The sequence below is a fragment of the Plecotus auritus genome (genome assembly GCF_963455305.1).
Source record: "Plecotus auritus genome assembly, chromosome: 6".
Lineage (NCBI taxonomy): Eukaryota > Metazoa > Chordata > Mammalia > Chiroptera > Vespertilionidae > Plecotus > Plecotus auritus.
This window is the reverse complement of record NC_137773.1, coordinates 155,085,035-155,157,123: the sequence shown is the minus strand read 5'-3', so window position 1 is coordinate 155,157,123 and position 72,089 is coordinate 155,085,035. Positions and strand designations below refer to the sequence as shown.

The following is a 72,089-nucleotide window of genomic DNA, read 5'->3' as shown; positions in this document are numbered from 1 at the left end:
CCATGTAGATATTAAAAGTTGTATTGTCCTGCAAGAATCTAGAAAGTAGATAGTGTGGGTTGCTTGTGAGGGTGATAGACATAAAACAGTTGTAGTTATTATTTATGATCACTTACCACATTAATTGTCAGTGTACTAAGTGCTTTATCTACATGATCTCATTTCATTCTCACAGCAGCCTCTTAAAGTAGATACTACTGATATTCCCATTTTATAATTTAGGAAACAGGAACTTAGAAAACTTATGGAAACATTTATTTCTTGGTTATGTTACATATCCATGAATTATGTGAAATGCCTGTCACATGAAAGACATAATTGGAATTTGAACTCAGACATTATGGCTCCCAAAACCCACTTGTACCTCCAATTCAACAACTGTTAGAACTGAAATATGTTCAAAAACCTGTGGGAACAAAGAAACAGCATAAAGAAGGGGGAAAGACATTCAAGTGAAAGTAAAAGTTATATTCACCATGACCCTTATAAGTAACCATGTTTTCAGCTTTACATTGGCTGCCAGGGAACTCAGAGTCAAATTTATAATACTCTTTCAGTAACTATATAGAATCTAATGGCATGAGCCTTTCATGTAGTAACCAGGTCTTTATCAGAATTCCATTCCTACTTTACTCTTTACCCAATTTCCCAATCTCTATGTTTTCAGCCTGTGTACTATTAATATCTTTATAGTTGTCCTCTGATTCTTTTTGGATCAAGACTCAACTACTTTAATATACAAGTTAACAGGCAAAAACAAAAGTTCTTGTTTTTTTAATATATTTTATTGATATTTTACAGAGAGGAGGGGAGAGGGATAGAGAGCTAGAAACATCGATCAGCTGCCTCCTGCGCACTCCCCACCGGGTATGTGCCTGCAACCAAAGTACATGCCCTTGACCGGAATCGAACCCGGGACCCTTGAGTCCGCAGGCTGACGCTCTATCCACTGAGCCAAACCGGTCAGGGCTGTTCTTGTTTTTTTTAATGTGACCTCAGATTCATTTTGTAACAATAATAATTTTGCTTCCAAAACCACAAATAAATAAATTATAAGTGATAGCATCTTTCCCCTGACAAGGCCATGAATTCCTCAAACATAAAGGATAATTCTATCTAACTAGCAAAAATTCTAAAGTTTAATAACACTCTATGTTGATAAGGCTGAGAGGAAACAAGCAATCTCATATATTGCTGGTAAAAATGTGAGTAAATAAATTTTTATAGAGGGAAATTTGGTAATTGTTATCAAAATTACAGACTTTCCCAGGTGGTGTTGCTCAGAGGTTGAGAGTCAACCTATGAACCAGGAGGTCATGGTTCGATTCCTGGTCAGGGCACATGGGTTGTGGACTTGATCCCCAGTAGGGGGTATGCAGGAGGCAGCTGATAGATGGTTCTCTCTCATCATTGAAGTTTCTATCTCTCTCTCTCTGAAATCAATGAAAACATATTTTTTAAATTACAAATTCATGGAACCACTGACCCAGCATTTTCTTATCTAGGTATTTCTCCTACAGATATTCCGATACCAAGACAACATGATATATATACAAAATTACTCACTTCAGCCTCATTTCTAACAACAAGAGATTGGAAACAAAATAAATGTCCAACAATAAAAGACTGGGAAAATAGATTATTTTAGTTCTTAAATAGTTTTGTATATCTTTGGTATGCTCATAATCTATGGAAACTTGACCTATGATGTCTGATTATTAAATTGGTCCCAACAGAGCCAGGAAGTGTCAATCTTCATCTCTTTTTTTTTTAAAAAAAAACAATGCCTTATCATATTGCCAGGTCAGTATTTTGCTGCCTATACAAGTCACTGAGGTTAAATGGATTGCTAGTAAATGAATATGTGCACTGTTTTCATTTATTCATTCAATTCACCTATTTGTTAGCCATCAGATAGTCATAGCACCTACTCTGCACCAAGCACTCTAGTAGGCATTTTTGAGGTCAAGGATCTAATATACATATACATATATATATATATATACATATATATATATATATATGTGTGTGTGTGTGTGTGTGTGTGTGTGTGTGTGTGTGTGTAGACCACAGAGATTTCTTACTGATAAGTGATGAGTCAGAAAACTCACACTCAGTGTATAACTGTGGGGCATAAGATTCAAAAGTGAGTCAAGTAAAGACAAAGGTTTAAATCAAACTTTTATTCTTTTAGGAGTTTGATAATGTAATGTGAGTAGAATTCAATCACAACAGTGTTCATGTAATTTATTACATTTGTCTTCCATTTCAATTACTAGGTGGTCTAATGCTATTATCATAACCTTTGGAAGACATGATGGTAGTAGTTTTCAGGAGTTGAGGTCCAACGTCCAACCAGCTCATGGGCCCTAGCAAAAATCCCACCAGGATTAGGCAGGAGGTAATTAAATAGAATGTCCCAATTTATCTCTCCCTGGGGAGTGTTTGATAGTGTTACAGAAGTGTCATTATGCTTTACAAATGGAAAGGATTTGTACTCCGTTTATATTCCAATCAGGAAAGCAAAGAGGCTGGGGTAGAATGATGAATTGTACACAAATACCTGAGGTGAGGGGGCACACCCATGGCTGGTCTAGTCCTTTCCAGTTTTGCTGCATCCTGTGGAGTACACTGGAAGAGTTCTCTGAGAGGAATGTTGGAGAAGCCATTGAAATGATGCCCAGAAAAGCCAATGGACTGGGAAGCAAAAAATGGCAGCCATCACTGGTGTTTTCCTTTTTCTTATAAACCACTGTTCTTTTTTCCTTCTCACTCCACACATCACCACCAACAGAACTAAATGAAAGTCACACAGTGAATAGTTGGAGCCCACATATGTACTATCCCTCAATCAGTATAATAGCTCGTTCTTAAAGCCAGAACGTTCCCTGTAACACATCACTAGTTATTATGGGGTTTGATTCCTCTATTTGAAGTGTGCCACATGTCTTGTCAAAATAACTTCTTATAGCTGAACAACAATTGTGGGTGGCCTGTGATCACCTCACAGAGTGTTTGTTACACCCAGAGCTGGTTTCCAGATTCCACATTACTTACATCCCAACCACCTCCGCCCCCGACACACACACACACACACACACACACACACACACACACACACACACACACACAACTTATGCTCCATGTATCATCTCCTTCCTTGTTTTTTTGCTGATAGTTGCTGGGACCGAACAACAATTTGCAGTTATTTATGCAGCTTAAACCCTATTGTCAACATCCTTATCCTCAATGCACAACCATTCCAACGGTGGGAGCTGAGCTTTTCAGGAAGGACTGTGAGCAGGGGAGGAAGATGGGCTGAGGTTAACAGAAGCAAGGCTTCCTGGTGTCCTCAGCCAAAACACACACTGTTTCCTGGCTGCTTTTTCTCCTCCTCGCCTCTGTTTGGGGTGCATTTTCATTTGGAATTAAAAACGGATCCCAGCTTGCTGTTTGTTTGGTATTGTCAGGTCAGACCAAGCACTCAGGGAGAGGGTGGTAGCATTGTGTGCATAGAATTTTCTTGGCAGTGTAATAGGGAGGATGGAATTTGTCTGTGTTTGTATAGCACCTTCTCTCCTGGGCTCTCCAAAGTCTCCCGAAACAGAACTGAATCCTCCCAGAAGTGGGGCGTGGCATGGGACATTGTCCTCCTCTTCCCTCAAGCCCATTTTTGAGGGTGTAGTTCAGGGAATGAAGGTGAAAACAAATGGGAGGGGGCAGGGGAGCCTGACACTTTCTTAGAGAATCAGAGGCAGTCTTTGTGCTCCTTACAATCAAACAATAGCACCCCCTCTGTGTGGGTAAATTTCAAAAATGTGCACTTCCCTCTAGACTCTCCGTCCCCTGCCAGGGCACACAACTTTGGTGAGTGAAATGTGGGCTGGGATTTAGGCACCCACTCATCCACCTCATCCAGGCACTTTTATACATAGCGCCACTGTACAGGTGGGCCCTGAGTTCCTCCACCCAGTGAAGTGAACCAGGTTTTTGTGCTTAGTGTCAAAATTTTGTCAAATGGCTCACTATATCCCCATTACATTGACCAATGGAGAACTCCATCAATGCCTTAACATCATAATTGAAAATTACAATTTAGAGGCCCCTAACAGTCTTTGCAAGCATCATCTTATTTATTCCATAAATATTTAGTAAGCACTTATGTACAAAGCACTAGCCCCAGGAGCCTAAAGCCCTTTGGGAAGACAACAAAATTGCAATAAATATCTATAGCCATGGGCCCAGTGATCCTCACTGCCTGGTATTAATGCTCTTATATAACCTCCTCCCCTGGAATGCGGGCCAGGCTTAGTGACTAAAGAATTCTAACGCAATTCAGTGATTAGACGACAGCAAAAGTGATGGCATACCACTTTTGAGATAAGATTATAAAAGACTGTGGCTTCCATTTTTTTTAACCCTTTCTCTCTCTTGCTCTCTCGCTTGCTCACTCTGATATACATTCAGCTATAACGTGAGATGCTGTACGGAGAGCCCCATATGGCAAAGAACCTAGGGAGGCCTCTGGCCAACAGCTTTTGAGGAATGAGGCCTCAGTCCAAAAAATCCACGAGGAATTGAATTCTGCCAGCAACCACATGAGTAAGCTAGAAAGTGGATCCTTCCCAGTCAAGCCTTGATCTGAATGCCACCTTGTGAGAGATTCTGAGCCACAGGGCCCATCTAAGTTACGCCCAGGTACCTCACCCACAACTGTGAGATAATAAATGTAGGTTAAGCCCCTACTTGGGGGGGTAACTTGTTATGCATCACGAGGCTATTATCACAAGGTTGGAATCAAGGTGTCAGCCAGGAATCCAGGTTTTAGTCCCTTGAGTAGGGAAGGATACACTTCCAAGTTCACTCACAGGGTTGTTGGCAGAATTCAGTTCTTCAAAGGTTGTTGATCTGAGGGCCTCAGTTCCTTGCTGGCTATTGTCCAGGGGCCACCCTCAGTTCTTGGCCACATGAACATGTTCATAGGATAGCTCTCAATATGGCAGCTGTCTTCCATCAGAGGGAGCAAGTGAGAGAAAACAAGAAGACAAGCAACACAGAAGCCACAGTCTTTTTTGTAACCTAATCTCAGAAGTAACCTCCCAGCACTTTCCCCATTTTCTATTGGTTAGAAGTAAGTTACTAGGTCCAGCTCACACTTCAAGAATAAGAGATTATACAAAGATATAAATACTAAGAGGCAGAAATCACTAGGGGTCATCTTGGAGGCATCCTACCTCGCCTCTTCTCTCCCTCCCTCACCCATCCCTTCCCCAGGTCCTCAAAGGCCTTGGAGATTGTATCTGCCCCGTATTTTCTCTATTTTTCCATCACTACATTAATTTGTGCACAGCCCTCACGATGCTTGCTTAAACTCCCAAAAAAAGCCTCCTATTGAACCTACCTACCTTCATTCTTTCTACTCTCCCAGCTGGTACCTAGGAAACGGCTTGATACTTCTAAGATAACACATTATATTGTATCATTTTGCCATTCAAAAATGCTCACTGGCTTCCAAATTCCTCTTCCATCATTCAAGACTTTTCTCAGACTAACGCAACATACCTTTCCAATACTATTTAACCTCCTACTGCCCTCCAGCCAAACAGGTATACTCATTGTGCAGAGATCACAGCAAACTGGTGCCCTTTTCATGTCTTTATTCAAGCTGTTCCCCCTCCTGGAATACTCTCTCCTCTCTTCATCTGTTAGAATTCTCCTACAAATGTAATGACTTGGTCAAGTCCTATCTCCTTTCTGAAGCTTTAAAACTTATGATAGAGCACCTTGGACATAGTTGGTCAAGTAGTCTATCTGTTAGCCTAGTTAGACTTCTGTTAGTCTGTTATCCCAGTAGAAAAAAAAATAGGTTATTGATGTTAAAAAATATTAATGTATATGAATTGAAGGTGTGAAACAAGTTCAGATTGAAGATCCAACCTGAGACATCTACTTTGGGGAGAATGAAATCTACCATCAAACTTTACCATAGTCACAGTATGTTTAGGAGTTGTCCGATCAACCTTCCCAAGATTCCATTGCTTAATACCCTGTCACCAGTGATTCATCATTTTTAGACAAAGTACTGCCATTTATATTCATAAGCATGAAATACTTAGACTTCTCAGACACCATTTCTTAACTACATCATACATTAAGTTTAAAAAAAGAGGGAGCTGGAGGGGAGATAGAATACCACAAGTGTCTGAGATTCAAGAGAGTGCTATAAGAATGGCTAAGAATGTAGATGTATGTCGATAAAGACTTATGGCACATGGTAAAGGTCTTGGTCGCATCTCAATGATATACTACCCAAGGTGATAATCTAAAAATGAAAAAAATAACTCAATAAAAGAGGAAATTTTTTTGGTAAAAGGAAGGGTAAGTAATTAGGGAAATATAAGAAGGTTAAAGTTTCATTCACATACTAACAGACAACAAAAACTAGTCATTAGTGATCACCTCCTAAGTACCCTAGATTGTGTTATTCTATCTATTCATCACAACAACCCATTTTACAAAAGAGAAAATGAAGGTTTAGAGAAGTTAAGTAATTTACCAAAAGTACATGACTTTCGGTAATGGATGAGACAGAGATTCTGACACCAGTCTGGCTGATTCCAAATCCCATGAATCTCCCTCTTTGGACATTACACCTGGGAGATGTGGCCTCTTGTGTGTTTAGAAGGTATCATATTATTTTGGTTATCATCAGATGGAAGGCAGCCTGTATCATTCTCCCAAAAATGACTTCATTATCTTTTAGCAGCTGTGCCAATCCAGTCTGTGCCTATAGGAAAATCATCCTTCTCTACATTTCCAAATGAAATGAAGCACAGACTAGCCAAAGTTTATGGTAAAGAGAGGGATGGATGGTGAAATTTGATGCAATCATATCCCACAATAGATCTTCTGATGTCACATTCTTACTAATCTTGGAAAAAGCTTTCAAATATGTTCTTCTTCTTTTTTTTTTTTTTTTTTTTTTTTTTTTTTTTTTTTTTTTAGACACATGTTGCCTTCAGACCTTGAAAGTGTTTTTTTCTAGGGAAATATCAGCATATTATATCTCTATATAAAATGTTTCCTGGAACTGCAAGAGGATATATGTATAGTTTTGTCTCAAAATTAGCAAATCTTGTAAGATATCTCAAGATAACTGCTTGATTAGTATTCTTTTCTGGGCTCTTTAGAACCATCCATTCAAAGACTGTCAAACTACTATGTCTAATGTATTTAATATGTAGACCTTACCCTAACCTTAACACATTCTGGTTTGACAAAGGTGAGGGTACAGAGGAGTCAAGCCAATGATCAGTCTGGGAAGTGCGGGCCTGGGAACCATGGGCCTGGGAGCCAAGAGTGTGGTCTGTGTACAGAGGGGGGCAGCAGAGAGCTGCTGGAGAGGAGTGCTCATTAGGGAGCTTCCAAGTTGGTTCTGGTCACCATGGAGATATTGGCTGGAAGACCCTGCCCTGGGATCAGTAACCCAGCTGATAAATTAGCCCTGCTGAAATCCTTGGCTGGAATCCACAAACAGGACCTTCCATTTTCCACCCTATGTCCAGAGATTTTCACAAGTCTGCCTCTGATCATGTCCTCCTCCTACTAACCAGGCACTTTAATCAATTGCTCCTCATTGCTTAAGAACACTGGTTCTCAAACTTTGGAATGCATCAGCCACACTTGGAGGACATGGTAAAACACAGGTCACTGGGCCCACTCCCAGAAATTTCTGATACGTTAGGTCTGGGGTAGAGGCCAAGAATTTGCATTTCTGACTAGGTCCCAGGTAATGCTAATGTTGGTGGTCTCTACTGGTCCAAGGACCACACCTGGTGAATCACTGGCTTAGACATGCTTGAGCTGCCCACCCATCTTCTATCCAACAGCTTTTCTAACCACTCACTCCCACCTGTTTTCCCCACACCTTCACACACTCTGCTCTACCTGGAAACTTCCTTCAGCTCCTCATAGGAGCTATGTCTTCCCTCACCTCTTGACTTATTCACATTTGCCCTCCCTGCTGAAACCTTCTCCCTCCATCTCTTCACCTGGCTAACGCTGGCTTATCTTTAGATCCCTAGTTAGAAGTCTCCATTATGAACTCCATAGTTAATGGAAGTACTTTATTTCTTTCCTTTTCTTTTTTAAAAATATTCTTCCTTTATACACCTTTTGTGCATGATGTTAATCCCTAGCTAGGTTCAGTGACAAAAGATCAAAATCTCTAAAGATGGCGATTACTTGAAATCACACCAGAAATACTGGCTCAGTCCATCTCCTAGGATGAAGGCTGCATAGATGATGTTAGTTGGGACACAAACAGTAATTTATAACACAGCGTAAGAAGTGAAGTACTGTCAGTCTGTGGAGAGAAGCAGCTTTGAGCTCCAAAGAGTAGAGATACCTGCAGTAGGGACACATGGTGTCTGTCATCAGCCACTCATCTTTGCAGTCCATGTGGTACAGGTGCATACATGGCAGAGATCAAATGGGGTCTCTGTGAACAAAGTCCATCCAACAGATCACGCACTCCTGGATCTTGTCTTCTCCATCTCTTCCATGGTCATAAACTCCTTTCGGCAGATGCTGTATGAGGCTGATTCTTTGAGCTATCCTGATTTGTTGCCCTTCAGGCAGCTTAGCACATGGAACTTGGTCCTGACGTGGCAGCCACGGCCATATCCTCTCTCCAGAACAAGTGCAAGCCCTGGTGGCCATGGAACTCAGACTCAAGAGCCAAAGTGTCACCAGAGGTGGAAGGTTGGAGGCAGTTCCACATCTTCTGGGCCTGGGCATGTGGTCTGTGCATTGTTCTGCTAGTTTTCTTAATAGCAGTTCCCCTCCCTCCCTTGTATTGGAATCCAAAGGGAGGGAAATGACAAGGCAGCTGATTCTTTATTAAGGCCACTGTCTCTTCTCTTTGGAGCTCAAAGCTGCCTCTCTCCACAGACTGACAGTACTTCACTGCTTACGCTGTGTTATAAATTACTGTTTGTGTGTTTGTGTCCCAACTAACATCATCTATCAGCCTTGGGACAGCAGGGCTCACAGACATACATGCCATTACAAATTCACGGTCTCCATTCTTATTTCAATTCTTACAATAGCCATGCTACATTTGCCTCCCTTTTCCACTCTCAATGACAATTTCAAATAGTCTTCACTTTCCCAAATCTCTAACCTTCACAGCTCCTCTATCACACTCAACAGATGGCTTTGCCTACTCCTTCACAGAGAAAATAGAAACCACCAAACAGAAACCTCTCAACTTCCCACCACCAAACCTACAAATCCACCAGAATCTGTACACACCCTATCCCCCTGACCTCCTGTTTAACAAAGGAGCTGCCTGTACTTTCTAAGGCTAGTGTCTATATCTAGACCATCCATTTATACTGTGGTTTTTCTCTCTCTGGCTTCCTCAAAACCCCCACTATCAACACACACTCTTCATATCTCTTCAACTTCTTCCTCTCCACTGATTTTTCTCCCTGCCATTCTTAAAACATGTTTGACACTCTCTTCCATAAATATTTATCCTCCTTAGACTCCATGTCACCCTGAAATAACCATTTTATTTCTGTTTGCTCCTGCTCTACCAAATATATCTAATTTTATTATTTCTATTTCCTCATTTCCCATTCATTCCACGAGCCACTTTTCCTCAAAAACTGTTCTCACTAAGATTGCCAAGGACCTTTCTTTAGCTTAATTTCATGGACACTTTTCAGTTCCCACCATGCTTGGCCCAGTTAACTCCCTCCTCCATTTTGGAGCCCTCTCTTTCCTTAGCTTCTGTGACACCCCAGCCTGGTCTTCTACCATCTGGCCATTCCTTTTTAAGGTCTGACCCTCCTCTACTTCACTTGTAAATGCCAATGTTTTATTGAACTCAATCCTCAAACTTCTTGTCGACAGTAGGCCTGGATATCCTTATACCTTATCCATTCTCACTGATTCAGTTACTCTATACATATCAACCACTCCCTCTACTGGAGATGTCTCTGTGAGGTCCAGATTCATATAACCAATTGCCTACTCTACGTTCTTTTCTTTCAAGTTCCACATGGCCCTCATACTCAATTGGCTTATGATCTGCTGCCAAACTTGCTCTTAGAGGTGCTTCTTACTAATGTCAGTGGCATCAGGAGACACATTCTTGACACTCCAAATCTTACCAAATCTACAATTACTCAATTCCACTAGCCTCTCTCCAGCTCCTCTACTACCACAGCCCAAGCCTACCTCTCCTGTACTACAGATACAACCACCAATTTCCTCTCATCTCTGGCCCCCTCCAATCCATAGAGAGGTATCCTATCTAAAAAAAAAAGAGTAACATGCAAATTAACCATCACTTCATGATAAAAATGGCCGCACCCACAGCCAATAAGGAGGGAATATGCAAATTTATGGGCCAAAATGGCAGTGCTGGCCGGAGCCACGGAGCCTGCAGAGACTGGGGGGAAGGCTTGGTGTCCTGGGTCACCCCAGCAACCCAGGATGCCAAGCCTGACGGGAGAGCAGAGCGGGAGATGGGCGGGAAGGTTTGGCATCCTGGGTCGCTGGGGAGGGCAGTTGGGGGGACCAGGCCTGCAGGGGAGGACAGTTGGGGGGGACCAGGCCTGAAGAGGAGGGCAGTTGGGGGGGGGACCAGGCCTGCAGGGGAGGGAAGTTGGGAGGGACCAGGCCTGAAGAGGAGGGCAGTTGGGGGTGACCAGGCCTGCAGGGGAGGGCAGTTAGGGGTGACCAGGCTGGCAAAGGAGGGCAGTTAGGGGTTACCTGGGCCAGCAGGGAAGGGCAGTTAGGGGCGACCAGGCCTGTAGGGGAGGGCAGTTAGGGGCAATTGGGAAAGCAGGGGAGCAGTTAGGTTTCGATCAGGCTGGCAGGGGAGTGGTTAGGGGGTGATCAGGCTGGCAGGTAGAAGCAGTGAGGGGCAATCAGGCAGGAAGGCAAGCAGTTGGGAGCCAGCAGTCCTGGATTGTGAGAGGGATATCCGAGGGCAGTCGGACATCTCTTGAGGGGTCCCAGATTGGAGAGGGTGCAGGCTGGGCTGAGGGACACACCCCCACTCCCCATGCATGAATTTCGTGCACTGGGCCTCTAGTTTCCAATAATAAATGTCACTTCCTTGCTTAGCCTCCTCATTGGCTATCCATCATCATTGGGATAATTTAGTCTTGTATTTCCCCCATACCCCAATCACATTAGTCTTCTTTTAGATCCTCCAAAGCACCAAACTCCTACCTACCTCAGGGCCTTTACACATGCTGTTCTCTCTCCCTGGAATGCTTGCCCTCATGCCCTTCTTGGCCTAGCAAACTCCCATGAATCCTTCAGGGTTCTCTGAGGAAAGTTTCACTGACCCTCCACCACCACCCACTACATGCAGAGCTAACTTTACCAGTTAAACACTCTCATAGCATGCTGTACTCTTCCTTCATAGCATTCACCACAATGTATTCAATTAATTAATTATAAAATTATTTTTAATTCCTCTCTCTCTTTCTATGCATCATACAAGCAAATCAAATCTTTCTTATTCTTTACCATATCTTCACTACCTTTCATAATGCCTGACTTGTACTAAGCTGACAACAAATCTTTAGTGAAAAAATAAATGATTTATGAAATTTTCTAATTTGAGATTAGAGATTCTAATTTGAGATTCAACACCTACTGGACTGGCTGGTTTGCTGATTCTCTACATTTTGCAATGTCCTCTATATTCACCAGATAATAAAATAATAGCTCCTATTTCTTTAAGCTTTCTGTTTGATCCTGTCTTAAGTGTATTACATTCTCACCAATTTCTGTGTCAGATACTATTATTATCTCCACTCAACAGTAGAGGAAACTGAGGCATAGAGAGGTTAAGTATCTTGCTCAAGGACACAGAACTAGTAAGTAAATGAGCTGAGCTACATATCAAGATAGTCTAATCTAGATCCTGTGTTCTAAAACACTACGACATACTGTCTTTCAAGATCTCTGCTATATACAAGGAAGACCTCTGTGAGTGTTGGGACCTGTGCATTATCAAGGGTGCTGTTACAGAGAAAGACAAAACATGTATAGATCAGTGGTTCTCAAAGTTTAATGTGAATTATAATCATTTAGATAGATTGTTAAAATACAGATTACTGGACCGCATCACCAGAATCAGTAGGTCTGAGGGGTGAGGCCCAAGAATTTGCATTTTTAACAAGTTCCTAGGTGATGCTGATGCACTTGGTCAAGGACACACTTTGAGGACTATTGCAGTACATAAAGGATTTTCGCAAGATTTCTCCATCTTTAAAAATACATAGTACCCTTCTTCTGCAATCTGCCCTTATCCTATATAATAAAGAGATAATATGCAAATTGACCATCACACCATCATACAAGATGGCCACCCCCATGTGGTCACAAGATGGCTGCCACAAGATGGCCAGCAGGGGAGGGCAGTTGTGGGCAATCAGGCCAGCAGGGAAGGGCAGTTAGGGGCAACCAGGCCAGCAAGGGAGAGCAGTTAGGGGTTACCGGGCTGGCAGGGGAGGGCAGTTGTGGGTGATTGAGTTGGCAGGGGAGGACAGTTGGGGGAAATCAGGGCAGCAGGGGAGCAGTTAGGCATCTATCAGGCTGGCAGGGGAGTGGTTAGGGGGTGATCAGGCTGGCAGGCAGAAGTGATTAGGGGCAATCAGGAAGGCAGGCAGGCGAGCAGTTGGGAGTCAGCAGTCCCAAATTGTGAGAGGGATGTCCGACTGCCGGTTTAGGCCCGATCCCACAGGGGTCCCAAATTGGAGAGGGTGCAGGCTGTGCTGAAGGACACTCCTCACCGCCCCCCCTCCCCCCCGCCCTCCAGCGCATGAATTACATGCACCGGGCCTCTGGTATAATAAATAAATAGAAAAGAGAAGATGTTCAAAAGAAATAATTCAAATGCAAACAAAATAGAACAAGGGTAAAGTGGTGTTTCAGGTTTTTCCTCTTCTCTTTCCTTTAATCTCACTGCACAGGTTGTGGTATGCACATCCTTTTGAAAAAATGAATGTATTTGCCTCTAATAAGAAGAGTGTGTTACCTACAGTAGCTAATCTTGTTTAATTCACACAACTTCATAACATTACCACTGATATCCCCCTATTAGAGAAAGAAACTGAGACTCCCAGAAGTTAAATCACTGACCTAAGATCACAAAGCTGGAAATGAGTCCCAACTCAAATGTTTGTTGTTGTCACTCCAAATCCCTATTCATTCCGTTGATTGACGCCATCCTCCATATTTCCATTTACCTTTTTAATTTTCCTACATGCGCAAGTAGCAAAAAGTAATTTCTCCCACACACATAGAAAATGTCAACTGAAAGAAAAAACAGATCTAAATTCATCTCTAGTCAAAAAATATGCTTTTAATGCCTCTTCTTTTGATTACTTTTTAAAAATTGGTTGCCATTCATTTCAAATATATAGTGAAAAAAAACCTCAAGATCTTGAATCAAAGCATTATGGGACCCTCTCTAAGAAGTAGATAGCAACCTCAAATAACCACAGCATAGTTTGTCTTTCTTGAACTATCAGACAAGCTGAATTTGATCACTTTCCTAGTTTGGTTGAAGAAAGAAGCCTTTTAGACTCCCACTGTAGTGCCGAGAGGCCATTCATCCCGCAGGATTAATCGCAAATATTTTATAAAGATGAAGTTTCGTTATATCTTTGTTCTTTGTATCTTGGCTTTTGTTAGCGCATTTTAATTAGGATCTGGTATCTGCAATAAACAGTAAACATAAAGAGCTTTGCAAAAATGTATTAGACTGTTTGTTTTCACACTCTAATGCATATTTGCACAATTTTACCATGAAAAAAGAAAAACATGCTAAGCTCTTGGGCTCCATCCCAAATGTCCTGGAATAGAATCCGGAAATTGCTAAAAATGAAACCAAACCTCATTATATTCCAGCAATTAACCTAAAAAACGAGGGTCCATTCTCTGTATGAAAAAAAAAAAAATTTTTTTTTTTGAGGGGAGAAGTCTGTGGAAGAGAATGCTTCTCGATAACACTCAAATTGCATTCTCCAAACCTGTTTTGAAATTTGGACTATTTCCCTTTCATGCTAAAAAAGCTTAATCAACAAATTCGGTTGGGCAATGTTTTGTTTTGCTCTTTCAGAGTGTTAAGAAAGCCTCTCTTTCTGAATCAAGGCAGGAAGGAACACTAAGCATAAAACAAGGGATAAAATAATCACATGTGGTCTCATTTTAAAAGTAGTTGGGGATTAATAATCTCCCTGCTAAATAGTTATACACCAGAATGAATTATCATTAAAACAGTACAATCATGGTGAATGCTGATGACAAAGGGCAGTTTGGGATTTTTTTCTTTAAACCTATCCTAATCCAAAAGTAGCAAAAACTTTTAAAATCTCCAAATGTGGCTCTTATGTGCAATTGTTATTGATAGGACACCTTGATAGTGTTCAAATGCAACACAAAAGCCTGAAAGTGTGAGCAATACAGAGGCATAAAATAATTTTTTCTTTTGTATCTAGCCCTTAATATGTTTCCAAATAAGACATAAGATTAAGTAATTTATTTCATTGCATGATTTACTTATGATTGAAACACAGTAAAGAATAGATTAAAGGCATAGTCCCAGGCATGAACTTAAAAGATAAAAAATCATTACATTTTAGAGGAATATATATATATATATATATATATATATATATATATATATGCCAATGTGAACTGTGAAGAAAGTAAAAGTGTTAGCTCAAAGTCTTAAATCTGACTTAGACTTGGTGTTCCCAACTCCCCTTTAAGGGAATGATATGTCTGAATTTAATTAGGAAGCTGATTTTTTAAGATTAAAGTTGTGAGAAAGTTAAAAGGTTGGATCATGCAAAAATAAAAATGACTCTAAGGATCTTAGGGAATTTGAACCGGTAAACTTAGATTTTATTTCCTGCCAACTGTTTGTGAGAGGATTAAGAGATGTACAGGAATTATTAGTTTTAGATAAAAGCCAGCATTTTATAAAGCAATTAATTTTTCATTAGTTTCACATAATTTTGGCTAAAAAATCGTTTTGTTCCAATAAAGCTATTGCATTTCAAGAGGTTACTCTAAAATATAGCCATTAACTTTGTATTAATTTAACCAAATTTATAACAGGCTAAACTACTGGCTGGAAAGAAGTAATAGTTTTTTACAGAATATATTAGAATTAAAAGGCAAAAATTAAGATGAAAAATATTTTAAAAAACAGGCTGTAAAACTTCTAAATTTCTAAGCATGGTTATGCATTTATTTAAAAGACATTCTCCTATAATGTTTCTTAAGCCTATGAAATGAATTATATGAAGTTCACCGTAAGTTTTTACACTTGGGAATATCTGATATCATTATTTTTATTACAATAAATTCATGTTACATTACAATAAATAAAATATATTTTAAAGATTAAAAAAAAAAGGTGTTAGCAGTGAAAACTATTCACAGAGACGTATATTACCCTTCCCAATACTAAAACTACCTTTACAGTATCCACAAAATTCCACTCAGCTGGCCCATTTACCCAGACTGATGGAGCGTCTGCACCTCCAGTTTGAGTTTTTCAATCCTCATCAGAATGACAAAGAAGTCTAGTTAAGTCAGAGACCTCAGTCTTAGGTGGAGAATGTTTCTTCTCTGTTTACCTCCAAAAAGGCCTCAATGGCTAGCATGCTCCATCTCCATCATCCATCTGTCCCAGCCCAGAACTACCTCTTTCCAGCTCACTGCAATGTCCTCCTACTAACTCCCTCAAATCCCATTTGTGTCGCATTTTCCATACTGTGAACACGAAAGACTTTGTTAAAAATGTAAATCAGGCCATGTCACTCCTAAGTTGAAAGCCCTCCATTGGTTTTCCTTGCACTTGAAGAAATTCTTGTTGCTTACCTTAGCCTACAGAATCCCTGGCTTTTGTTTCTCTCCTCTGAGTAACACTCCCTTACAGTCATTTCAGCTCAACCCTGGAGGTTTACCTTAAGTGTTCTGCAGCCACTCCTACCCCAGTCATGCACCAGGAACCAGGTAGATGCTGAATTCCTAGTTACTATCACTTTGATGATAAGAAATTTGTCCCAATTTGTTCTTCCAATGACTTTCTACCCATTCAGTTTTTAGATTCGTTGCTTGGTTTTGCACCTCTCCTTGCCCTTTGGACCGGCACCCAATATACTCTTTCATATAGGATCCTGACTCCCTCTCCACTACTGCCTTGTTACACCCACATTCCCTGGTTCAGTACCAGCTGTGGGCAAACTATGGCCCGCGGACCGGATCCGGCTGTTCTATCCGGTTCTCTTGCTCTCCCCTCCGCTCCTTTACTTTGAATTTATATTAGTTCACACAAACACTCCATCCATGCTTTTGTTCCGGCCCTCCGGTCCAGTTTAAGAACCCATTGTGGCCCTCGAGTCAAAAAGTTTGCCCACCCCTAGTAGGCCCACAATGAGCACTGTTCAAATGGATGGTACATTTGCCTAGTTTATACTAGCCCCTTGTGGGTCCAGGGAAGTACCATATTATCTACCACAGTCTATTCTTTAATGATTGTGTGTGTACTCATATTGCCTCCCCCAACAAATCATTAGGTCTTTGAAGGTAAGTAATGTACTTATTTAGATCATGTTGGTGGAGTGTTGAGGACTTAGCAGATGTCATATCTAACCTGGACTCAGCTCAGAACATGGTGGGACCTCACAATTAGCTGGCTCAGAAAAGAGCATTAAGACAGGAACTAGTAGAAACCACACTACAAGGAAGGCAGATCATTCACTCATTCATTCAATATTCTTCTATATCCTAATAGCTATGCTAAGTGATGCAGAGAGAACTGAATAAAACATAGCTACTGAGTTTTATTTCTTTCTAAATTCTTGGTGCCTCATGATCATACACATGGTACATGCACAAACACACACACACACACACACACACACACACACACACACTTTTTGCTTTTCTTCTCAGTATCATTAAGTTTGCCTAAGAAGAGTAGTGAATCATTGCGTATTTAGAAAAACCCAAGAGATAAAATGAAAAGCAATGAAAACTAATAATAGAATTCAATTTAGTGGTAGATTATTGGATATATGTAGAAAAGTCCATTAATTTCCTATATGTAAACAATAATCAAGTCAAAATTATTCCCATTTGCAATACCACTGAAAAGTATAAAATAGCTAATAATAAACCTAACAAGAAATATGTAAAAAGAAAACTCTTAACTTGGGGGGGCATATGAAACAAGCAGTATAATTTCAGAGGAATACAATGTTGTTGTTTTTTATCAGAAAATTCATTACATAAGGTATCAATTGGCCCCCAAATGATTTTGAAATATGTAATATGTAATACCAATTAAAAGCTTCAAAAATTTTTTGGAATGAGGCAAAATTATGTTCTTGTGAAAGGATAAATGAAGATGAATCCAAAAATTTGAAAAGAATAATTGTGTTAGTTGTCTATTGCTGCATAAAAATTATCCCCAAATTAAGAAGCATAAAAGAACAAACTTGTTACTATTTCAGTTTCTTTGAATCAGGAATCCAAGCTTGATTTAGCTGGGTGCCTCTGGCTCAAGTTTTCTCACAAGGCTAAAGTCAAGGTATCAGCTGGGGCTCTGATATCATCTAAATGTTCAACTGGAATAGGATCCACTTCCACACTTGCATATGTGGTCCTTGATAGGATTCAGCTCCTCTGAGTTGTTGAACTGAGGGCCTCGGTTCCTCACTGGGTGTTCTCAGAACTGAGACCTCCCTCAGTTCTTGGCCACATGATCCTGACCATAGGGCAGCTCACGATAAAGCAGCTGGCTTCAAAGCAAGTGAGAAAACAAGAAAGCTTATCCAACACAGAAGCCACAGTCTTCTTGTAACCTCACATCAGAAGTGACATACCATTACTTTTACTACATTTTATTCACTAGAGTCATTAAATGCAACTAGTACTTACGGGAAGGATATGCATGCCCAAGGACATGAACCTGAGGAGGCAGGGTTCATAGGAGGCCATCTCAGATGCTGCTTATCCCCATAATTAAGGAGAATTTATGCTGCCAGCATTAGAACATACCATGAAGCTATAATAATTAAAAGAGCATGTAACTGATGGCAGAATAGACATTATTCAATAGAGAGAATAGAAACCCTAAAACAAATGTAAATATATATAAGCATTTAGTACATTAAAATGGTGATCTTTAAATCAATGAGAAAAGGATAGATGATTAATTAAGTTGTGCTGGGAAAATTTGTTATCCATTTTGAAAAAATATATATATTGACTCTTTAACTCACTTAATTATCAAAATAAGTTCCATGTATTCAAATTAGTTAAATATATACACACTAGAGGCCCGGTGCATGAATCTGTGCACCTTGAAAGGAACTGTGGGCTGCGAGGCTGCAGTGGGCACAGGTGCAGGTCTCAGCCCATCCTCCATGCCCCTGCCCAACCCTTCCCACCACACCCCCGGTCCTCTGTCTGCCGGCAGCCCCGCTCCCACCGCTGCTGCTCCCACATGCTGACGGCACTGGTCCCGCTCTTACCAGCGGACTGGGCAAAGCGATTGGGGCCGGTGCCAGCAGCGGGTGCAAGTGGGGCCAGCGCTGTCAGCGGGTGCGAGGGGCAGCTGCTGCCCCAATCACCCCTCAGGAGCAGGGGGAGGTGGAGAAGCCCTCAGGGGTGATCAGGGCTGGCAGCCGGCAGCCGCTGCTCGCACTTGCTGACAGCGCCAAGCGACTTGCTGACAGGACCAAAGCCGGGCGCCGGCAGTGGGTGTGAGCGGTGGCTCCAGTGCCAGCTGTGGTGTGAGTTGGGACAGTGCCGGCAGTGGGTGCGAGCGGCGGCTGCCAGCCCCAATCCCCCCTCAGAAGAAGGGGGAGGTGGAGAAGTCCTGAGGGAAAATTGGGGCCGGCAGCCATGCTCGCACCCGCTGACAGCGCCATGCAACTGGGGCTGGTGCTGGGTGCCGGCAGTGGGTGTGAGCAGCGGCTCTGGCACTGGCAGTGGGTGCGAGTGGGGCCAGCGCCAGCACAGGTGCAAGTGTCGGGAGAGACCGCAGCACACAGGTGCAAAGAATTTTCAGTAACCACCCAAGGCTCACCCAGATGACAGCGACCGGAGCCATACCTTGATCTGGCGCCCCTGCTCACCAGTTTCACCATCCCACCATGGCCAATGCCTGCCATGTTCTGTTCTCTGCCACCTGCTGCCGACGCCCACCATATTCCGTGCGTGTCCCCTAATGGTCAGCGCCCATCATAGCGACCATTGTTTGGTTGTTCGGTTGTTCCACCGTTCGGTCTATTTGCATATTAGCCTTTTATTATATAGGATTACATTTGAGGAGGGAAATAAATGAATCTTTAATTTTATCAGTGGCATTTTATCTTAAGCTGAGTTGGGATACACAGATATTTGTTATATAATAGCAAAACTTAGCTCACCACACATCAGTCATGGTTATAAGTACTAAACATATGTTCATTTACATAAACTTCACAAAACTATCTTATAAAGAGAGTCCTATTATTTTCTCCATTTTAAAATAAGCAAACTAAGGCACAAAATCACACAGCTTGAAGATTCATGCCCACTGTATTAGTCATCTATCGCTACATATCAAATTACTCTCAAACCTAGCAGTCTTACAAGCATTTATTATCTCTTACAGATTCTGAGAATCAGAAATCCTGGAGCAGTTCAGCTGGGGCTCTCTGCCTCAGGGTCTGTCATGATAATGCAGGCAATGTATCACCTGGGGCTACAGTCATCTGAAGGCTGGGTCTGGACAATCCCCTTAAATCTTACTCATGTAGCTGATGACCTAAAGTCTCCATTGGCTTCCTCTTTGACTGCTGGTAAAGGCCTCAGTTCCTCATCTCAGGGACCTTTTCCTAGAGTTGATCTAATGTACTCAGGGCATGGTAGTTAATTCCCCCCAGAGAGGGGAAGAGAGGGAGATGAGGGAGATAGAGATAGAGATAGGGATAGAGATAGAGAGAGAGAGAGAGAGAGAGGAAGATGGAGACTGAGACAGAGACGGAGATGGAGATAGAGAAGTCCCAGTGTCTTTAATGACCTACTGTAGAAAGGCATAATCCATCATGTCTATAATATGTACTTATTAGAATTGAGTCACTAAATTCAGCCCATACTCAAGGGGAGGGAATTAGGCTCCACCTTTTGAAGGCAGGGGTGTCCAAGAATTTGTGGACTTATTTTAAAACTGGATCCAGGAAATCAGACTCAGAAGTCTGTGCTCTTAACCAGTACATATACCGCCTCTCTTAAATTATTCTTCATACCAATTTTTATGTGTGGAATATTTCATAATAATTTAAAGGTTAAATATAAAAATTAAAACCATTAAATGAATTATAGGCAAGTATTTTAAAAATTTTTAGGATGGGTTAATGATTTCTAAGCATGACACCCACAGTAGAAGCCCACCTAAAAAAAAAGACTGAAAGGTAGACGCGACACGCGACCTGCGATGCCGAGGCAGCGCGGCTCAGCTCGGCTCGGACGTGGTCTGGACTCGCACACAGCTCCGCGGTGCACGGATCCCGGGCTGAGATGGAGCGTGCGAACCAGTGGCCGCCGGCTCCGCACCAGGATACTGAGAAGTCGATGTCGGTGTCACCATCACCCGAAAGCAGTGGAGGGCACACCTCTTGGAACCATGACTCATCAGGCATTCAACACCTCCTTCAGAGTCCACAGCTGGAGAGGATGCCCTTGGTTTCTGCTCAGGAGCCCAGGCAGAATGCAGATGAAATGGGGCCACAGTTCAATGTGTTGCTGCCTGAGCATAGTGTGAACTATTGCCCCCAAGTGACTCTCCCTCCTTCCCAAATGGTTTACTGTCAGAGAATGTCTCCCTCTCAACAAGGAATGATGATTTTCAATGGGTCCCAGATGATGTCCTTTGGAGAGCCCAATATTCCAGGGATGGCCATGACCTTCAGTGTAAATCTGAGCATGCCCCCCAATGGACCACCAGTCACAATGTCCCACATTAGGACACCAACAATGCATTATTCTGGCCACCCCACAGTACCTTCTAATAGGGACTCTTTAACACCTACAATGTTATTGCCTGCCACTGTGCCTTCTGCTGGGGGCCAGGCTGGGCTTCCCTCTTTGGCTCACATGTTGCCCCCTAGAGATCCCCACAACTGTGGAATGCCCCCAGATGGCTCCCCATCATTAATGACTTTAGAATCCCAGGACTCTTTTGTTAGCCAGCCAGCCTCCCAGGAAGACCCCTTCCTACCCGAGCAGCCTATACCTACGCCACAAAGAGCAGAGCAGAATTGCAGGGCCCCGGAAAGGGCTTACAGGGGCAGATCCCCGATTGCAAGGCCTTACTGCTGCCCGTATGAGAACTGTGGGAAAGCTTACACCAAGCGCTCCCACCTCCTGAGTCACCAACGCAAACACACAGGTGAGAGGCCCTATAAATGTCAGTGGGAAGGTTGTACATGGTCTTTCTTCCATTCTGATGAGCTTGGACGACATATGCGGATACACACCAGATACCGGCCACACAGATGTGATCAGTGCGGCCGAGAGTTCATGAGATCTGACCATCTCAGGCAACACCAAAGGACTCATCTGCGGGCGCCAGGATCCCCCAGTCCACAGGCCAGTGATGAAGAGAGAGCTGGTCCTCCTGCTCCTGATCTTTAGGTCAACCTCCTCTTCCCTTCATTCTGGCTTCTCCACACAGATCCTGCTTGCCTCTGACCAGCTAGTCTCTTTAGTAGGTATATGCTTATTTGCAGAGCAAGAAACATTACGAGGCAGTGTTGAATGAAGCCCATCGGAGCTGGACCCATCAGGGACTCTTCAAAAACTGTCTTGGATGCCCTTACCTCTTTGGGGCCACCTACTGTTGCTGAGTTTAGCTACATGGAAAGATGAAGCAAAGTAGAGATGGGGAGCTGTATTACAAAGCTCTTTATGTCACTCCTCAACTTGAAACTCTTCAGTGAATCTCCTTTGCCTGCTATAAAAAATCCAAGATTCTTATCTTGGTTTTCCAGAGCCAGGCTATGTTCAAATCCTGAATATGCCGCTTACTAGCCATGAGACCTTGGCAAAGGTCTTCTAGTAAGTGAAAAAAATACTATTGGACTGTTTGAGACGCATCTTATGTTTTGACTCAGATTCTGTCCAGAACTCGCCACCCACATGCCCAGAGTTTATCTCCTCCCACCACTTCCAGACTTGGATGGAATGCCCCACCACAGGGCATGGGATCTGGCATTTCAGGTAGCCACTGGCAACACAGAAGCCTGAGTGAGTTAATCCTCTTGGGTAACATTTGACTAATGAGAGTTGGGAGAGACCAAGGCAGATAAATTCCCTCTTCTTTCCTCCTTGCCCTGAATTGCTGCAAGACACTTTCTCTGAACAGCACAGCCAGTGGGGAGATGTCCCAAGCAGCCAGTGAGCACACCTGCTGTGCTTCAAGGCTTGTGAAGCGGGACCCACCTGCTATCGCCTTGCATTGCCTCCCATCCTCCCCCGCCTTGCTTTTCTCCCTCTCAGTGCCTTGGGTTTACACCATCCAAATAAAATATTAGTACTTTATTCTTGTTTTAGGCTATTTTCTAGGTGACCTGGGGGTAGAGGACATTAGATTGGGGCAGAGAAGAACAAACCTACTGTGACTTTGCCTCCTCCTTACAGAGCTCAGGTACTAGATACCTTTTATTGAAAGGCCTGGTCTGCTCCTCCCCCTGGGTTGAGTGTATAATGGCTGTCCTGACAACCAGGTAGTTCAAACATCATTTCTGGACTTCTCGCCAGCCATTTTTCTGACCAGCAAACTAACTGAGAGGAATTTACAAAGGTCTCAAGTGGCAGATCCAACCAGGATCTGTCTACTCCAGAGGTACACCTCTTAACTATGATGCCTTCTACCGATGTTGCCTGTGCTTAGTCTGATGCCAAGCACTGCTTGGTGATGCCACAGTGAGATGGATCAAGACTGGTTCCTTTGTTCCAGGAACCATTTGGTCTAGGGGCTGAGAGGTCCACCTGGGTGCAGTGACCATGATGAGGAGGAGCACCTAAAGGGGAAGGTCAGAAAGGCATATGTGCCCTGACAAGGGATTGGTGAACCTACAACCTTGGGTATGTGCCCTGACTGGGAATCAAACTGGCAGCTTTTCAATGCACAGGACCATGCTCAGCCAACTGAGCAACACTGGCCAGGCTCAGCAAATATTTCTGAGTCTGCAATTCAGAGCTGTGGGGATTCATGGCAGATGACATGGAAACAGCGTGTCAGGGAAGAAGACTTCTCGAGGAGGTGCCGGAGTCAGACCTGAAGAGCTCCTGGGGCTTAGCCAGACTTGCCATATCCTGGATGTCTGCCCTGGTCATGTTTAGTGCTGGACACTAAGAACTGAGAACATGATGGTGCCTGCTGTAGGGCAGAGAGATAACGGACAACAATTCTGAAAGTGCTGCCGAGGCGAAGAGCTGAATCTCTGCGGGCTCAGCTTATTCTGGGCAGCTGGGGAAGTCCCAGAGCCTTAGCTATGCCTGCCCTCTGCCCCCACCCTAACTCTGTTCTGCATGGCCACCTTGGTGTGTTCTGACAGCCCCAGTGTACCTGGGCCAGGCCTCCAGGTGTCCTCCACCCAAATTCCAAGTGGATATATTATTTTTAAAAGGGACAAGAGGGTGCTCATTTGTGACCCAATTACTGACCGCAGAACTTGGGTTTCCATTAACTTTTATTCCCACCTGGGCATTGGGTCCTTTACATGGTGGGGGGTGATTGGAAGAGGAGACATCAATCTGTCCTTTGACCAGTGATTACCCTATCTATGTCAGGTTGTGCTAAGCCTTTCCCAGTATTATCTTGTTCAACACAAGGGTGGGAAGGATGAGCAGATTTTGAATCCTGCCATTTCCTGGCTGTGCCGTCTTGGGTAATTATCTCTGTTGTTTTTGATAGCAAGTGGGCAAGATTGGAGTCAAACTAAAATGATAATCACATTTAAAAAATGGTTTCTTTGGGGGGACGAGGGCAAGTGCCGGGGGGTGGGGGAAGCCGGGGAGGCCAGGGGGGGTCGGGGGTGGGGTGGGGAAAGAGACTTATGTACTACTATTGTAATACCTTAAACAATATTACACAATGTATTATTTTTGTAGGGCAAAAATAAATAAATAAATAAATAACCCCCCCCCCAAAAAAAAAGACTGAAAGGTATAACTCCATTAGAAGTAAAAATGTCTAAATATCAAAATCACCATCAGCAAAGTTAAAAGGCAAATGGAAAACGTGGTAAAAATAATGGCCACATATATGACAGATGAAGAGTTCCTCTCCTCAATCAAAGGAGTGTAAAATCACTAAGAAAAAAAAAATACATTAATAGAATAAGACATTGACATAAATAGACAACTAAAAAGAAGAAATAGAATGTGCCAATAAACATAAGAAAAAATATTCAACTTATTCAATGTAAGAATAGCTATTAAAAAAGAAATCTGGCCCTAACCTGTTTGGCTCAGTGGATAGTGTCTGCCTGTGGACTGAAGGGTCCCAGGTTCGATTCTGGTCAAGGGCATGTACCTTGGTTGCGGGCACATCCCCAGTAGAGGGTGTGCAGAAGGCAGCTCATCGATGTTTCTCTCTCATTGATGTTTCTAACTCTCTATTCCTCTCCCTTCCTCTCTGTAAAAAATCAATAAAATATATTTTTTAAAAAATGAAATCTGTACTTTAACATTAGGAAAGATTGAAAAAATTATAGTATTTTTAAGATTTGGAGGGAAAGGGAATTTTATATGTTCACAGGTGTATAATTGGTAGAAATTCTCCAAGAAAAATTTCAATATTTATCAAAAATCTTAAGGAGTGGTATGCCTTTGACATAACAACTATACTTCTACATTTCATCTTAAGAACTAATTGGACAAAAATGTATGTATAGAGATGCTCATCACAGCACTTTATATTATACTAAAAAAATCGGAAACAACTTAAATGTCCAAAAACTGAAGCTTTTGTTTCATAAATCATGGTACAGTGGTGAATGATGGAATACAATGCCATTTTAGAAGTATGTTTACAGACATGGAGGAAATTCATGAAGTTAAATGAATGACATTTAAAGTCACATAAAAGTGATATAATTTTTGATAGAAACATGTTAAGCTGTATTTCATAGAGCATATGTTACTAGTGTTAAAATGTTATACGTAGCAAAATGTTAGTAGTGTTAGCTTTAGATGAAGCAAGTTGGGGTGATTTTTATTTTCATCTGTTTATTCCTGTTTTAAAAATTCTACCTGTGAAATAGGTCCAAATCATAAATTTGAAGTTATTTCTTCAATGACCCCTCAGTCTTTTTCCTTTGTCCCTCACTAAGTGACTAAAAGATAGAAGAGGCTGGAACCTGTTATCATCATTTAGTAGTCATTAACTCCCTCACCCCTAGCACAGCCTTTGTAATTTGCATAATAAAGAAATGAGTCTGAATTTCCCTGCCCAGGGATCTGCAACCACTTTAATAAGCCTACTAGAGTTCTGCTTTTAGGCAAGAACTTTAAGCAGCATATTCCAAATGATATGTTTACACTTAGAGCAAGTGATCAAAAATGTACATGATCACTTGCTCTAAGTGTTACACACCTAAACACCTCACAGTAGCTTTGTCAATGTAGTCTACCACTTCTCAAAACTGCATCACTGTCATTTACCTCTGTCATTTTAGAGATGGTTGAAAGTTTAACTTTGAATAGGAATAATTCTTACACTGCACACACAGGTCTATAATTAACAGTTAATCACTCATATTGAAAGGTAACCAGGGCCAAATAGACAATCCACTTATTACTCCTATGCTCGAATGGATTAATGTTTTTAATTAAATTAGCCAAACTCTGGCAAACTTTCTATCAGGAAAAACAAAGTCCAAGAAAACAGGTAACTGCTTTTTGATCTAAAAAGAGAAACTCATATTGAGGTCAACATTTTTAGAAGCCAAAAACTACCTAAATTGCATAATAATAATAAAGCATTTTAAAAAGCAATGACAAGCATAAAGTCACCACTTACTTTTTTTAAACAATAGAGTACTCCTGCATTTTAAAAGCAAGAATGAATTTGCAGTACAATGGGTAACTTCTAAGAGGTAGAAATTCTAAGTTTGAATTGTTAAGAAAGAATAAGTGGTTTTCCTCTTTCTTAACTAATAAAATCTCACAAACTCCTTTATTCCTATTAGGCCACACATGCCAAATCAAACCAATATAAACTTACAAAGTTTTAAAAATTACTTGATTACTTCATTTGGGAAGATTTTTATGGGTAACTTGCCACTATTTTTCTGAATGATTATTGATTATCTTTGGAAAAGAAATATTGGCTGATGGTACTTGTCCATTTAGAACATGAAGAAAAGGTTTTGGAGCTATCAATTCCCACTGAGAACCAACTCCTTTGATAGTATTAAATAAATAATAAGAATAAAGTTATAACATCCAATCTCTGATTCAGCACCTGGCTTAATGAGGTAATGTTAAGTGCTTTGAAATCCTCAGAGAGTAAAAAGAACATAACATCATTCTATTATTAGAGATTAATATTTCAACTTTTCTTTTTTTTTAATATTTTCACATTGATCTCTTTTGCAATGCTTACCTATATTTGATGAAACAAAATAATGTAGATAAGATAGAAATAACCAAAAAGTCTAAGGAACTAAGAAATATTTGGGTGGTCCTTTCTATCAATGATGTTTAATGAAGTAAAGTTTATTGAATTTAGAATGGCATTAAACTAATACTTAAAAGAGGCATCTGTTACATAGTAGAAACAAGCTAAGAATTAGATTAGGGTTCTTTGATTCCAGTTCTTTTTTCACTATCTATGGGACTGCTGGCTGATCATCAACCTAAAAAGTGGTGACTAATAAGACCATCTCCAGCTACAATATTCTTTGAGCACATTAAGTCCAAGTTGAGAAAGACCTGTACCTGAAAGTGATACCGAATTTTTGGACTAGAACTCGGATTCTTTGTCTGCCAGAGTTGAAGAATGAATCCACGGACAGAGGGTAGTATAGCAAAGGTGGAGATTTATTGAAGAACAAGTACAGACTCCCACCTGGGGAGAGGGAAAGAGTCCCACAGAATGAAATCCCACATAGGGAGGGGGAAAGGATCCCACTGAGTTCCTTTTCCCTATGGCTTATAAAGGCTTCAGATCCTGGTGCCTTGATATCCCCTCTGATTGGTCACTATTCCCTTAGACTGGTTACTATAGTGACTCCTGAGGCCCTCCTCCCTCTTTGTCCTCCTACTCCTTCTGGGCTTTCCTCCTCCTTCTTTATTTTGTAAATATAGACCTTTCTTGGCTGCTTCCAGTTCCCTTATCTTATGGAAATGTAACTGCACCTGGCTTCCTTGTGTTATGGAAATGTACCTTCTCCCAGTCTGTAGCCCTGTGTTTTTCCATGGACCCCAATTCTAAAAATTCCCTAAGCCTGCATATATTCCCCTAAAGTTCCTGTTTCAAAAGTGTCTAGTTAGGGTGGTTTGTGCTTCAATATGGGGTTGCTTCCTTAGGAATCCTAACATAAGAATCCACAGTCTATGAGAACTCCAAGGTCATACATTGACATAACCAAGTTGCTTCCCAAGGAAATCAAAAGGATCACCTTTAGCTCTAGCTGGTTTGACTTAGTGGCTAGAGCATCAGCCTGCAGACTGAAGGGTCCTGGGTTAGATTCCAGTCAAGGGCACATACCCCCAGTAAGGGGTGTGCAGGAAGGAGGCAGCTGATGGATGATTCTCATCATTGATGTTTCTATCTTTCCTCTCTAAAATCAATAAAAATATGTATTTTTAAAAAACACAAGAATGATCACCTTCAATTATCAGTTCACCGTGACTAATGACATAATTTGTTCAAATTACTTTTAGAATCAAACCAGCAATTTGGTCCAGAGCTTACCCATCCTGAGTCAAAGATGTACTAAGTTCCCTAGGTTTTAAGATATGTGAGAAATCAAAATAAACAAAAGATTTTCCGTCATTATTTAGCCTAATCCTCCCTTTTCAATATCATTAAAAATTCATGTCACAAAACTAAGTTGAAGAATTTAAAACATTCTGTTACGATTTCACTCTTGGAAGGTCCCACTCCCTTGAGATGAAAACACTGAGGACCCTTTCCTTGAGATTTTGGTACTGAGAAGGCTAAAAGGACTAATTCCAATGTAACCCTGATATTCGGGGCTAGTGACCTGAATCCAAGCCAGCAAGCTCAGTGTACATTCCTGATAACCTATAATTAAGTCCCTCTCTCCTTCCCAGATACTAACTGGTCTTGCAGAACCTGTTACTGTGAACAGTGCACTGCCCCGGAGGGAGGGTTATTAACACTAGCTACAGGCCAGACCATCAGATATGGCCTGGAGATCCCCCAACACCTGGGGGCCTTCTTGCAAAACCCGAGAAAAGGACCGGAAGCATAATCCATGTTTGTGGGACAAAGATCACAGGGAGGGAGATATCAAGGAAAGCCCCATGCGTGTTCCTTCACTCAGATTTGGAAGGCTGTTCCCTGAGTTCACTGGCGTATTAAACAGTGTCCCTCCTTTTTTTCTCAGAAGCGTCCTTGGTTTTCTTTGGTCTTCTGCAACAGTACTAGACAAAGCTTTGCCTCCCCTGAGAGTGAAAGAATGCACTCTCAGAGCAGGCGCAGGAATAGTTAAAATAAAGCAGGCACAGCTCTGTTCCCAGAGAAGAGCATGCTGACCTCCACCTCAGCGCTTATCAGTAAACGTCCTAGCTTCTGGTTTCTGTTAAAATTTCTGTTCTCACAAAGTTTTCTGTTGAGATAAAACATACCATTCCCGTGAGAATAAGTCAACATTCTATCTTGCCCCCCACCTGCGTGTGATTTTTTGCCTTTAAAAGCCTGTAACCAACCCTGGTTCAGGGCTCCAGTCAGCAGTCTCTTATTAGAGTTGTTGCCTGTGAGTCCCTGCGCCGCGCTTGAATAAAGAAACCTCTTGCTTTTGCATCGAGACTCGAGTTCGGCGTTTGATTTGGGGTCGTCGCTCTGCCAAAGGACCCACCGGGGGTCTTCACGGCCCTACAAGAGGTAAGTACACTTTCTCCTTTCTGGTGGCTGAGTTGTAATTTATCATGCCTCCCTCTTACCCAGCCTGACAAGAAGCTTAGACTTAGGGTTGATACTCAGTCACAGCAACCACGTGAACAATTACAGTTAGCATATTTTTCTTGTCCTTTTTTCTATACCCTGCTTTTTAAAAAAATTTTATAACTTTCTTTTTAAGTCATTTTTTATGTCATTGGCAACCTTTTTTCAAAAGCGATAAAGAATAAGTACAACTGTAAAATGAGCCTAAAATATAAACATTAGTTTATTTCCAAAGAACAACATCCTTTACCTCTATACCAGTGGTTCTCAACCTTTCTAATGCCGCGACCCTTTAATACAGTTCCTCATGTTGTGGTGACCCCCAACCATAAAATTATTTTCGTTGCTACTTCATAACTGTAATTTTGCTACTGTTAATGAATCGTAATGTAAATATCTGTGTTTTCCGATGGTCTTAGTGAAGTATGGTAGCAATCAACTCAGGTAGAAACTGCTGTTTGGCTTCCATACTTATTTGTTTGCTAAAACAATAGAAAGTTATTTTGATTTTCTGAACTTATGTATGCTATCCCAATAGTCCATTGATGATGGTTTGAATATCCCATTGATTGTGATCTCACTGGTCATCGAAGCACATTCTTCTGGGAACCAGGACAGCTCAATTATCCTAAATTGTCTCAGTAGCTACAGATAACGAGTTTCAGTTGACTCAGTGGTCCCAGAATCAGAACAGACCCTAAATTGCCTCAGTAGCTACAGATAATGCATTCCGGTTGACTCAGTGGTACCAGAATCTGGACAGCACAATTATTCTAAATTGCCCCGGTGGTCCCAGATAATGTGTTTCTGTTGATTCAGTGATTCATAGATACTTTAGATAACTAACTTGCTCAATTTCGCTTCTGTAACTGCTTTGCACGAAACAGGTTCCTCATTTCAGACCCAAAGATGTAATTTATACCTTTGTGATGTTCTGCCAATATAAGCCAGATGTGGCAAGCTGTTCCAGGCTGCGAGGTTTGGAATGCTGAATGGCTCCCTCATATGCCGCCGGCTTTTAATAAATGACTCCATAATTCTACTTCTTGAGGCGTCCTTTGTAAGATGAGGGTACACTACAACATTAGGCGCTACAGCAGCCTAAAACCATCGGAAAACACAGATATTTACATTACGATTCATAACAGTAGCAAAATTACAGTTATGAAGTAGCAACGAAAATAATTTTATGGTTGGGGGTCACCACAACATGAGGAACTGTATTAAAGGGTCGTGGCATTAAAAAGGTTGATATTAAAATTAAAAGTTAATTTATTTGGAAGTGAACAGCATGATATCAGCAAAATTTAGACAAGTAATTTGTTTATTAGATGTTTCATCAACTGTCTCAATCCATTTTGCTTTATTAAGCTCTTGAGGAAAATTGAGACTTCTTTAAACACTTAGAGTGCTCAATTAAATTAAATATTTTGTAAAAATACTTAAAACTAATTTTTTGGTAAAAGCCTACCTTCAAAGTGAAAACAAAACTTTTTAGAACCAGAGGCTCTGTATTATCTAGGGGAGTATTAGCTGCTCTAATAAATCCAAAGTGTGTAAAGACTCAAACACATCTGAAGTTTATTTTTCCTGGTTAGCAGGAAAAATATATAGGTTGTGCTTCAGGTGACCTGGGTTCCTTCCATCTTTGCAAGCTTCGCCACCCCCTAGGGTATCCAGCTGGCAGAAAGGAAAGAGAGCATAAAGCATTGGATTGAAAATAACATATTACTCCCATCCTTATTCCATTGGTGAAGACCAGTCAGGTGGCCACATCTAGAAGTAAAACAAGGAATGGGGGCAGGGCATTAGGACTAGGAAATGTAGTTCATGGCTGAATAGCCAACTTTCCAGTAATAACTCCATACAATGGGAAGGGGGCTTGCCCTGCCTGTTACAGGTTCATGCCTTTCCATCCTTTGTGTCAAAACTCTCCATCCTCTATGCAATGGCAAACACTCAAACACAAAGGAGTAATTTGGCACCATAACTTATTTCATGTCAGACTGGGGTGCCGGCGGAGAAGAACTGTGGCAGAAGGCAGCTGAATAGAACCAGGAAATCACACCAAAGACTGAAGAGGTAAGTAGACACCAGTCCTGAGGTCATAAATGGACATCTTCCTTCTGTGTTGTTGAGTTCATGGAAACCAAATAAACGAGATAGTCCAGGACAGACTCAGTCTCATTTTCTTGTCTTCAGTGAAGGTTCTTTGTTTAACGTGTTACAAAATATAATACATCTAAAAGACTTTTCTTAGTAAAAAAATTACAAGTCAGAAAATTTACTTTGTCAAGCCAAATGTCCTGATGTTTATTCAGGAAATACGGTTATTACCTGGGTTATGGGTTTAGCTCAGCCATTAAATAGTTGTGTGACTTTAGACAACCTACTTCACCTCTGTGGCTCTCAGAATTCTTTGTTTAATATATATATATATGGATTATACATATATATATATATATATATATATATTATATATATGGATTATATGGATTATATATAATATATATATATATATATATATATAGTCTCAAGGGATTCAGCCAGATGGTAGCTAATATTCAACTAAGATCCAAGTTGAAAAACTCTGCAATCTGAGTTTTTAAAACTCTGCAATATAAAGCCAATCCAACTTGAACATATTTTTAACTTAATATATTCTGGCATCAACAGTAAATCAAGTTATTGTAATAAATGCATCCATTGACTGGATTTTGAACAAGAAATGGTTTGTTAAATCCAAATATTGCCTACAGTGGGGGCTATTCTCTCCATATACAGACAACACTTAACAAAATGCCTAATCTGATGTTGGAGAATAGAGTCTTGATAAGTCTTTACCTCTTTATAACCATGAATGACATTGCCTTTAATTGAATGACATGAAGCTTCATGCACAACTTCTCCACCTAGTTATCTGAAAAGAAAGCACACTAAAGTTAATTAATCAAAATGTGTTATAAACATAAATACCACTCTTCACCCATAGGTGCTTCCTGGGCCAGTCAGAATGTCCTTCAGTAATAGCTCAGTGCCTGGTTTAGTGAACTAATCATAATCTAGTTACTCATTGGGGTAACTCTGCCTTCCTTAAGCAGTGCCCCAGGCCAGGGAGCTGCTGCCAGGAAGCGAGCCATTTCCACCCACTGTCCTCCCTGCACCACTTAGAGAGTCCAGGGCTGGGGAACTGTCCTGTCACCTCTCCCATGTCCGAGTTCAGTATCCATCATGCCTCCCCAGCAAGTATCCTCACGCAGCCTAACTCAACATCTAACTCTCAATGAAAGAACGAAGTAGCACTATCTTTGGCTTTGGCTTTATTTGCTTTGCAAACCTCATTAAAGAAACTGTGGTGCACAGTTTCAGAAACTGGTAGGCATAAAAGAGGAAGCGGTCAGTTCTATCTCGGTGGAGTGTCAGGGGGAAGGTTTAGAAAAGGCTTCATAAATAAGATTGGCACTTGAGCTCTTCCCGTAAGCGGCCTGAGGTGGCCTCTGAAAATAGTTTGCTATTCATTTGACCCAGAAAGCCCCACAAAATCATGCAAATCAAGAGGTTCAAAACTTGGTATTCACTTTAAGAACACTCATGAAACTGCCATTAAGGGTATGCATATCCAAAAAGCCACCAAGAAACAGTGTGTGCCATTCCGCCGTTACAATGGTGGAGGTGGTAGGTGTCCTTCAGGCCAAACAGTGGGGCTGGACACAAGGTCGGTGGCCCAGAAAAGAGTGCTGACAATTTGCTGCACATTCTTAAAAATGCAGAGAGTAATGATGAACTTCCGGGTTTAGATGTAGATTCTCTGGTCATTGAACACTTCAGGTGAACAAACTTCCCAAGATGTAGCTCAGAACTTACCCATTCATGAGCTGTCCCTGCCACACGGAGGTGACCCTATTGAAAAAGAGCAGATTCTTCCCAAACCAGAAGAGGAGGCTGCACAGAAGGAAAAAGTATCCTAGAAGAAACTAAAACAAAAACTTACAGCCCGGGAATAAATTTGGCATGAAATATATGCTAATGAAAGTTAAAGGGAAAAAAAAAAAAGATGACACTTGAGAAGCTCTTTGAAGACAGGAGGGACAATGAGATTGACAAGGAGGGATACTCTTTCTAAAATGCATAGACTAGAGAAATAAACCCAAACTAGGTCATGGAGGACCTAGTACAGGGGGCTAGAGTTTGAACTTTGTCATGAATAATGGAAAATCCCTGAAGGATTTTGAGCATCAGGGTAACATGATAAAATTGCATTTTACTAAGATTGTTATTCCGGCAACAGTGTGGAGGGTAAATTATGTGCCAGGATGGAAACAAGGGTCTAATCAGGAGATGACTGTGGTCGTTATTCCAATCTCAGTTTAGCACATTGGCTAGGATGAAGTTCCAGGCCAGAAAACCACCCGCAATACACCTGCCCTCAGGCAGGTTCACAAGCCACAGACAAATGCCTCTAATCTAAGCATAGATGCTTCTAGGCAGAAATGTTAGCTCAAGTTGCATTTATGAAATATGTAGAGCTAAATAAAAATGCCTTCCTTCTTATTGATTACTTTCAATTACCTGGGATAGTCTTTTGCCAGATACGCCTTATAATTTAGATCAGTATTTATCTGTGGGGAAGAACCAGGTTTGTGTTTTCTTCTTCCAATTTGTAGCAGAATGACACTTTTGTCAAATAATAATCATGATAAATCACTGGAAAAATGAAATGACACAGCAAAGAATACAAAGTACAAGCCCCTTTCTCTAATTTTGTTGAACAAATGTAAAATAACTCCATCAGATTGCTATCAGAGTTTCTGAATGCTTACTCTCAGTTTCTTCCACAAACTAGCAAGAATTTGCAGACCACACAATGATTAGCACTGGCCCAGATGCGCATAGCAAGAGGTGTGGGAGCACAAGAAAAGGGATAGCCTCCAAGGGGAGCCCTGACTCCCCTCGTTTAGTCTCCCCAAAGACACTGAATGATAATAGTACGAAAGCCATTAGGCAGAAGTGGGCAGACACAAAGTCCAGCTTTGTATCATAAAACAATGTAAACAAAGCAGCATTTTTATTAGATTTGGGTTTTGGGGGGTGTTTCCCTCCTACATAACTTTGCTTTTAGCAACCACTGAGACCAATATTTAAACACGTTAGCACTGATGAGCAATGCCAGCAAAATATAATCAAACAAAGTGACTAAATTAATAATTTATACACTAACAACTATGTGAAAATATAAGGCACGAGGAATTAAATTAGAAAAAAAATGTAATCCAAATTAGAGTGCGTTTCAATTAAATTAGATTCCTCAGCAGTGCTGTAAGTTTAGTTAAAGCCCACAGCACTGCAGTGACCTTAGCATCACTAATGGTAACTTGACTTGGAGCATATCTGGTATATTTGAAGCACTTTATAAATACTTATGTAGCTGTTTTGCTTAAGCTTAAATGGTAATAATGTTACAGAAGACCAAAGAAAACCAAGGACGCTTCAAAGAAAAGGAGGGACACTATTTAATACTCTGGTGGACTCTGGGAACAGCCTTCCAAATCTGAGTGAAGGAACATGCATGGGGCCCTCCCTTATATCTCCCTGTGGTCCTTGTCCCACAAACGTGGATTATGCTTCCGGTCCTTTTCTCGGGCCTTGCAAGAAGGCCCCCAGGTGTTGGGGGATCTCCAGGCCATATCTGATGGTCTGGCCTGGAGCTAGCGTTAATAACCCTCCCTCTGGGGCAGTGCACTGTTCACAGTAACAGGTTCTGCAAGACCAGTATCTGGGAAGGAGGTAGGGACTTAATTATAGGTTATCAGGAATGTACACTGAGCTTGCTGGCTTGGATTCAGATCACTAGCCCCAAATATCAGGGTTACATTGGAATTAGCCCTTTTTAGCCTTCTCAATAAGACTCTTCCCAGACTTCTCTTTATAATGCCATAATAAGAGTATTTTATTGAACATTGGTTATGCTTCAGAGACATTATTTCCTTAAATATACCCTGACAAACCTGCAAGATAAGAACTATATTCTCCCATTTTAAAGATGAGAACTTTGAGGTTCAGGGAAAGTAAATACCTAATGAAAGGTTCACTGTTGTTAAGAGGAGAGGCCAAGTTGAAACCCAGATCTCTCTGATGCTAAAGCCTGTCCTTCTGGACAATATGCTCTATAGTACTCTGCCTGAATCATCAGCTTTAGTAGAGCTTTGACCCAGAACTGGAGACTGCCTGGCTGGAATTGTGTTTTCAGGTTTGAATGGGGGGGGGGGGGGGGGAGATACACTCGTCCTTGACCTTCACTCAGCAGTAAAATCCCTAGCAATGTGCTTCCACCCAGGGAAGACCTCTCTGTACCTGCCAGTCTTTTTTTTTTTTTTTTTAACTTTTTATTTTGTAATAACTTTACACTGATAGCAAAGTTACAAAAATAGTATAGAGAGTCCCCATAGAGCCTTTACCCCGTTGCCCCTAATGTTAACATCTTATATAGCCACTAGAGTCCTGGTGCACGACATGTGTGCGCTGGGGTGGGGAGGCGGGGGTTCCTCAGCCCCAGCTGCACCCTCTCACAGTCTGGGCTCTTGGTTGATTTGCATATTAGGGTCTTATTATATAAGATAGTACCATTAGTGAGACCAGGAAATTAACATGGTTACAGTGCTGCTAATTCAGCTACAGACCTTGATTGACTTTTGTCACCTTCCCCATTAGTGCCATGTTTCCTGTTCCAGGATCCAGTCCAGGATTCTTCATTGCATTCAACTTTTATCCCTCCTCAGTTTCCTCCAATCTGTGACAGTCTTCCATCTTTCTTTGTTTTTCATAATCCTGACACTTTGGAAGAGTACTGGTCAGTTATATTGTACATGTTCTGTTGGAAGCTGCCCATTGCCTTCACTAGCAGAGAGGTGTGGACAAGGAACCCGGAAGGCTGGTCAACCGTGAGGCTCTGGCAAGGGTCAGAGCCATACACCCACTGTCTGGTGGAGACAAAGGTAGCTGAAGCAACTTCCACCTTTTACCCTGTTTCCCAGAAAATAAGACAGTGTCTTATATTAATTTTTGCCCCCAAAGACACGCTAGGTCTTATTTTCAGGGGATATCTTATTTTTCCATGAAGAAGAATACGGTACACATTTATTGTTAAATGAAAATAAAGGAATTTTATTACCTGTATACAGTACGGTAGTATGGTAGTTGTCAACACAAACCAGACAAACTGTGAATCCTACAGTATCAAGAATTTACTCATTTATTCAATGACAATCATGTCATCATCTTCTGGAGCATCATCATAACAATCCAATTCCTGAATTTCCTGGTGAATTTCTTGTGGCTCCATTTCTTTCAGAATCAGTGGACCAAATCTCTCATGTTTAGCAATAGCACTGTCTTTAAATGAGTACTTCTTGTCAAGGTAGCCTGCTCGCAGTGCATTTGCAATGCAACTGTCAGTGATTTTCTCCCATGAATTCTTCACCCAAGTCACAACTTCTTGCAGTTTAGGTTTCACAAAGTTTCCACACTGATTTCTCTCCATTCTATTTTCAATGTAGTCATTAATTTCCATGCGCAAATTGTCTTTGAATGGCTTGCTTATTGCAATATCAAGAGTCTGGAGATAGGCCGTCATTCCTGCGAGAATCATTATCTGATCTATTTTTCTTTCGTGAAGAAATATCTTCATGTCTTTAGCGCGGTGAGTGCTGGCTGCATCCCAGACTTGCAGACCTCTTTGGCTCCCTCGCATAACAAGCGGCAGCATTAAATCGACCCACTTCCTTATAACTGCTTGTGTGGCCCAGGCTTTTTCAGTTTCAAGAATAAAAACGCCCAAAACACGTTCAATCTTTTCCTTCTTGCCCTTAGAAATGATTAAAAGTGGGATTTTAGTGCCATCCAGACGAATTGCCAAAATACAGGAAACACGTGCACTTTCGTAAGCAGTGGAGGGAATGTACGCCAAGGAGGCACCCCGCTGTTCAATTGTTGTTTGAGATGATTGGCCCATAAACACTGCAGTTTCATCCATAGCAATCATGTTGGAAAGATTGTATTTAGAGAAGTCAGCATCATCAATAAAGGACTTGAATGCAAGTGCTCGCTTAATAACTTGAGTATCTTCCAACCTAAACAATGTTGTAGATCTTCTTAAAGACAGTTCACTTCGCTGAAGAAAATTATCCAGCCAGTGTTGTGATGCTTTGAAGTCTTCGGGGGCTATGTCAAACTGTGGTGCCATTGCAAGGGCAAATTCTTGAATCTGAGCCCTATTCACAACCAAAGCCTTTGCTCTCCTGTCAACAACCCATTCACAGATCAGGTCTTCCAGCTCGGAAAATAATGGTTGCCGACCTGATCCACACTTGCGCTTTTTAGCATTTCCCTTGTCCACTTGTTCAATGAGGTTACCATACTCTGCTCGCCATTTTCAGACCAATCGGATGCTCAACATCTTCTCTTTGCAGAAAGCAGTAAGATTTTGGCCCCAAGAGTCTTCCACGATTCCTTTCTTGTACTCCACAGAGTAGCTTTTTCTTTTTGCACTCATTTCTAGGGGTAAAAAAAAAGGAATTGGGGTATCAAGGTGGGGGGAGGGGGATCACTCAAAATGACACAGGGGGGATCAGAGGGGGGAATCAAAATGGCACAGGAGAATCAGAGGGGGGATTACCATTTTAGTAACCCCTTTTGATCCTCCTGTGTCATTTTGATTGCCCCCTCTGATCCTCCTGTGTCATTTTAAGTGATCCCCCTCCCCCCACCCCTGTGCCACTGAACACCTTCACCAGACATCCCCCCTACCCCTTTATCAGACATTTACCCCCTGGGGCCTGCCTGGGGACTGTCACTGGGCTTGCTGGGGCCTGGATCTGGGCTGGAGCAGGGTCTGCCACTGACTGAGAACCTTCAGTCATCATGAAGGCGGCCGCGAGCATCAGGTAGTTATCACCAGAGACAGACCAGCACTCACCACCTTCGCCGCGTCCTGTCCACTCTAATCCTCCTGTTCTTCTACAAGCATCTGCGAAAGTCTCCTCCTCTCTCCCGCCCTGCGCTCACCGCTCACTCCGACCTCCGCTCTGCCTCCACACAGCAGTGACATCAGGACTCCGCGTAACGTCACTGGTTGCTAGATGCCAGTCGGGGCGGCCCTAGCGACCAGTTTGCAGTAAATTAATTATCATTCTGAGACAGAGCCTGGGCCTTATTTTCGGGGGATGCCTTATATTTCACTCAGAAGGAAACCCGTAAGTAGGTCTTATTTTCGGAGGATGTTTTATTTTCGGGGAAACATGGTAGTCTCATGTAAATATTACTGGAAATTGCCTGCCTAAGGGCTATGGGTGGGATCCCAAACCTGAATAAAAGGGATCACAAGGCCAGAGCAAAGCGGAGTCCTCTCTTGGGCTTCCGCCTGGCCCCCAATTCCCAAATTAGTATTTTCTTGTCTTGTCTCTTTCATTTGTGTGCGGCCTCCTCCAGAGCCCGAACCCTGAACCTGAACCCTGAACCACACGAGACGTGGGGGGTACACTTGCAACATTGCATTTAACTTTTATCCCTCCTCAGTTTCCTCCAATCTGTGACAGTCTTCCATCTTTCTTTGTTTTTCATAATCCTGACACTTTTGAAGAGTACTGGTCATTTATATTGTACATGTTCCTCAATTTGGATTTGCTGGATGTTTTGTCATGAAATTTTAAAGGTCAGGATTTGGGAGGAGGAACACCACAGAGGTGTTTTATGTCAGGGGATACATGTGAATGTGTCTATTATTAGTGAGATTAGCCTTGATCACTTGATTTGAGGTGCTATCAGGTTTCTCCATGGTAAAGTTACTATTTTTCCACTGTCTAATTAATAAATGTATATTTGGAGGGAGAGGAGATGCTTTGAGACCATCCTGCCAGCTTTTCTAGTTTGGACATACCAGCCTATTAATTTGGGCATGTGTAAATATTTCTCTCTTTTCCTGCCCATGTGCCTTCCCAGGCGCTCTCTACAGGCATGTACAACACTGACTTCAGAGTCCTGTTTTGTGTAACTGTTCAGAAGAGGATGGTTGGGGTGGATGATCAGAGAACAAACTGACTCAACACTGAGAAGGAAGAAAGGCCTCCATGGGACTGGATGAGGAGCACATAGGCAAAGTGAGAATGTTCAATAGAGAAAAAATGAAGCCACACAGAACCCCCCAAAAAAGACTAGAAAGTGTCCCTCACCCTAGTGTTCATTATTCCCTTATTTCTTTAGTAATTTAATCTCTACTCATCCTCTAATTTTAGCAAGACACATCGCTTTCCAACTTGAAACTACATTTCCCAGCTAGATGTGACTAAGTTCTCAACAATGGCATGTGAGCAGAAAGTCTGGGTGCCCTTCATTAGAAGGATGGTTCTTGCCCTTGTGCCCTCTACTGTCCCTCTTTGACCTTGACTTAGACTTCTTATTCATTTTATACCATGGACTGGTTTGACATGCTGGTGAGCCCCCTGAGACCTTAACAGAATGATGTTTTAAATACATCAAGATACAAAGGATTAGAAATCAACCATACTAAAATTATAAAAATTATGAAGGAAACCTATCATAATGAAATAGCATTATTAAATATTTAAAATAAATATATGATACATTTTACACTTATTTAGTGACATATTACATAACAAGATTTAACAAGAAGTCCTAATAATTCACATGATTTTAAAGTGATGACTATAAATGGTAGTTTGAGATAACTGCAGTAACGTAATGAGATATAAAAATACCTGTGACTTCAGAGAAACCAAGATGGCAGCATAGGTAAGCACCTAAACTGCTGCCCCGCACAACAATTTCAAAACTACAACTAAAAGACAGAACGGACATCATCCAGAACCACAGGAAAGCTGGCTGAGTGGAAATTCTACAACTAGAAGGAAAGAGGAAAGCTCATGGAGAAGGAGCGGCAAAGAGCTGAGGTACGGAGACATGCGTGCGCAGAGAGGAAGGGCGGTGGAGTGCCTGGCTGGCTTTCTCTGGCGGGAGGGGGAAGGAAGCCCCGGACTGCACTGAACCCCAGTTCCGACTGCACTGAACCTCAGTTCCGGGTGAAACCCTGTGGACCCAGGCTCATACAAGGGGAGTCTGGACTGTCAGGTAGAGAGAAAGGCACATGGAGACTCAGAGACTCAGCGGAGCCGCGGCGGCAGGAGTCTGGAGGCGCGAGTGCGCACAAAGACTGACTGCGGAGGTTACCACAGGCTATCCCTAGTGGAAGGGAGTCGGAAGCTCCTGACTGCACTGAACCCCAGTTCCGACTGCACTGAACTCCAGTTCAGGGCGAGCCCCTGGGGACCCACGCTCTTATGGGGGAAATCTGGACTGTAAGGAGGAAACTCGGGAACCACGGAAGGCAGAGATCTGGAGACTCGCGCGCAAGGGCAGGGATGATGGGAAGCCAAGACTGTCTGCTCCGCCCTGAACTCCACCCCAAGCTGAGCACAGAGGCTTTTGCAATCTGGCAAGGCTAATCCTATAAGGCTGTCTCCAGCACTGAAAATCTCCCAGTGTAGACACAGCTGATCCTCACAGCCAATTGGCCTGCAGGTCAATTCCTTCCAGTGATACCAACAACAATCAAGACTTAACTACAACAAGGATGTACACACAGTCCACAAAGGGGTGCACCAAGAGTGTCCACCTCAGGTTAACTGGGGAGGCCGACCCACTGGGCCATATAGAAAACCTAGCACACAAATCTACCCTACCAACTCAGGGAAGCAGTGAAAAATGGGGAGATGAAGAAACAGATCACAAACAAAAGAAATGGAGGAAAACAAACGACTGGATATAGAATTCAAAACCATGGTTATAAGGCTTTTCAAGGATATCCTAGAAAAGGCCGATAAATATAACGAGACCCTTGAAGATATGAAAAAGGACCAACTAGAAATTAAACATACACTGACTGAAATAAAAAACAATTATACAGAGACCCAACAGCAGACTAGAGGAATGCAAGAATCAAGTCAAAGATTTGAAATATAAAGAAGCAAAAACACTCAACCGGAAAAGCAAAAAAAAAAAAAAAAAAAAAAGAATCCAAAAAGTTGAAGATAGTGTAAGAAGACTCTGGGACAACTTTAAGCGTACCAACATCAGAATTATGGGGGTGCCAGAAGAAGAGAGAGAGCAAGATACTGAAAACCTATTGGAAGAAATGGCCGAAACCGGTTTGGCTCAGTGGATAGAGTTTCGGCCTGCGGACTGAGGGGTCCCGGGTTCGATTCCGGTCAAGGGCATGTACCTTGGTTGCGGGCACATCCCCAGTGGGAGGTGTGCAGGAGGCAGCTGATCGATGTTTCTCTCTCATCGATGTTTCTAGCTCTCTATCCCTCTCCCTTCCTCTCTGTAAAATATCAATAAAAAAAAATATATTAAAAAAAAAAAACCTATTGGAAGAAATAATGACAGAAAACTTCCCCGACCTGGTGAAAGAAATAGACTTACAAGTCCAGGAAGCCCACAGAACACCAAACAAAAGGAATCCAAAGAGGACCACACCAAGACACATCATAATTAAAATGCCAAGAGCAAAAGACAAAGAGAGAATCTTAAAAGCAGCAAGAGAAAAACAGTTAATTACCTATAAGGGAGCACCCATACAATTGTCAGCTGATTTCTCAACAGAAACTATGCAGGCCAGATGGGAGTGGCAAGAAAGTTTCAAAGTGATGAATAGCAAGAACCTACAACCAAGACTACTCTACCCAGCAAAGCTATTATTCAGAATGGAAGGTCAGATAAAGAGCTTCACAGATAAGAAAAAGCTAAAGGAGTTCATCACCACCAAACCAGTATTATATGAAATGCTGAAAGGTATTCTTTAAGAAGAGGAAGAAGAAAAAAGTAAAGAGAAAAATTATGAACAACAAATATACATCTGTCAACAAGTGAACCTAAAAATCAAGTGGATTAAAAATCTGAGGAACAGAGTAAACTGGTGAATATAATAGAATCAGGGGCATAGAAAAGGAGTGGACTGATAATTCTCAGGGGAAAGGGATATCGGGGGTGCAGGAAGAGACTGGACAAAAATCATACACCTATGGATGAGGACATTGTGGGGGGAGGTAAGGGCAAAGGGTGGGGCAGGAACTGGGTGGAGGGGAGCTATGGGGGGGGGAAAGGAGAAACAAGTGTAATAATCTGAACAATAAAGATTTATTAAATTAAACAAAATAAAGCATAAAAAAATATACCTGTGACTTCTCTAAGTGACAGTCATTAGTCCTAGTAATACTGCTATGATTTGTTGCCTGTAATTGATGGAAATGCTACATTTGTTTTGTTTTTAAAATAGACTCTATTTTTTAAAGAGTTTTTAAGTTCATAACCAAAATGAGCAGAAGGTACAGAGATTTCCCTTATGCCCTCTGCCTCCTCGTGCATAGCCTCCTCTACTTTCAACATCCTGTACCGGCGTGGTTCATTTGCTACAATTGATGAACCTACATTGAGATGTTATAATCACCCGAAGTCCATATTTTGAATTAGAGCTCACTCCATGAGTTGTAAATTCTATGGGTTAGAACAGTGGTTTGCAAACTCATTAGTTAACAGAGCCAAATATCAACGGTACAACGATTGAAATTTCTTTTGAGAGCCGAAAACCGACTTCTGCGCATGTGCCACAAAGTTTCAATCACACTGTACGTGCGCGCCCGCACGTGGTATTTTGTGGAAGAGCCACACTCAAGGGGCCAAAGAGCTGCATGTGGCTCATGAGCCGCAGTTTGCCGACCACTGGGACAAATGTGTAACGACGTGTCTCCATTACAGTATTACACAGAGTAGTTTCACGGCCCTAAAAATCCTCTGTGCTGCACCTACTCATCCCTCCCTTCCCCTCCCTGCTGGAACCCACTGGTCTTTTTAGCGTCTCCATAGTTTTGCCTTTTTGAGAATATCATATAGTTGGAACGATACAGTATAGAGCCTTTTTCAAGTCAGCTTCTTTTACTTAGTAATATGCTTGTAAAGTTCCTCCATGCATTTTCATGGCTTGATGGCTCATTTCTATTTAGCACTGATTAATATTCAATTGTCTTTATATACTACAGTTTATTCACTGCTGAAGGACATGTTGGTTGCTTCTAAGTTTACACAATTATGAATATAGCTTGGAAATGCTACATTTCTGTTAGAGATTATCTATTTAGGTTCATAGATATACTGAATTCTATCCATAGAACCCAGATTAGAAGATATTAGAGCAAAAAGATATAAGGCATCTGAGATCCAATTGTTCTGACTTCCTCTCTATTGATCTCTGGACTACTGCATAAAAAGAGAGAAGTTTCTATATTATTTGAACCACATTATCACCTTTTTTCCTCTATGTGTCTCTTAGTTACAATAGCTAAGCTATCCTCCAACTCAGTAGTTCTCAAACTTTTTGGTCTCCAGAACTCTTTATAATCTTGAAAATTATTGAGGGCCTCAAACAACTTTTAAATGGGTTATATGTATCAATATTTACCACATTAGAAATTAAAACAAATAAATTTTTAATTCATTAAAAATAACAATGATAAACATAGATAACATTTATTATGAAAAATAGTTTTTTTCCAACCCAAAAAAATTAGTGAGAAGAATAGGCATTGTTTTACATTTGTGAAAATCTCTTTAGTGTCTGGTTTAATAGAAGACAGCTGGATTCTCATTTCTGATTCCGTATTCAATATGTTTTGCTTCGTTGTTTTGGTTGAAATACATGAAGAAAATTCAGCCTCACACAGATATGTAGTTGGAAAAGAAGGAATATTTTAATAGCAATTTCAGCTCATTTTGAGTATTCTTTTTTTATAGTATACTAAAACTCTACAAGTGGTAGTTTCTTAAAAGTTAGTTGTAACAGAAACTAAAACCATATCAATGAAATTTTTACTGTAATTCTGTTACATTAAAATACATTGGTCTATCTTGCATTTTGAATGGGTCTCTTACCCACACACAATTTTGTAACATTATGAATTGCTCATTTTAAAAATATTGGTTCACTGAGTTATGCAGATCTTCTCAAGGTTGATACACGTCATTACACAATATTGAAACATTCCATTGGTTAACATCACCATAGATCTTATTAAAAAAAAGTTCTAAGTATTGGGAGGTTGTCAAGCTCAGGGTGGTGGATACAAGTCCTCCAAAATTAGAGTTTTCACTTGAGAGCTCAAATGTTATCATTGGCAACAAATGCTGTCAGTTGTTTTCCTTGAAGTGACAGGCTCACTTACTTCATTTTTGAGGAAATGTCTGCCAACCACCATAGCTTGGCTATTATTCATTCTTTTAAGAAAAAAAGGAATTCCATAAAAAAGTGGCTAATTTATTTCACAGCTCCAACAACTGCAGAGGCACTTCTTCTTGAGACAACCATCACATCTGTGTGTGCAATAACAGCTGGCCCCCAAGACCTATGAGTGAGGCTACCCAAGACTAGCCAAGCCTGTTCCAGGTCAGCAGACCCTCCCTGCCAATCCATAACCTCATAAGAAAGAACAAGTGATTATTGTTGTAAGCTACTAAAATTTGGAATTGTTTGTTATGCAGCAATAGCTAACTGATGTATGTAGGGAAATGCAGCAAAGGACTTGACTGTATAGTGGAAATAAAGTGTCCTAAAAAGGCATAATTCACTCACAGTACTCAAATTTCTGTGTTTCATACACTAAATCACTACTGCAGATGGTGGGATGTTTTCAATCTGTATGTTCAAATAATTTTCATTCAAAAGACTGATGAGTGACCTGAGTCCTTTCTAGAATGAATAGAGCAATAAAGAGAAATAGGAATCAAATAGCAAAAAGAAAGAATTCTGCTGTGCTGTTCTAGACACAGCTGCCCTAATAGAGAAATGTGCAGTTTCTACTTTCCTTGCAGTTTTTCAGTTTAGAATTACTTTAAAATAAATCCCAATGAAAGCAGTAATCAATTATGTCAAGAAGAAAACAAAGTTTGATCTGAAAATACTAACAGAATCTAACATTTTAGAAATAAAGCACTGTGTCTTGTCTATGACAACATTGTATCAAATGCTTAAAAATAAATCGCACAATCAACTCTTGGGTATCTGCACATGTATTACCCTTTTTGCAGATTATTCATGGAAAACATTTAGTTCCAGGGTTTTATCCCTCTTCTCTTCAGTGTATTTTTCTACTACCTTTCTGACTACTATCAGTCATAGTAAGCTAACGGGACAGAAATGTAGTGAAATACAATAGTAATTAATTTTTACTGAATCCTACAAGAACAAGGTGTTAAATGTAAGTAAATTTCTAACATAGCCTAAAAGTCATTCAAGAACCCTTGCTCATAAAAAGGGGAGAGGGGGGACGAAGGGGCTGTAAAACGTATTTTACATTTTCTTTCCTTATGAAGCTAAATATGCTTTACTCCTTACCTTAAGTAAACCTTTATTGTACAGATATTTTAATAAATGTTAAAAGGAAACAAAGATGGCCCTAGCCGGTTGCTCAGTGGTTAGAGCACCAGCCCACAGACTGAAGGGTCACAGGTTGGATTCTGGTCAAGGGCAAGTACCTCAGAGCATGTGCGGGGGCAACCAATTGATATGAGACACATCGATGTTTCTTTCTCTCCATCTCTCCTCCTCCCTTCCACTCTCTCTAAACACCAATGAAAAAATTATCCTTAGGTGAGGATTAACAACAATTACACCAAAAAAGGTGAATCAAAACAGTATTTCAAATTGCAATATTTCATCTTTTTATAGCTGAGTAGTATTCCATTGTCTTGAGAGCATTATGCTAAGTAAAATAAGTAAAATGAAGGACAAGAACCATATGATTTCACTCCTATGTGGAATATAAAACAAAATGCAACAAATAAACTCATAGATACAGACAACAGAATGGTGGTTTCCAGAGGGAAAGGGGCAGGGAGAGAATGAAGAGGGTAAAGGGGGTCAAATATGCATAGTGACAGAAGGAGACTAGTTTTGGGGTTGTGAATACACAACACTTGGAGTATATAAGTGTTGTATTATAACGTATTATAGCCCTGGCCCATGTGCTAAGTGGGCCAGGGCTATAATATGAGCATCTACCAGAAGGGCTTCTGCCAGAAGGGCTTCAGGTTCAATTCTCAGTCAAGGGCACATACCTGTGTTGCAGTTTTGATCCCCAGCCCCAATTGAGGTGTGTGTGGGAGGCAACCAATTGATGTGTATCTCACATCAATGTTTCTCTCTCTCTCTCTCTCTCTCTCTCTCTCTCTCTCTCTCTCTTTCTCTCTCTCCCTCCTCCTCACTTTGTTCCAAAAAAAAAGTTGTATTAAAAAGTTGTATAATGTTATTAACCAATGTTGCCCCAATAAATTTAATTAAAAATGAAAGAAAACACCCACAGGATTCCAACCTCACGTGGTTTTCAACTGAATAAGGGAGGATAGATGGTAAGACATGTATATGTAAGGTCATAAGAATGGTAAAGAAAAGTGATATATGAGTTTAAAGAAAATATTGAATCTATTAGAATCTCCTCTCATGAGAGGAGTTGAACCTTGAGGACAAGAGAGCTGGGACTAGGGTGAAGCGAGTGAAGCACTTGCCCCAGGAACAAAATTTAAGGGGGTACCAAAATTACAATAATCAAGATATGTAATATTTTAATGTATAATTTTAAAAGTCAAAATTAATGCAGGTTTTAAGTAAAGACTGGATCAGTAACAGTACCATGCAGAGCCATGTTGGAGTGTGAGGCAAAAGGAAAAGTCAATGAAAGACTGTTGGGGCTAGTGAGTGGTGAGTCCACTAACTAGGAAGTTATATCATTATCTAAAATTAGTCTGTTGTGAAAAAATAGTGGCCTACTGCAAGAAATAATAATTTTTATGATCATTGGCCTCTTTCTACAATTTTGGGTGCCACACTCTCAGTGGAATACTATTATATTGCTAATAGGAGCAGATACTAGCCTTGGGCACTTTGTCTGCTAACCATTAGGATTTTTAGATAGAATCTAAAACCTGATACCACTCTTCAAGTTGTAAGTCAGAATACTGGGTCAGAATTGTACTGCTCTAATAATTATATTAGTGTGTTTTTTCTCTACACTTTCTGCTAGAGACAGCTCTCTCTAGGCAGCCTGAGGCATCCATCTGCCTTGGGGCAAATTAAGATTGTGAAACAAACAAAACAAAAAAAACAAGAAAAAGAAGAAGAAAAAAGCAAGTTATAATTTGCCTCTTCCTTGGAAAATAGAATTTTCAAATATGCAGCAAGACTTACAAGCTCAGTTTTAGCCTATCTAATAAAAAAGTAATATGCAAAATTAACCATCACTCCGCTACACCCACAAGCCATGCCCACAAGCCACGCCCACCAGCCAATCAGGAGCGAATATGCAAATAAACCCAACCAAGATGGCTACAGCCACAGAGAGCAGGAGGGAGGTTTGGGTTTCCCCCGCAATGGAGGAAGCCAAGCTTTCCACCTGCCCTTGCCAGCCTAGGCCTCCACTCAAGGCTACAAAGTTTCAATGTTAGAAGATACATAAATCCCAAGAGAAATGACTGCTGCCAGGGAGCAAGCAGAAAGCTTGGCTCCGCTCCAGGCTACAAAGTTTCAATTGTAGAAGATAAATAAACCCCAGATACCAGGGCCTCTGCTTGGGTCACCAGGGGGCGTGGCCAGCCTGCAAACCACCACAGGCCCCTCACCCAGGCCGCCCCACACCCCAAGGCAACTCCCCCCCACCGATCCAGGACATTGTTCAGGGCAAACCAGCTGGCCCCCTCCCGTGCACCAGGCCTCTATCCTATCTAATAAAAGAGTAATATGCAGATTGACCGTCACTCCAACACACAAGATGGCTGCCCCCATGTGGTCAAAGATCCTGCTCCCATGTGGACACAAGATGGCCACCACAAGATGGCCAGCAGGGGAGGGCAGTTGGGAGGGACCAGGCCTGCAAGGGAGGGCAGTTGGGGGCGATCAAGCCTGCAGGGGAGGGCATTTAGGGGTGACCAGGCCTCCAGGGGAGGGCAGTTAGAGGTGACCAGGCCTTCAGGGGAGGGCAGTTAGGGGAAAACAGGCTGGCAGGGGAGCAGTTATGCATCAATCAGGCTGGCAGGGGAGTGGTTAGGGGAAGATCAGGCTGGCAAGCAGAAGTGGTTAGGGGCAATCAGGAAGGCAGGCAGGCGAGCAGTTGGGAGCCAGCAGTCCTGGATTGTGAGAGGGATGTCCGACTGCCTGTTTAGGCCCGATCCCAAGATTGGAGAGGGTGCAGGCTGGGCTGAGGGACACAACCCCCCCCCCCACCCCGTGCATGAATTTCGTGCACCAGGCCTCTAGTAAAAAATAAAAATAAAAAAGGAATCCCTACATTCCCTTATCTCCTCCTTTAACTTATCTAGAAAGGAGCTGACTCAGATCAGAGAATGTTTTCCATAGTGAAGATCAGTATCCCGCCCACCTTTGGCCAAGGTCTAGGCAAGGAGCACAGGATATACAGAAGGTGAAAAGCACACCTGCTGCTTCTCACACGAAGAGCTTTAGGAAGGAGACAAAGGGGAAGGAAATGAGTTCCTCTGAAAATGGTATGTTGAGAGTTGAAGGAAATGACAAGACCATAGGGGATTTTCCCCAATTCAATTTTAAGGTATGGGAGGACATTGCCTCACAGGCTGCCCTGCCTTCAACTTCAGGGACAGCCCCATTAAAGTCAAAAGCATAGGAGGGTAGAGTTAGGCCCAGGGTTTAGTTTTTCTGAGTCCAAGTAAGGTATGGACAGAACTCGAAAGTTCTCTCATGCTCCCAAGGGGAGCTAGAAAGGTAACTGAGATGAGAGCCAAAGGGCTTTCTTCCCCATATAGCAAAGACTCTTGGTAAACGGTCTAAGCCATGACCAGGGGAGGGTGTGCCACGTGAACCATGGCAATGCTAAGTAAACAGGTGTGCATATACGTACACAGGCTATGCAATGCATGGTCACAGGTAGAGGGATTCCAGGTCCCGACCAAGCCAGGAAACTGCACTCTCAGTTATATGAGCTGTCCCCTTTAGCAGCTGGTGTAATGCAGTTTATTCTCTTGGCCTACATGGTGACCATGTAGACAAAGAACAGTGTTACAAAACCAGGAGAGCCCGAAGACATCATGAGGAGGACACTATCAAAGCTCTGCCCCGACCCCCTTGGATCTATTTAGAGGTTCTGTGTGCACCAACCCTACCCCCCTCGTTTAAGTGTGCTTTGGCCTCCAATGCCTGCAACTGGGGCTCTTCATTGGAGATATGCCTTCAGGCTACGGGAACAGCTTCATGCATCTGCCACGTAGACTTAGAAGTGTCATGTGAATGGGCCCTAGGCCAAGATTGATGCGGGAGAAGGATGTATGAGGGGAATAGGAAAGGCCAATCGCTTCACTTTAAACCCTCAAATGAGACTACATTGGCTGCCGGAGAGACACACTAACCCTGGAGAACCACTACACACTATTGAAGCCGGCCTTGCTCTATCTCTTCTCTACGTAAGGAAAGGGCTGTTTTGCCCAGTGCTTGACGGTGCTGTGTTTTCCCTAGAGACTCTGATACCAAATGCAGTGGGCAGAAATGCTTAGAATCACCCCCTGGGGTTGGTAACCAGTACAGGTCACCTGCTCTACAACTCTTCTCCCTCCATCATTTTAAGGGCTAGAGCAAGTCACAAAAGCCATGCCTCTGTTCAACAAGATAGGAGTATATAGTTTTCTTGCAGGGAGGAGCTGTGGGCTGAGGTTCAAAGACAACATACAAGTCCCTGGGATGTCTGGTAAAATCATGGTGCCCCTGTCTTTGGGGTTCAGAGTGGTAAAGTAGGTTAACAAAACAGGGTTTCAGCCAATGAGGAACATGGCAGGGGGCAGTCATTGAAAGTGGGGTACAGGACATGAATTAAAGAGTGGAGAGACCAAAGCAAGGGAAATAGTCCCAAGATCCCCACAGTAGTTGGAGAAGAGAGGGAACTGAAGCAACTATGAAATCCAGTATGAGTGGTGAGGGCGAGAAAGAGTCAAAAGTATAAATATTCTGAGCTCTGTAGGAAACTGTATTGTAGTATGTTGTCGACTTGTAGAGCAGGTAACATGCACTGGTTGCCAATCCCAGGGGATTACTACATCTCCCAGCATTCCTTTCCCTCTTTAAGTTCAGGCTAGGATTTGCCACAGGAGACATCTCCTGTGAAATTTGGGAGGCAGAAGTGAAGCAGTAGCAACAGTTTTTTAGCCCCTGATGGTCAGGGTGCTGGACAGTGTGGCAGCTCAAGTACATTGTCACTGACCCACATGGGACAGCACTGACTCACAGCTCCTCCAGCTCTCACCAAATGTCTGTCTCCATCTCCTCCCAGTGCTGTATCAAAGCATGGCACCTCCATGGCAAGGGGCACCAGCTGACCCTGCAGGACACCCACAGTACCAGGGTTGGAATTAGTGAGAAATGAGTATTCATTTCAGTTCATCTTCACAGATTTCAGATTGTCCTTGCTCTTGTCTTATTTACTATATTCTCCCAATTTCCACTGTCAGTTAAATGCCAATGAAATGAATAGGATATGTGAAGTTACTTAAGATGAAAGCAAGAAATGCACTGCTAATTTATGCCAGAGACCAAATATGTACGGATGTTGTCAAAGTATAAATATTACTACCACATGGCATTAGTTCACAGGACACTCAGGAGATCACCCTGCATCTGGAGAAGACTTCACAGACCAGTGATCTAGAAGACACTGTATTAGGGAGTATATATGCTCTAAATTCTAGAAAGACAGATTTCCTTTTTCCTTCTGATTTAATTAAGTCTCTCCTTAAGACAATCCTATTATGTGTGGATTTATTATAGTTGAGATTAGTCTTTAAAAAGAAGATAAACACTGAAGGCAATGCGGTCATTGAGTAAGAAAATCAATTTAATTCGTCATTATTCAGAATTGGGGTTTTACAGGAAAAAAAACATAAATTCTGACTCTCTCATATTTCTATATTGTGAAACAGGTGATCATAATGCAGATTATAGAGATTATTTAGGTACTGCCTAGATGTAACTCAGCAATAGAGTATGAGCTCAGATCTTGCCAATAGATTACAGTAAAATTTTGAAACATGGGAATACAGGTAAGTTTTTTGTTTTTTTTAGTCACTGGTCTTCCTTTATGCTGAATATATGTATGTAGGAGCCTACTAGAAATTCAGATGCAGAATTTCCTTTCATCTGCTCATAGAAGTGAATTAATGTAGATAATATGAACAGAGAAAGATAAAAAGATGTCATGTTGAATATTCAATAATCCATTACTCAAAGATAAAAGTTTTCTAATAGCCATTAAAAAGAAAATCAAAGAATATATAAATTTTAATCTAGCATAGCATTGCATCACATCATAGCTTGTGGGAGGCTTCCAGAGCCTCTAGCAACAGATGGATTACTGGTCATTGACTAAGAATTTGCCAATGCCAAAGGTAAAGAAAATTGGACTGCTCCTAAAAGACTTTAAATAAAAAAAGAAGTTAAATTCCCCATCGTAAACACCTTATGGAAAGCTGTTATGAATTTAGGAACTACTGAATAAAACTGCAGTTAAGAAAGCCAATTATTTTTATAGGGAAAATAAATTTTTCTATGATAATTCAGATAAAACTGGTAAGTGGATAACTGCCTTAATAAAAGAGAGAGAGAAAGCTCACCATAACAGCAATTTATACAAAACAAGGAGTGATAACGAGGAAAGAGATAAGAAATATCTTTACGGCATATTATGAGAGTATATAAATCTGAGAACCTGGTAAGTATGGTAGATTTAGAAAGTTTGAGGGGGGGGGGGCGGGATTGAAATCTTATATCTCTTCCAAAATAAAAACGTTCTTAAAGATGAAAGTATCTGCCTACCTTGAATGTGTGCCTATAGGATTACCCCAAAATGTGGGGAGTTCTAACCAGGACCCAAAATTTCAGTTGACACATTTCAATAATATAGAGGACTCAAACTTATTTTGAAATTACTATATTCTATTGAATTGCTCCTAAATCAATTAACAGATTCTGTGAAAAATCATTCACCTGCATAAGTAAGGACTCTGTAATTGTAAATGACAAAAACTAACTAAGGTTGGCTTAACCAAACTAGTAGGCTAGGTTTGTTATTGCAGCTGGGTTAGCACAGGTGCTGAGCTTAAGGACTGGTGATCTGGATTTACCACCACCTGGATTTGCTTCCCTTTCTACTTGTCTCCAGTTTCTGATTGCTTCTGATGTCTCCAACCACCTCCAGTGGGAGAGAATGAAGCCACGCCAAGACAGTCCAGAATTAAAGTAATTAGAAGCAAGAGCGAGAACAAGAGGGAAAGGTGTCTTTATGGCAATAGAGTTCCAGTTTCAAACTCTGAGATCCCCAGGACTGTGCCCCTCAGGTTCCTGAAGCTTTTCTTCTGGTTCTGCTACCTGTTACAAGAGCCTTTAACTAAAATAAAAAGACCCTCTTTTGGCTCAAGCTAGTTTGAGTTGGGTTTCTATTGCTTGTAACCAAAAGAGTCCACATTAATATAACTTACCTCTCTGAATGATGCTGGAGAACTAACTTCCTGGGAAAGGAAATGTGTGGGTAATTAAATTAATGTTTGAGATTTGTTACAAAAAGAGGGAAGTCTTCTTTAAGTGGGGCTTCAGAAAAGGGACTGGTGCAAGTTATTTGTGAGGCAGGGAAGTGGAGGAGAACAAAATTTATAGGCTTAAAGTAAGGAAGTAGAGTTAACGATATGAATATGTTATATTAATCAGCAAAATTATTGATATCCATGCTTGACAAGTATTTACTGAGCACTCTTATGTGTGGGGCATGGCAGTTTTAGCAGAATAGGGTTGCTGAAAGCTACTTAAAAATATAAAATATTTTATGACACATAAAAATATTTAAGGAAATAGAGCATTATCAAGATGGTTGAAGCCTCTGTGTACTCCTTTCCAACAAGAGGTAGAGATGAATTAGAATGTGTGCTTAAAGCCACATTTTGAAGAGTTAAATGGTGAGAGAATGGAGGCAGGGAATCTGGGAGGCTCTTTGCTGATTTGATGCTAAAATGAATGAGAACAATAGAAAGAAAGCTTGAGAGGATCACAGAGTGGAGGGAAGGTTTTAAATTTAGAATAGAGCAGAAGGGAACAAGCTTCTGGCTGAAGTAAAGGAGCCAGGCAGAGACTAAGGATGTAAGACAGAGAGAGATGGGAACTCTCTAAGTGTCTGCAACTAAGACAATCCACTCTCACAAAGGCAGGAATGGTGGAAACAGGAACTGTGGGGTAAAATTCAGCTATATCCCTGAAGATCCATTCTAGTTATTAAGACAATTCCATTTATTCACTTTAATATGTTTATTTTCCTTGTCCTTTATATATTCCTCCAGGTAAAATATATGTTACATTAGCACAAGCTTTTTTTTTTTTATTTCAAATCACACAAATCCCTTTGGACATTTTATAAAAGCAAAGAAATGGTTAAAACTCAACAAAACAGTAACAGAATACCAAGTGAAGAATGTTGCTGCAATTCCTTGAAGAATTGAACCCTGTAAAAGAGACAATTTCTTCATTTTTATTTCCAATAGTGCCACATGCATAAATCAATCTGTGTTCCCATTTTTACATTATTATTGTAAATGAATAAAAGAGTTTCTTGGCTGTTGAAGATGTTACTCTATTTTCCTCAACAAGATTATGCAATAATATCCCAATTTTAACCAACAGAATGAGTTGGGTTATGGAACAATTTATTCATAGAGATAGGACTCGCTTCATAAAAGGTAGACTCTCATGAAACAATGTGAGCAAGGTCTGGGTATTATTAGCTGCGCCCCAAATATTTTATTCCCAGTTCCAATGATAGTGAAATATACTAACTGGCATTTGATACCATTTAAATGGCTATATGCTTTGGAAGGGTTTAAAGGATTTGGTCTCAAGAAACTATTTACAATATTCAGTTGATATGCCTCCTTATATACATCTTTGAAAGTATTTATTAAAATTAATAATATTGATTTAAAGGATAGGGTGATCCAAGATAGCATCTGTCTCCATAACTATATGTGCCTAATATTAAGTTGCTTTTGTACACGTTTTAAGCAAAATAATGATATATTAAAGTATTAAAAGCTCAGGCAGCATCTAATTATTTATCACTGAAAATTATTTTAAATTTTCTTTCATTTAAAAAACATCTAAATATATTATTACACTAGAGGCCCTGTGCACAAAATTTGGGGTCCCTCGGCCGGGCCTGCTCCCTCTCACAGTCCAGGACCCCTCAGAGGATATCCGTAAGCCAGGAGGCAGACATCCCTCTTGCAATCCGGGATTCCTCACTCCTTACTGCCCGCCTACTCACTTCTTACCTCTCGGCTTGCTGCTCCTTTGCGCTGCCACAGAGGCGGGAGAGGCTACCGCCACCACCACTGAGCACGCCAGCTGTGAGCCCAGCTTCTGGCTGAGCAGCATTCCCCCTATGGGAGTGCACTGACCATCGGGGGCAGCTCCTGCATTGAGCATCTGCCCCCTGGTGGTCAGTGTGCATCATAGTGACCCGTCGTTCTGGTCATTCCACTGTTAACGGTCGCTTAGGCTTTTATTAGGTAGATTTCTGTTTCTGAGAGATATCACATGGACATATATTTGAGTCTCAATATTTTATGTCTAGAAAACTAAGTCATAGAATAGAACTCTAAATAGGTTTCCAAACTGACTTCATTTATTAATGATACAGTCAATAGTATTGATATGTCATTTTCATAGGATTATATATTTGTAAAATAAAATACCAACATTTTCCTATATGAAGTAATACTGTTATTCTCATCTTGGTAAATATCTGGAACATATTTCCAAAAGAAAAATAAAGTTCTTTCCTATGGACTGCCATGGCTCTTGGGCAAGTTATTTAACCTCCGAGACTAAACTAGTACCCCAGATCAGCTAGTTTATCCATAGCCATAAATCAAGTACTTGTCACTCCTACTTATAGTCCTACTGATAAATTATCACACCCATAGGAAAACCCAAGTCATCATTAATCAAACATGCTACTGGGCAAGGGCCCATTGTAGTATTTGATATTTTGAACCATGTCCTTTGAAAAAGATAAAAACTAAATTTAAAAGAACTCAATGGGGGGAAAAGGAGACTCATGTAATACTTTAAACAATAAAGAATTTAAATTTAAAAAAAAAAAGCCAAAACAGAGATAAAAAAATAAAAGAAGTCTCCATTTGACATTGTCTCCTCCCATTGTTTTTGCCACTTCAGTTTATTCTGTGTTGTCCTTTTGGTGGGATATTAGAAGGGGAACATTGTCAGAGGTCTTCGACCTGGCATATTTAAACAGAAGTCTGCAGACTTCCATTTTCTACCTGATATGCTATGTATCTTTTTTTTGGTTTCTGTACATACCAATGAACTCTAACCTTCAGGATCCTGTCTTATAAAAGGACAGCTGCTTTGATGTCATTTTAGGAGTGGAAATGGTATATACACCTTCGCCAATAAAATCTTGCTTCAGGAATTTATTCTCTTTTGGGGAAAAATGCTTTGATCTGTTAGCCATCATTAACATTGACATGCAAATGAGTTTTGTTTTTGTTTTTTTGATAGGGGAAAAACCAGAGGATCCCATTTAAGATCTTGATGCTGATTTGCAAAGGAGTATCTCCTGGAGGAAAGGGCTGAGGCTGGGATCTGTAGATACAACTGAGCTACTTCACAATTTTACTTGGGGCCAGCACAATATTTTTTCACTAAGCTGAGGTGTGTATCTCTTCAAGTCTCTAACTTCTCAGGAAATAAATAATGTATTGAATCCCCAAATCTTCCCGAAGCTTCGATTACCCCCAATCCTTTGCAATAAAGAGAGAAAGCACAGCTTCTGCATCTTCTGCCCATTAGAATAGTTTGGTTTACCTTTCCACCAGCTTAAACAAAATAGCCACTCAATGGTCCTCAGAGGACTAACCAAATAAGAAAATCAGGCTCTAATCAATGTTACTGCTAGGCTTAATAGTTTTCTGATATTTCGTCTAAATTTTATTGCTGTCAGTTGAGTATCCCTTTTTAAGCAATTCTATTTGCCTCTCAATTATGTGCATATGTTTCCTGTAATAGCCCTCCTTGTGGTAGAAGAGGAAGGGGACACTGAGAATGACATTGGTTATTTCTTTTTTCTTATTATTACAATCAATGGTTTCTTTATGATCGTTTTGTTAAACTAGGCATCTATTAGGATTTTTATTTTGGGTTCAGCGAAGTCAGTATTGTTGGCCATTTACCCCCATGTTCAGTATTTTCCTCCCATCTGATGAGAAAGTTGATAATAGTGTCGTTTCATCAAGATGCTTTTAAGGTAATTTTTATGTTTTTGTTTAACATGGCTCAAAGAGCAACCCCAAACATCAAGACACAGATGCTGATTAAAACACATGGCTGTTTGCTTCCCTGCATATTGGCCCAGTGCCTGGAAGGATCGCACACCAGCAGGTGCATAGGAGTGTGGCTGATACACCTGACATGAGAATGGACTAAAATGAAGCCCAGGCTGCACTCCAGTAAAAATCAGGATCTTCATGTCTTTGACTAAATCACTTCAGATCAAGCTTCTATTATGGCAGAACTAACAAGTGGTTTTGAAATTAAAATCAGGAAGAACTTCAATGTTATTAGGCTGTTTCCATATATTGCAGGAATCTTAGAATTGGAGAATGATATCATGAAGCTGAAGGAGGAAAGGAAAACCTCTGTGGCAGATTAAGAACAAAAACTGGCTCTAATTCTTTACCTTCCTTTGCCATAGTGCAAGCCTCGGCCTTTAATGGGATACATTTGAGTAATAATAAATAGAACATCAGTATTATTAAAAAATAAAAGAAATGTAATAAAATATTTTAAAATTGCTATTGCATCAAACAACATTCCAAGAAGCCATTCCAACTGCGGGATGAGACCTGACAGAGGATGGTGAAATCAATGTAAATCCGTGTTCCTGAGCCCAGGCTACTCCTTAGAAATGCAGAGTTTACTTTTTAAAATCCCAGTGCCTAGGTTCTTCTCCACACCAATTAAATCACAATATTCAGTGGTGGGAATTGAGGGGGAATGCTGAAAATGAGGGATGAACCCAGGCATCAGTATTTTTTAAAGCTCCCCAAGTGATCTTACTGCACAGCCAAATTTGAAAACCACAGATTTAGACAGTCACAAATAGCAATTCTTTTCATAGCTAAAGTAGAATAGCAAAGAGTAGAGTGGATAGAATAGAGAGAAAAGAAAATATCAGTGTTTCACACGCAGTCAGGGAATTATTTTAGATGTTTTTGTTCCATATACATGCATGTTAGAGTATATGGGTATGTTATATTACAAAGTACATTTCTAACTGTGGGTCACTGCCAAGAAATTTTTTAAACTACTGTTTAAAAATGAACAGTGAATAAGCACATAAGAAAAGATGGAGAAATATTCACAAATGATGGTCTGGATTTTTTAGAAAGTTACATCCCAGCACAAATGGAGAGAAGACAAGAATTAGTTTAGGACACACAATTATCAATAAACCTTAAATAGAAAGCAGAAGAATCTGGAATGTACTGGCCTAAAACTTAGAGCATTCTTGCTTGTTATATGTACTCATGTTCAAGCTAAAGATGGAGGAAAATACACACCATGAGCTTCCAATAGTGAAAGGTCACTCTCAAATAATCTGTTATATCCATAAAATCCCGATTCAGAGAACTTTTTAAGATATTGTGAGAGAGATATCTGAAGTATGTGGCCAGTGAAATTTAGCAGACTATACACCCCTTATAACAGTGGTTCTCAACTTCGCCCCTCCCCCGTTGAAAATCCACTAAGAGCAAAGGGACTTCTTTAATAAAAATACATATATTCAGCTACACATGGAATTTTGCACAAAATAAAGACACCCCCTCCTCCCAAAGCCATTTATGGACCATTTCTTCACAGTGTTGATCCCTAGTTTAAGAGTGCCTGAAGGAATGTGACTTTGAGAAAGCTGATTTCCACATGGGTGCCCTGCAAATGATTCAACTATCCATTAATTGATGACACTTGATATGTAGAGTTTTCATTTCACAGAATTAATAAAGCAGGGACCAGATTTAGTAAACAAAGTAATCGAAGGTGAGGTCCTAGGAGCCCAGTTCTAAGGTCGGGCTGGTGGTGCAGTACCCTTGCCTGTGCTAGACATAGCTTCCTATTCTTCCTTCTGTCCTCTTTATCTCTGTTTTAATCATGGCTTCTTTGTCGTAAAATATACTTAACATAAAATGTATCATCTTATTTTTTTATAAGTGCACAGTTTAGTAATGTTAAGTACATTCAAATTGTTGTGCAACCAATCTCTAGAATTCCTTCATCTTTCCAAACTGAAATTCTACATCCATTTAGCAAGAACTCCCCATTTCCCCTCCCCCTGATCCCCTGGCAACCACCCTTCCACTTTCTGTCTCTATGAGTTTAGCTACTCTAGGAATCCTATATCATAAAAGCCTAATATGCTAAGTGTCCTGTTGGCTAGTCGGCCATTCAACCAATCAAAGCGTGATATGCTAATGTATGCTAAGGCTGCTCAACCGCTCGCTATGATGTGCACTGACCACCAGGGGGCAAACGCTCCAATCGGTAGGTTAGCTTGCTGCTGGGGTCCGGCCGATCGGGACTGAGCGAGATGGGCCAGACATGCCCTGGAGCCCTGCCACAGTCACTCCCTTGTTGGCCAACCTCCCTCGTCCCTCCTCATCCCCGATCATGCACCAGTGGGGTCCTTTGGCCTGGCCTGCACCCTCTCGCAATCTGGGACCCCTCAGGGGATGGCGGAGAGCCAGTTTCGGCCTGACCCTTCAGGTCAGGCTGAGGGACTCCACTGGTGCACAAATTCGTGCACCAGGCCTCTAGTCTCATATAAGTGGGTTCATACAGTCTTTTGTCTTTTTGTGAATGGCATATTTCATTTAGCTTAATATCCTCCAGATCCATCCATTTTGTAGCATGTGTCAGAATTTCCTTTCTTTTTAAGGCTGAATAATGTTCCATTGTATGTATAGACCACATTTTATTTATCTATTCAGTAATGATGTACACTTGGGTTGCTTTCACCTGTTGTGAATAATGCTGCTGGTTTTGTTTGTTTGTTGGTTTTGTTAATCCTCACCAGAGGATATTTTTTCCATTGCTTTTCAGAGAGAGAGTGGAAGGGAGGAAGGAAGGGGGAGAGAGTAAGAGAGAAAGAGAGAGAGAGGGAGAAGGAGAGAAGGAGGGAGAGGGGGTGGAGAGAATGGGTTACATGTCCTTGACCAGGAATGAAACCCTTGAACCTACAGTGCACAAGCCAACACTCTAATTACTGAGGCACACCAGCCAGGGCTAATGTGGCTATTTTGTTTTGTTTTTAAAATATATTTTTATTGATTTCAGAGAGGAAGGGAGAGAGAGGGAGATAGAAACATCAAGATGAGAGAGAATCACTGATTGGCTACCTCCTGCACACCCCCCACTGGGGATTGAGCCCACAACCTGGGCATGTGCCCTTGACCAGAATCGAACCTGGGACCCTTCAGTCTGCAGGCCAAAGTTCTATCTACTGAGCCAAACCAGTTAGGACTAATGCTTCTGTTTTAATCTTTTAAAAACTTGTTGCAAAGTTCACCCCAGAGAGCAGCCAGAAAGAACCTTAATTTGGGAGTCCTACAAATTGGGAGTCCTGCACACTTAGCATATTAGGCTTTTATGATATAGGATTCCTAGAGTAGCTAAATTCATAGAGACAGAAAGTGGAAGGGTGATTGCCAGGGGGTTGGGGGGAGGGGAAATGGGGAGTTCTTGCTAAATGGATGTAGAACTTCAGTTTGGAAAGATGAAGGAATTCTAGAGATTGGTTGCACAACAATGTGAACGTATTTAACATTACTAAACTGTGCACTTAAAATATAATTTTGTTTTCCTTCTCCATTTACAATAACACACTGTATTGTTAGTATTTTCTTGTTATTAAAATTAATTCTAATGTCTCTATAATATTCCATTTCATGGAAATATCGTAACTATTTGTTTCCCTATTGTTTAATATTTAAGTTATTTCCAATGCTTTATCCTATCTAATAAAAGAAAAACATGCAAATTGATCGTACCTCTGCTATGGCCCACAAGCCACGCCCACCAGCCAATCAGGAGTGAATATGCAAATTAACCCAACCAAGATGGTGGTTAATTTGCATATCCAGGTGCAGAGCGAAGACTGAAGACAGCGTAGAAGGAAGCCAAGCACTGCAGAAGGGAGCCAAACTGCAGAGAAGCAAGGGGGGTGGCGGAGACTAGGGAAGCAGGCGGGGCTGCAGAGAAGGGAGGGAAGCAGGTGGGGCAGTGGAGACTGCTGCAGGAAGCCATATTGCAGGAATCTTCCTGCAACGGGCCTCTAGTCTATTATAATCTGGTAAACATCTTTCTACAAAATCATTTTCTACATTACTGATTAATTTCTTTTGGCTAGATAACTGGAAGTAGAATTGTTGGGTACAAGGGTGTGAATTTATATAAATCTCTTACTACATATTTCCAAATTACTGGAAACCTGCAACCAGCTTGGCAATATGTAGTAAGAGATTTATAAAAATTCACACTATTGGGTCCAATTATTCTAGAGTATTATCTTTTATTAGTTTGTGCTTATTTGTAAGATCAAAAAACAATTAGTATTTTTGTTTTTCTTTCATTTGCATTTTTCATAAGTTTAATGGCCTTTACATTTCTTCTTGAAATGCAAAACTATGGAGACAGTAAAACTATTAACGGTTTCCAGGGATGGGAGTGGGGAGGAAGAGAATAATGAATAGGTGGTTCATGGAGGCTTTTTAGGGCAGTAAAAATACTCTGTATGATACCATAACAATGGATACATGTCATTATGTATTTTTCCAAACCCATAGGATGTACAACAGTAAGAATGAACCATAATGTAAACTATGAACTTCTGATGTTTCCATTTTTATATTTAATTTTTAACTATCTAAAAGCTATCTTGATATCCTGTGAGATGACAATCTAACTTAATTTCTTCCCACCCCCAACCCTACCAACTACCACAAATTTAGCCTTTCCCAAAAGGAATAAATGTTCAATAACATTTTGGGAAACAGTGCTGTCATATTTTACTATTAAGAATTGTTTGGACTATTGTTTAAGATAGTCATTAAGGACATATATTCTTGGACCCTTAAGAGTTTCTATCAAGAATGAATATTCACTTCATTAAAGAACTTTTTCAGCCTCTACTAAGATGATAATGAGTTTTTCAGTTTTTCCTAATCACATATGTTTATATAATTTCCTAATTTAAAGCAACCTTACACTGCAAATCTAAATACAAATAAATCATGGAAGATGGTTATTTTAATATAACTGATCAATTCATTTTATTTTAATCACAATTATGTTAGTTGTGATTTTTTTTATCCTTTACATAAGTAAAATTGCATATTACATTTTTCAGGTTTAAAGTTCCATTAGTTTCATAAAGTTGTTTGGATAATTTTCCAATAAAATTTTCATCTTATTTGCTTTTATATCCACTTTTTAAAAACTATATTTCTTTATATATTGTCTCTTTTTCAAAGAAATGCCTTATGAATTTATCAATTCTTCTATTTGTTTATTGTGTTTTTTTTACTAATCTCTACTTTTATCTTTTTCAATTCAATTCTTCTGTTTTCCCAGTTTTTCTGTTTGAGTTGTTTTCCTTTGGCTTTGATGTGTTTTGTTTTTTTTTGGTAATAAAGTATAACACATTTATACCGAAATGTACAAATATATACGTAAAGCTCAAATGACAATGATCAGAGTAAGTTAATTCCACCTGCCTCTTATTAGAAGGAAAAAATAGTTAAATAGAACATTATTTCATTGACAGTTTAAAAGGCACAACTTCTCTTTGTGGAATTCTGATGTATATTATGTTAAATCAGCCTTAAAGTTATAACTATCGTTGGTATATGTTATTCAAATTATTTTAGAACTATTGGTTACAAGAGGCAGATTCCACCTGAACATTCTTAGAACTAAGGAGGATTCATTGGCTAGATTGAATGGTGTTCTTGTTACTTGCAACCAAATAAATTCCTTAATTCATTATAACGCATTTTAGGAGGATTTCTCAAGTTTGTCCTCCATGTTACTAAAAGAATCAATAAGCCGAAGAATGAGACAGGCAAGTCCGGCTTGACCGTTTAGAGAGTTTAATAGGGAGGGAGCTTATATACAGAAACAGGTCCTGGGTGGCTGGAGGACATTCAGGTCTCTACCTTCCTGTCCTAGGCCACCACCCTCTTTCATTTCCCCCCTGAGGTAGATCTATGTGCTCTGAGAGGAGTGCATGGGTAGTCCTGGGGAGACCGAAAGGCCAGACAGATATCAGCAGGTGCTATATGAGCTAAGAGATAGGTAACATCTAGAGCTCCTTGCTAGAGGAAGGAATAATGAAAACTCCATGACTAGCCCCAAACCTCTGTACACAATCCAGAGTCCACCCAGGGGAAGAGGAGGAGGTCAAAGGTCCCAGCTCATTCACTGGCAAGTTAAGCTGTCAGATTAACTTCGAGATGGTGTTGGCTCCATCCACACACCCTCTTTTTTGCTGTGTTTTTTTTTTTTTTTTTTTTTTTTCCTGGGAGTTGTTCCTGAATGTGTGGAGAGATGGATACTCCTGCGGTTAGGTGGGGGAAAGAGAAGGTGCATGATAGAGCTTTAGCTCTCACTGGCTAAGCTGGTGTTTATGGTCAACAGAGTACTTTTGCAAGCTGGACTTAAATACAGACAGTGAGGGAGAGGCAAGTCTTACCCTGGTTTTTCACATCATCTGTCACATTCTGCTTTAGAGGAAAGAGCTCACAGAAAGTACATTTTCAGTCCATCATCATCAATAAAACAGTTAGTTGAAATTCCACCTGGACTTTAGCAACTGTTCCTCTCTCATTTTGCGTCCACAACACCATTGCCAGTCTTTCTCCTTTTCTGTATCGTTATGGGCATTTTAACAGGAAATTGTAAAGCAGCCCATCAGGATCTCTAGACAATTCCTTTGTGATTCCAAATTGGAGACGTGCTTTTAAAGGCTTTTGCCCTAGGAATATACCTTCAATATTTTAACATAAGATATGGAAGTTAAATGAGAGAATAGTCTGGTAGATGGAATTTAGCTCTACTCTAGCCTTTCAGGAATGCATCTGTTCATGTCTTAAGGCATACATAAATGAATTGATAATTGGATATCCGGAGTTGGCTACATATGTGACACTTACTATGACACCACAGAATTTGGAAAGAATCGCATTATGTTCTTTAAGTATACTTGATAAAATAGTGTTTCAACCTCTGGTGTTTCTATGTAATTTAAATTAAATGTAATATTTATTTAAATAGTTCATACAGTATAACATTCAATGTCCTTCAGATAAGCCAAGTTAAGTGGCAAGATGAAAATTATTCCATATTAATTCACTTTAACTGTGAACAATAGTTGAAAACAGATGATTTCTGGAGGACCTGTGAGATTAAAAGTAAACAGAAATGTAGTATGTCAGTTTTCCAGGTTTATAAAGCTGACTCATTTATGAGGAAATAGATCCCAACAAAGAACCATGAGTTAAAGAAAACTACTAAAATTTGAAACCACAAACAGGAATAAAATATTGGCACTACCCATAATATATCTAAGAGAATGCGTTTCTTTTTCTTTGGATTACACCACTGCAGCCTTTTTGAATGAAAATTACTTTTTCCAGTCACCTATTAAACATTCACGTGTACTATGCTGTACATTACTTGAGGCTTCGTCCATAAGATAAAATTCCCAAAGTAATTTTTCTAACTGAACCCATAACTCTTTCATAACCCTCATCCCTGAATATGCATGATTTCCCATTATTGTTTATGGTTAGGACTTCTGTCTTTACAGTATATGGGCACAAAAATCTATGTTACATTTACTATGGGAACTATAATTTTTAAGGCGCTGTGCTTGTAAAATCTTTACCTTTATTATATTACCATAATGTAGATTTTATATTTTATAGAGTATTGCATGTCGAGGGAACACAGTATTTCACTGCTGGATGGACTGAGTTGTTAGTTACATCATGGTGTGGCTTTTTCTTTTAAAGCAGCAGTCAGGGAGCTCATTATAGTGCCAGAGCAACTTGATCAGCTTCTAAGGTTGGCTACCTTGTGCTTGTCTCCACTCATTACTGCCCATTTTTTAGTCTCTCCTTATATTGGAATTATTGGCCATGTCCTCGATCATGGGACTTTGCATTGCCTTCCTCTACAGCAAACAGAGTTATTTTCATACCATATTGATATTGAACTTGGCCATATGACTTGCTTTAGCAATAGAATGTGGGAAGTGTGATAATGTACTGGTTACTCTGCTTACCTTTTGTCATCTGCCATGAGCAGAACATGAACATTCCCTATGTAGCTGCTGGTCCCGGAATGAAGAAGACAAGTGGAACAGACCTGAACCTAGCCCAAAGCCTGGAGTCCAGCCTCGCCCAGTTTGGCCCAGCCAAGCCCAAGCGAGATCATGTGAACCACAGCCAAACTGCAATCCCTGAGCAAGAAAAATAAATGCTTTTGTAAGCCATTAAGATATTGGAGTTGTTTGTTAAGCAGCATTGTTGCAACAATAGCTAATTAATACCTCTCCCATTCCTGATGGCTTCCATGCATTTGTCTACTGTGTGCATGTTCTGTGTTTTTGGCTGGCTCTTCAAATGGACAAAATCAATTGAGCATGCCAAGGACCACATGAGACATTTTGCTGTGAATTCCTAAGCTAGCAAAGAGATGTTGTGTACCTTCAATGTTCATATTTCAGTCACCATTTTAAAGGACTTATAGGTGGGCATTCAACCTAACCAAACTACTGCCTGGTGATTTGGGGGTTCAACTATTTTTGGTTAATGAGTTATGACTCACCCATTCAAATATAAGGACTTCTGTGAAAGACATTCTTCCTTTTACATCATGTGTTTGGAGCATTAACGCATTTTAGCAAGCATCTGGCCATTCTTATGAATTAGCATGTGAATCTTACCAAGTTTCTTCATTTGAGTGAACCAAGTACTAATATCTTATTTATACCGAGGCCTGTTTCTGGTGAACAGACTCTAGGATAGCCCCAATTATCTCTGCCTCCTGGTATACCTGCCCCAATGTAATACTTGCCCCTTAAGTATGGAAAGGGCCTATGACTTGCTTCTAACAAACAGTATATTGTAAAGGTGACGCAATGGCACTTCCATGATGATGTTCTATGAGATTGTTACATCTTGCTAGGAAACTCTCTGCCTTGTTGAGCAAATTGCTATGTGGTGAGCTGCCCTATGGGAAGGCCCACTTGGCAAGGAACAGAGGGCAGCCTCCAGCTGACAGCCAGCAAGAAACTGAGGCCCTCAATCCTGCAATTGGCAAGGAACTGAATTCTGTCAGGAGCCATGTAAGCCAGTCAAGCCAGAGCTACAGCCTCAGCTAATATGATTGCAAACAGGCAAGAGATCCTGAAGCAGAGAACCTAAGTATGCCATGCACAGATTTTGGACCTGCAGAAACTGTGAGATTAGAAATGTGTGGTTGTTTTAAGGAGCTATACTTGTGGCAAATTTTTACACTACAACAGATCCATATAATACTCTTCAACCATGTAGCAAGTCGATGATTTCCATAATGTGATGCATACTTATTTTTATTCATATCAAACATTTATTGAATACCTCCCAGATGCTAAGCACTTCTTAAAATACTGCTGATGCAGAGATGAATATACAGGCTGCTTGCCCTTGAAGAGCTCATAGTCTAGGGAATGTGACATTCAAGCAGCTAGTCATGCTGCAATGGGACAAACATTATAACAGGGATATGAACTAAATGGTATAAATGATTTTGCTTATTTACCATTTTCATGGCACATTTTAAGCCTTCTTCATCTGGAAAAATGTAAGGGGCTCATACAGCATACAGACACTATAAAATCACTGTTGAAAGGTGTTTACTATGGAGCCATCTGTACATTCCTGACCAAGAATAAGTAATCCAGTGAAAATAATTGCTATTACAGGAACAAAAGCTTCAAAGAAATGGCTTTACATAATTGTGATCATGATTCCATTACCCTTCCACAAGACTGGAAAATCAAAACTGATTATTTCCCCCCAATAAGTTCTTTCTCCTTGTTGGGTAATGTTTGTAGATGTCCTTTCAGGATAACAAAGTTAAGACATTACTTGTATTGCCATGCTATTTAGGCATATTTGTATTATATATGTTTGGGCAGTGCAACAAAAATACCTTTGTCTTGTTGATGTCCAAAGTAAAGTCCAGAATTTGCTCTTTTGTGTGTGCAAACAATGAATCCCAATCATTATTGTTATATCCAGAATAATTTGCTCTTCCTCCAGACTGATAAAGACTTTTCGGATCAAGACTCTAAGATATAAAATAATATAATATAAAAATATCTACTTTTAAAAATTAAATGGACATGAAAACATGCTCAAAGTCACTAATTATCCGAGAGATGCAAATCAAAACGACAATGCGATACCATCTCACACCTATCAGAATGGCTATCATCAACAAATCAACAAACGACAAGTGTTGGCGAGGATGCGGAGAAAAAGGAACCCTCGTGCACTGCTGGTGGGAATGCAGACTGGTGCAGCCACTGTGGAGAACAGTATGGAGTTTCCTCAAAAAACTGAAAATGGAACTCCCATTTGACCCAGTAATCCCACTCCTAGGAATATATCCTAAGAAACCAGAAACACCAATCAGAAAGGATATATGCACCCCTATGTTCATAGCAGCACAATTTACAATAGCTAAGATGTGGAAACAGCCTAGGTGCCCGTCAGCAGATGACTGGATCAGAAAACTATGGTACATCTACACAATGGAATACTATGCTGCCATAAAAAAGAAGGAATTACTACCATTTGTAGGCACCTGGATGGAATTAGAGAACATTATGCTAAGTGAAATAAGCCAGTCAATGAAAGAAAAATACCACATGATCTCACTCATTTGGGGATAATGAAAAACATTATAAACTGATGAACCAAAAGATAGTTACAGAGGCAGTAAAGCATCAAACAGACTGTCTAATTACAGCGGTAAGGTTAGGGAGAGGTGGGGGAAATAAGAGATCAACTGAAGGACTTGTATGCATGCATATAAGAGTAACCAACAGATGCAAAACATTGTGGGGGGAGGGCATGTATGGGAGCGGGGTGGGGGGGGCAATGGTAAGATATGTACACATATAATACCTTAATAAAAATTTGAAAAAAAAAATTAAATGGTTCCCAGGTGCTAAATATCTTACTTCATGGTGGATTATCTCCATTAATGCTCATAGTCACATGATACGTTAGAAATTATTAATCCCCATCTCACATATGGAACTGAAGCCATAGAGGTTAAGCGATTTAATTAATTTGCTTGAGATTACATTGTTAACAAGTAAGAGGAACTGAGATTTGAGCTTGGCGAATTCTACTCCTGGCTCTATGCCCTTAACCTCTATTCTCCATTGCCTTCTAATGTCTCTGGCTGCTCCAAGATCTTTATGGTCAACTTTGAGCACGGGTGCTCTGGGGATCATGAAGAGCATAATGGTGCAAACATGTGCCTTGTAATATCAAAGTATTTGATGTTCCTCACAGATCCATAAATGTTGACATGATTTCCTCTAAGGGCAGGTGGATTTATCTATTTGTGTTTTAAAAATTGATCTAGAAAATCTTTTGTGCGATTCCTCACATATCAATTTAGTTAACAGAATATAATACCTTATATATTGCATCAGGTAAGGTGCAGGGTATGCAGATTTTTAAAAAAGATATAAAAATTCAGTGGCTTACACAAGGTAGAAGATTATTTCTAACTCAGCGTTATAGTGGGGAAAGTCAAGGTTGGGGAGGCAGTTCTCCATGAAGCAATTCAGGGACCCGGTTTCCTTCCATCTCTACCAGCTCAGCACACTGGGCTGGGTCACCCCCATCTCTGTGTACAGGTGGCAGGAATAGAGAAAAAGGCAGTGTAGGGCAAGCAACTCTCTTTTAATCAAGCGATGTGGAAAATGTACACACTGCACCTCTTATACTCCATAGATGAAAACAAAGTCACATGTTGCATCCAGCCACAAGGCAGAGTGGGAAATGCAGTCTCCAGACAGATGGCCATGTGCCCAGCTACAGCTCAGTTCCAATGAAAAGAGAGAAAAATAAATTTGGAAGGGAAGATGAGCTAGCAGTCTATCACACATAGCTATGCAGACACCACATACAAATTAACTTCTGGTTTCAGCTTTTTTTTTCTTTCTTTCTTGGTAAGCTCTCTGTAAAATAATACCATTCTTGTTTTTCTATGACTTGGATGAGAGTTAAATTGACTTTCAAGCCTAATATCACTAAAATCTAATATTACTGATCAATTGGTTTCATACCTGCCAATAATACCTACTCTTTAATGACAGGGTTAGTAAATGGACAGTTGTTTTATGTTAGGTGAGAGCATTTTGAATTGAGTATAAGAAGGTTGGGTATGTGTGCTGAGGAAGTAATGGAAGGAATGCAGTGAGCAGGTACTGTTTTATCTGCCAAGCATCCCTTTTCCCATCTGACAAATAGCTACAACCCTTTGTTAGGAAACTGGCTCTGTCCCACTCCTTGAGACTGTCAGTGGGGTGGGGGAAACCTTGCAAATGCCTTCTAAGGAAAGCTGCCTTAAGTAGTTCTTTCTGCAGGCAACTACTCAGACTCTGTGTTACCATGGTAACCAGAGGACCCCAGCCCTAAGAACATGATCTCTTCCTTGTGTCTCTGACTTAGCAGTAGCACAGTTCCTTCTTGCTGTTGCTAATCTCTGGGTAACCTCCCCATCACTTGGGCTCTCAGCTCTTCCATCACCTGTGTAACTCATTCCCTGTATTAGATCCCCTCTGTTGTAAATAATTGAAGTGGTTTCCAGTCTCCTGATCAGAACTTGACTGGTGAAATAGCATACTGCATTGGGTTGTTACCATTCTAGTCATGGACAAAGACTAACCAGTTGACTTTTAACCCCAGTTCTCTCAGAAAGAGAAGCTGGTTGGCTCTGTTTGTTTCAGGTTCTTGATGGGTTTGGGGGTGAGGAGAAGAGAAAGGCCTTTGAGAGTTGGTGGGAGATAGCCCTTATTAAGAGCTGGACACAGTCCCCAGTGTATCTTCTACAGCAATCCAGAATGGGGTACCCAAATGGCCCTTGTTAGCCCACAAAACTTTTAGTAATTTTTAATATTGGCCTCACAATCTTTATTACAATCTTAATTATCTTTATAGTCAAAAGAACTCATAAATAATCTTTCTTATTTTCTTAACAATGAAAAGTTTTAGGTTGTTGTTATCTCTACCTGAGGTTAGCTGCTTTTTAATGGATGGCTCTGAAAAATGAAACCCCAAATGCAAAAGAATGAAAGAACTTAGGTTTCTTGTCATTACTCAATAACTGTATCTTGTAGCCCTAGTCTGAGGTGGCCCAGTATAATGGGGGGTATTTTAGCTCAGGTCCCCAGAGAAGCAGATACCAAGATGAGATTGGATATACAAAAGTTTTAATCAGAGAAAACCAGTGAAGGATAAAAGGAAGGAAGCAGGAGTAGGGTGGGAGAAACTTCAGCCAGTTCTCAGAAAGCTTGAGCAGGCCTAGGAAAAATCCTCCAGCCAAAGCTGCCCAGTAGAGCAAACCAGCATCTTCTGAGAATGAGCCTGCACTAATACCACAGCAGGCAGCAACCAAGGCTGAAAGTCAATTATGCTTCTTGTAGCAGGAGATCTGAACTGGGTATTTCTATGAATGAAAATTACAGCGGGAAGGCTGGGGAGTGTTGGCGAGTTGGGGGAAAGAGATCAACCAAAGGACTTGTATGCATCCATATAAGCATAACCAATAGACACAAGACACTGAGGGGGTGGGATGAGGGAATGGGACAGGGGGTAGGGGAGGCTGGGGGAAGGTCAATGGGGAAAAAAAAGGAGATATATGTACCACTATATGTAATACTTCAAACAATAAAATAAAATTAAAAAAAAGAAAAGGTAGCAAAGGAAGAGATAATCTACACTTATAAAAGAGAAATATACAAATTGACTGTCACTTCGTGACACCCACCAGCCAATCAGGAGTGAGTATGCAAATTGACCCAACAAAGATGGCGGGTTAATTTGCATGCACAGGCACTGAGTGGCCAGGGGCGGGATGCAGGTGTTCCGCACCGCCCCAGCCGCTCCAGGCCTCTGGGCAGCATGGGAAGGCAGAAAGGCAGCTCTGGGCCGGAGCAAAGGCGGTACCGGCAGCCAGGGGAAGGAAGGCCCATTCTTGCACGAATCTTCGTGCATCGGGCCTCTAGTGTTATCATATTAATCTAGGCCACTATGGCATTTTCAGGATTTGATGGTGGCTCATTTACCCAGGCAAGTTGAGTGGCATGGAGGAGAGAAGAGCCAGGAGAGGGGATGCAGATGTTGGCCTGGTCAGACAAAGAACATCTGCATTTTTTTTGTTGTTTTTGTTTTTGTTTTGTTTTTATTTTTTAGAGAGAGAGGAAGGGAGAGGGATAGAGATAGAAACATCGATGATGACTGGCTGCCTCCTGCAGGCCCCCCCCCCCCCCAGCCCACAACCTGGGCATGTGTCCTGACTTGGAATCCAACCAGTGGCCTCTTGGTTCCTGGGTCGATGCTCAATCACTGAGCTACACAGGCCAGGCCTGCATTTGTTTTTAAGCTTCACTTTCTGCCATGCCATAAGACAGAGAATGTACACAGATGCTAAAGCAGAGAACCAACTAGCACACAAGTAGCTGCAAAACTGTCTCAATTATTCAACTCTTTTTTTCTAAGAATGCTGATGTTGGTTCAAATTTAATTTTTCTAGCTTAAAAAATATGAATTGTATTATAAGTAGCATAACTCAAAATGAATTTCCACACAATGTTTATATTTTCTGGAGTTATTAATCATCAGCTTTATTACTTTAGTTTCTTTTTCCTAGATTAGATTGCAGGCCACTCTCAGCCCTGTCAATATGGTCTGTGTTGCCTGGGGACTAACAAACCCTCATGTTTTCTCTTGGAGACTAAGGATGTGAGAAGCCAGAGTAGAGCTGGATTCTTAGAGCTACTATTGTACCTAAATATGAGGTCATTGGTATGGGTCTCCATAGCTGGGCCTCCCAGCCTTGAAACAACCAGGATGCAGGTGATGGGAGATGACTGGGCTGGTTTCCCATGTCTCCTCACTTCCTGCCTGCCAATTAATCTCTAAGGCAGGGGTGGGGAACCTTTTTTCTGCCAAGGGCCATTTGAATATGATTTTTTTTTTCTGTTAATCCTCACCCAAGGATATTTTTTCCATTGATTTTTTTTTTTTTTAAAAGAGAGAATGGTAGGGAGGGGGAGAGACAGAGAGAAAAACACTGATGTGAGAGTAACACATTGATTGGTTGTCTCCTGCATGTGCCCTGGCCCTGCAACCAAGGTATGTGCCCTTGACTGGAATCAAATCCAGGACCCTTCAGCCTGTGGGCCAACACTCTAACTACTCAGCCAAATTGGCTAGGGCCATTTGGATATTTGTAACATCATTTGCAGGCCATACAAAATTATCAACTTAAAAATTTAGCTTGCTTAAAAAAAAAAATTAGCCTGCTATATTT

The 72,089-nt window shown here is 40.9% G+C and overlaps 1 protein-coding gene and 1 pseudogene across 2 annotated transcripts; both read left to right on the top strand.

The window, feature by feature from the left end:
• Positions 1-20,673: 20,673 nt before the first annotated feature.
• Positions 20,674-21,735, top strand: LOC308251863 (Krueppel-like factor 17; the record flags this gene model as incomplete). The annotated part of the gene is made up of 1 exon (XM_080675527.1): positions 20,674-21,735. The coding sequence occupies one exon, from the start codon at positions 20,674-20,676 to the stop codon at positions 21,733-21,735; it is 1,062 nt and encodes a 353-aa protein (XP_080531653.1).
• A 10,790-nt stretch (positions 21,736-32,525) lies between these two features.
• On the top strand, positions 32,526-33,246 carry LOC308251862 (large ribosomal subunit protein uL22-like; annotated as a pseudogene). The gene is made up of 2 exons: positions 32,526-32,617; positions 32,724-33,246. The product of its transcript is annotated as a large ribosomal subunit protein uL22-like (transcript).
• Positions 33,247-72,089: the final 38,843 nt, after the last annotated feature.